A 72,089-nucleotide genomic window follows, 5' to 3' on the forward strand; every position below is an offset into this window, starting at 1 on the left:
TAATTCAATCTTCTTCAGCTCAAATTTGATCCTCGTGCAGAAAAATAACCAAAATGTTCTCACTGGTACAAAAAAACAAACAACTCCCATGATAAATATTGACCCCGAAAAATAATTGTTCCGTCTGTTTTGTGTTGATACTGATCACTGTGACAGGCCTGATTGTCACCTCTTTAACTCTGACTATTACTTTGTGTTAAACGAGTCAGAATTAAACATCTAACTGCCGCACGCTAACACGCTAACTCCGCATAACGTAATGTAGCTAGTCCATTACATGCGCATAATCTTAACGCTAACAGGAAAAAGTGAAAATTGATTAAAGTGGTCGTGTATCAGCCAATTAATGCAACTCAATTGTTTGGAATTTCTACTGACTTTTTCATGTTGCCTTAGGTGTTCCGGCCAAATGAGTCCCTGGGGAGCTGGAGCACCTCAAGAAGGTTCCGGGGCAGACAACTGTACGCTCAAAAGGAGGGGTGTCCAAAAACGTTAGCTTGTTGCGTCTTGTTTGTTTTTCATAGTTAAAACAGATAAATTAACGTAGACGTTTATTTTTAACAACATATTTGACTGAATAAAGATTTACAGTGGTCCCTCATTTATCACGGTCTAAAAATAACCCGCAATAGGTCGAAATCCGTGAAGTATCAGCTTTATTTTTTACGTTATTCTCTATGTTTTTTGTCTGTAAAACCCCTCACCACACACTTTATACACTTTTCACACACAGGCGTTAACATTTTCTCACATTTCTCTCTTGTTCGGAATTCCAGGATGATATTATGGCCCCACCCTTAACTGTACAGGAAGTCGGCCATGTTGGATCAAACCCGGGAATGACAAAAGCGCACACCCTCGCATTTAGGACATCTCCTCGCGTAGTTTTCATCGCAAACACTTCAAATTTGTCCAATACCCACTAAACCCATGTGCGATTAAAGATTATCAATTACATATGGAACATGACTCCAGATTAGCCGCTATAACTGCTAGCCTTGATGAGCTTCATTTAACTGGAGACGAACGCTGTGGGTGACGTCGCACCGGCTGTTATTCGTACTCAGCCAGACCCACACGCTTTGACAAAACTTCACGAAGACGAGGGATCTGGAGCCATTTCCTGTCTCCCTGATTTCAGAGGGCGTGATTGACAGATGGATTAACCAATCAGAGAGGTGCATGGTTTGTGTAAAAAACAAACATGGCTGCTTACACATTAAAAAACAAACAAAAACAAAAAAAAACACGGAAAGCCCTAAGAACAACATAAAGGAGTGATGATCAACAATGGAAGCACCAAACTCTTTATTTTTGAGGGCGCTTAGCAACACTGTCAATCAAACCTGTTGCTAACGTTAGCCGGAGCAACCTCGGAGAAAAAAGACGCCTGATTTGTCTGTTATTAATGTTCATATCTTGATTTACAGCCGTTACAGAAAGACGGGCGAGTCGATGGAGCTGGAAATGTGGAAATCATCACTTCAAACTTGGAACGCAGCGGCGGCTAGCGGGTTAGCTATGACCGTTTGTATACACGGTCACTGTAACATTAGTATTTTAGACGTGAATTGCCGCGATTTAGTTCATTCCTTTACCTGCGGCGTGTGAGTTTTTGAGTTGACGGAGACTTAAGTATTTATCAAGGTTCCAGTGAAAAGAAATCTGAAAGGTATAAGATTATAAACATGAAAGAGACGTGGAAAATGCCAAAACAGCTCCAAAAGTAACAGGACTTGAAGACGACTGTTGAAGTAGATTAAATTTGAAATACGTCTGAGCATCTTTACTTCTAACACTTCAGTACAACATGAAGACACTTACGAACACGACTCAAGTTTTTACCTGATTAGAAGAGACAGAAATGCAAAATAAGTGAGTATAGAACAACGAGGAGCCGCTGCAGAACGTACAGCTCCTCGTTGTTTTGTTTAATTCGCTGTTACCACGGTTACAAATTGAAGTGTCTCACCTGTGAACATCAACTGTGTAAAGAAGTGATACAGAATGTGATTTAACCGAACTACTTGTCCGTTGTAATCGCCCGAGAATCGCAATTTTAGAGGTTTCGACGAGGAACTGGGTGATCAGTCCAGTGCAGACAAATTTACATAAACGTTGGATCGCAGTGTGACTCTGAAGTGCTGTACGTCTGCGATTTGTTTTCTCCCCGACAAAACCCACAATGTCGATGAAACGTTCTGCACCGACAAAGACGCCTACGAAGGTTTGAACTTCTAATCTTCATGATCTTTATTTTGTGTAAATAAAGATCACTCGTTAATCAACTGTTGTGTTGATGTAAAAAGTTAATTTAAAAACAAAATGGCTTCCTGGAAAATCATTGTTACTAAAGTGAGAGGCTGACGTGAAAGAATTCTTAAAGATTTTGTATTTTGTAATTTGAAGGTTGGTTTAGGATGTTGCTTTGGAAGTTCAAGTGCATTTTGACAAAGAAGGAGCCGTACCCAAGCACTGAAGTGTGACTCTGAAGTGCTGTACGTTTGCAATTTGTTTTCTCCCCGACAAAACCCACAATGTCGATGAAACGTTCTGCACCGACAAAGACGCCTACGAAGGTTTGAACTTTTAGAGAGTTTAAACGAGAGAGAAATGTGAGAAAATGTTAACGCCTGTGTGAGAAAAGTGTATAAAGTGTGTGGTGAGGGGTTTTACAGACAAAAACATAGAGAATAAAGTAAAAAATGACGCTGATACTTCACGGATTTCGCCTTTTGTGGGTTATTTAAGTCTAGATTACATGACAATACGTTGATTTTTTTATGATATACACTGGAGTTTATCACAACAACAAAATACCAAACTTGATTTCAATTCTAAAGAAAAGCCTTGATGCTTTTTTATCAGTTTTGATCCCACAGTAAACAGTTTTTCTCAACAAAAGTATTTTCCTAAACAGGCGACAGTTGCTCAGTTGTTGGAGTTTTTGTTCACAGATCAAAATAAACGTACTACTTCGACTACTTTGCGGATTTTGACGATGCAAAACGTGTGTGTGGTGAGGGGTTTTACGGCAAAAAACATAGAAAACAACCGCAAAAAATAAAGCTGGGTCACTTTTAGAACGTAACCCCCGCGATGAACGAGGGACCACTGTTATAAACCGCACTGCAACGACACAAACTCTCTTTATACACCGTCAGTGAACGCACTCCACGTTTTCAGGTTGGTTTATCAAATGTATTTAACAATATTTCCATTGATTTGTGTAACTGGAAGCTTAAAACCCACACACTAAAATAAAACGTCGAGTATATAGTCGTAGTAATCGCTGTATTGGTTTTAGAGGAATGATCCAGGAGGCTGTGTAGCGTGCAGCTCCGGGTGCAGTAGATCTGTCTCCGAGGGGCTGCTGCTGCTCTGCCGTCTGTAATAAATTGGCTGTTTATTGCGTTACAGGAAATTAAACAGAGGCCCGTGAAAAAGCACCAAGCTTTCAATTTAAACTCCTGAAGAGAGGAGGCGCTCTAAAGGGGGCCAATAAAGTCTGCGCTCCATTTGTCCAGGAGGGAAGTGGAACCTCCGAGAGCCTTTGTTTCAGTGATTGCCTCTGATTATGCGGACTTCTCCTGTGGCAGTTCTAGTCGTCTTATCTTAATCCGGCGCTCACTGTGTCCTCCGCCGCCGCCGCCGCCGCTGCTGCTGCTCTTATCGCTGCTAATGACATGAAGGTGCTAACTCCATCACTTACAGGAGCTGTTCATTTAGACCACAGAACACTGGGTCAGGCTGAAGAGTGCGTGATACACTTTTGAATGTAAACGGTGAGCGGCTGGAGGGTTTACGTTGGCGTTTTGTGTCTCTTAAAAGGTCTTATATTACGCCAGATTGACTCTTTTGAGATTCAAGCCGTGTTATAACGATGTTACCGCCTCAAAACAGACCTGGAGTTGTGTTAATTTTACCTTTAGTTCAGTAGAGATCGGAAATGATCCAAATGTTTCTAGAAATGAAGGTGTGTGGAGTTTAAAAACATGACATCACAAGGTGGAACAGAGGGTTTTCTGTTTGAAAGATGAAGAATTTAGCTTAAATCTGCAGGGTTTGTGTGTTAAACAAGTGTGAATGAAACAAAAACCCAACTCCAGGTCTGTTTGTGAAGAGGAAACATTTGAAAATAGCTCAATACGGGTCTTTCATAAGGTTTTGTGTGGATAAAATAACTTTGTGTTTTATTTGAGGACCCAAAATCAGCACAGGTAAACAGATAAATAATTTAAACGTTTATTATCCAGGTTAGTAATCAGGTAAGTTTGTTAAGTACCAGACTGATGGCAGCTACAAACCAGGGCTCTTATACTTAAGGTAATGAGGAGGGAAACTGGACTCAGGTGTGTCAGCTGACAGGTCAGGTACGCCGACGCCCAGGTCAGGTACGCCGACGCCCACCTTCAAGACCCTCAGAGCACCGCCAACCTGTGGGTCACCTTTGTAGACCCATATAGACCCGTGTAGACCCGTGTAGACCCGTGTAGACCTCTGTAGACCTCTGTAGACCTCTGTAGACCTCTGTAGACCTCTGTAGACCTCTGTAGACCTCTGTAGACCCGTGTGGACCCGTGTGGACCCATGTAGACCTGTGTACAATAGTGTAGACCCATGTAGATCTGTGTAGACTGGTGTAGACCTGTTTAAACCCATGTAGACCCGTTTAGACCTATGTAGATCTCTGTAGACCTCTGTAGACCCATGTGGACCAATGTGGACCCATGTACACTAGTGTAGACCCGTGTAGACCTGTGTAGATCTTTGTAGACCTGCTTAAACCCGTGTAGATTTGTGTAGACCCGTGTAGATCTTTATAGATCTTTATAGACCTGTGTAGACCCCTGTAGATCTTTGTAGACCTGTGTAGACCCGTGTAGATCTTTGTAGACCTGTGTAGATCTTTGTAGATCTTTGTAGACCTGTGTAGACCCGTGTAGATCTTTGTAGACCTGTGTAGATCTTTGTAGACCTGTGTGCAGCTAACACACATGACCGTAGTGGCTCCCTCTTTTCTGCTTCACTCGAGGAAAAACTAAAACTAAAACACAACTCCGCCCACATCAGTCCATCTTTCCCACAATCAGGGAATAATTCAGCTCCATAAAAAGCTCCTCACGTGACAGCTCTGTCATGTTATTAGTCCAGACTTTATTTGTTGAGAAAGTCACTCGAGTTCAAATCCAGCTCCCAGCAGGACGTCCATTATGTTCTAATAACAACTTGCTCTGCGTCTGCGTTTGTGAAGACCTGCATGGACCTTTTATAGAGACGCACTTGAATAAAAATACATATCCTCGTTCAGACATCGATTGGTAGAAGAATGATAATTGAATACACTATATATATATATATATATATATATATATATATATATATATATATATATATATATATATATATATATATATATATATATATATATATATATATATATATATATATAATTTGATGTGGAGTTGACTGAAGTTAAGTTTTACATACACAGGGTTTTTATGAACCTCAGCGCTGGGGTTTCCTCTGGAGGATGATCATAGTCCATCTTCTGTAACGGGCACTTTAAGTGACAAGTTTATTTGTACAGAACAACTAGTCTTTGGTTTAGTCTTTGGTTTACTCCCAGTTCCATCTGGTCTAGTCCTGCTTCAGTCCTGGTTTAGTCCTGGTTTAGTCCTGGTTTAGTCCTGGTTTAGTCCTGGTTTAGTCCTCCTCATGTGGGAGATGTTCTTTGGTGCTGGTCCATGGAGAGACTTGTTCACACTGAGCTGCTTTAAAGTCTCTGAGCCACAGGAGCCAGAGACCTGAGCCACAGGAGCCACAGGACACATGTGTGAAGTACTTCCTGGTTCTAGTCCTGACCCGAGCAGCAGTGTTCTGGATGTTCTGGATGTTCTGGATGTTCTGTTCTGGATGTTCTGGATGTTCTGTTCTGTGTCTCGTTTGTAGAGTCCAGTGATCAGGACGTTACAGTCGTCTAATCTACTGGACACAAACGCAGGATAAGTCTGAGTCTGGTTTGGACAGTTTACCTTTGATTTTTGACGTATTTTTAGATGTAAAAAGCTGCAGATGTTACTGATTTTCTGTGTCTGTTAAAGTTCTAGTCCGAGTCTGTACAAGATCGCTTTGTTTCTGATTCGAGTAACTTAAATTCACAATGTTTATATTTGTAAGCGCGGGTGTGTTTCAGGTTACTAATGGTATCAAATTGGCTATGTATACTCAGTACTTGACGCTAAAAGAGCTTTTAGAGAAGCCACTACACCATTACGCACCATTTTCGCTTTCAGACCAATTATACAGTGTTTTATTCTACACATTCGCCTAAAGTCCTATTTTTACCTCAAACAAACACAGAGGCAAATGGAGTTGTTTACTCACAGTCGTATAAGTATCTGGGGTTTAGCTTTGGCGCTAATCACTTTGAGAACAGGAAACACAGCAGCTACACGATTCAGCTCATTTATACACAGTTTGACTCCTAAATACATTTTAATAGGAAAGAGTAAACAAAAGTGCAGCTATAGGTTCGTCAGGAGGATAAACGGAGTCTGGTTCAGTCAAATGAAATATGAAAATGAAAATGGTGAGACTTGAGGTTATGTCCTTTTTGAAAGTGGAGAAGATTAGATATTTTAAGAAGAGTATTGTAAACACATTTTATAGTAAGTGGCAGACTTTTATTGACTTTTTTGAAACTGTCTAAGCCTCCACCCCCCTCCCCCCTTTTTGTGTGTGTAGTTACCATTATTATTATTATTATTATTATTATTATTATTATTATTATTATTATTATTATTATTATTATTATTTATGTTTTTTTTTATTATTTACTATGTGATGCTCTTCTTATTTATTTACAGTCAGGATTTGTGTGATTATTTAATTTATTTTTAATAAATTTATTTTTAATATTTTTAAATTATTATTATTATTATCATTATTATTATTATTATTATTATTATTATCATTTATGATTTATATGTTTATTATTATTATTATTATTATTTATGACTTATATGTTTTTTATTATTAACTATGTGATGCTCTTATTATTTATTTACAGTCAGGATTTGTGTGATTATTTAATTTATTTTTTTATTTGTATTATTATTATTATTATTATTATTATTATTATTTTATATTATTTATTTACTTTTTAAGTTTTAGTTTTGTTATATATAAAAATTGAAAAGGTGTGAATGCATTTGTTGTTTTAAATGACAGTATATTGTAATATTTGTTCACACATTAATAAAAATATTAATAAAAAGGTGAGACTTTGTGATGTAGATAAAAGTAAATCTGCAGTTTCCTGTTCAGGCTGAAGGTGGAGGCTTTGATATTTCCGGGGAGTGGGATTTGGAAAGTGTCATTGTGAAGGAAAAGATCGGAGACGAGGAAGAGATGGAAGAAGTTTGTCTGATCAGATGAATGAAGGAACAATTATTATTTGCTTGTTTTATTTGATTTTATTGTTTTATTGGTAATTGTTTTATTGCTTTTATTTACATATTTACTATTTTAATTTTGCTATTTGATTCTAGTCTAAATGTTGATTTACTTAATTAGTTGTTTTTATTTATAATATATTTGTGCAGCACTTTGGAAACTGCATTTGTTTGTGAAATGTGAAGTATAAATAAAGTGGATTGGATTTATACTCAGAGAAAAGTAGTGTCTGTAGAAGGCTGGTCCTATAAAACATAAACTCATTTTGTCGTACAAGGTCCTAAACGTAAGATTGAATAGAACAGTTTAAGAGTAAAGTCATAAAACAAAATAATCATACTTTCATAAATCAAAATCATATTGTCTGAAATGTGTATATTTTGAATCTGTTTACTCAGGTCTTCAGAAAAGTCCGTGGTCTGGTCTAACACTGTTGTTGTGTCCTTAGGCAAGACACTGGACCTGAGACGTGTGTGTTAGAGGTTTGGCGGCGCAGACTGGCAGCCTCACATACGTCAGTCTGCCCCAGGGCAGATGTGGCTCACAGACTGTGTAAAGAAGTGGACAAAGTGTGATGTCACCCACAGCTTTCGGCTCCAAATGAAGCTCATCGAGGCCGGAACAGTTACAGCGGAGAATATAGAGCCGGGAGTATCATAGCAACGAAAGAGCCAATCAGGAGCCAAGGTTAGATATTTATATGTCAATTTTAAACCTCTACAGATATATTTGAGTTATATTATTTTGAGTCAGGACTAAACCGGGACTAAACCAGGACTAAACCAGGACTAAAGCAGGATTAAACGAGGACTAAACGAGGACTAAACCGGGACTAAACCAGGGTTAAACCAGGACTAAACCAGGACTAAACCAGGACTAAACCAGGACTAAACCAGGACTAAACCAGGACTAAACGGGACTAAACTGGGGCTAAACCAGGACTGAAGTGGGACTAAAACGGGACTAAACCAGGACTAAACCAGGGTTAAACCAGGGCTAAACCAGGACTGAAGTGGGACTAAACCAGGGCTAAAACGGGACTAAAACGGGACTAAACCGGGACTAAACCAGGACTAAACATAGACTAAATATGGACTAAACCGGGACTAAACCAGGACTAAACATAGACTAAATATGGACTAAACCGGGACTAAACCAGGACTAAACATAGACTAAATATGGACTAAACCAGGACTAAACCAGGACTGAAGCGGGACTAAATCGTGACTAAACTAGGACTAAACCAGGACTAAACGGGACTAAACTGGGGCTAAACCAGGACTAAACCAGGACTGAAGTGGGACTAAAACGGGACTAAACCAGGACTAAACCAGGACTAAACATAGACTAAATATGGACTAAACCGGGACTAAACCAGGACTAAACATAGACTAAATATGGACTAAACCAGGACTAAACAAGGACACCCCTTCTTGCCACACAGATGGTTTAGCAGTGAGCACAAACTTAGCAACAGTGTCGATCAAACCTGTTGCTAACGCCAACAGGAGCGACCTCGGGGACAGAAGGACCTGATTTGTCTGTTATTAATGTTCATATCTTGATTTACAGACACAATAGTGAAATAAAAACCCCAGGATCATGTAGAGGGTTAATACGAACATTTAAGACCAAAATGAGTCTGAAGAAGCAGAGACAGAGAGAGGGAGAGAGGACACAAAAAAAAACAAAAAATAAACTCTCAAAAAAATAAATAAATAAAAAATAACTCAAAATATCTAAAAAAAAAAAAAAAAAAAAAATCAAAATAACAAAAAAGTTAAAAATAAACTTTAAAAAGCAACAAAAAACTCAAAATAACAAAAAATAAAGTAAAAAATGAACTCAAAATTTATTTAAAAAAAATTTAAAAATTAAAAAAATAAACAACTTCAAATAACAAAAAAAAAGTAAAAAAAAAAGTAAAAAACAAACAAAAAAAACCCCTCAAAATATATAAAAATAAATTTTAAAAAATGGAAAAAAAATAAACTCAAAATCAAAGCCCCAGGATCATGTAGAGGGTTAATATGAACATTTAAGACCAAAATGAGTCTGACAGCAGCAGAGACAGAGAGAGGGGACAGTTTTTCAATAGAAACTGAATTGGAGCCAGAGTGGATGGAGCAGGAAGTGCGCACACGATCACTTCCTGTTTGGAACGCGGCGGCTAGCAGGTTAGCTCTGTCCATTTATATAAACAGTCTATGTTACCACAATTGGGGCAGTGATGTGTGAGTTGTTTGGTTCATAAATGTGCAGAGAATCGACTCTTTTAAATTATATAAACATTCGATTTTTACAGATTCGAGTCCTACACACGACAGTTATAAACGTGACGCACTGAAAATGGAAGCGCCACATAAACACCGTGTCCAAACCGAAACAGGAGCCAGGTTTGGAGCACGTTTGTGTGACCGGAGGCGACACGGTGACACGAAATAAACTTTTAATATTTCACAATACTATTTTATTTCTCATTTCTGTCCCGCCGGCTCTTCCTGTTCCACCATTGTCCCCTTCCCCGTCCTCTCCTCTGGTCACGCTGCTCCTGTTTTGTACATTTTTCACTCCCCATTCATCCCCATCCCCTTTTTTCTCCCACAATCCCCTCCTGCAGTGATGAGGAAATGATTGGCCGCACACAGTGGGACTCCTCATCGACTTTATTACAGGGATAAGTGAGAGGATGTTAGTACAGCGCCGCTCCCTTACTCCGCACCCACAAAAAAAAAACCCGGGCCGGCTATAACCATGATGAATGTTTTTGGCCCAGGTAACAAGAAAGGCGCTCAGTATTAATCAGAGTTTTTGGGGCGGGCGTGAAGCGGGGCCAGCGCCGAGACGGAGGGAAATATGTAGGATTGAGAAGCCGGTCATGAATAAATATGACATCGTATTGGTTTCTCCTTATCGAGGAGGCGCAGAGAGGTGGGAGAGGAGCTGGTCTGATTGCCGCGCCGCTACAAACAGACCGGAGGCAGATGTGGACTTGATGATAGGCCACGCCGCCTCGCGAACGGGACGTACAAATCCGCCGGAGTTGGCGCGCTCCGGCTCATTTTTGCACCATTGAGCGGCTCTGATTCTGCAGAACACGAGGCAGAATGGGCCACGTCGCGGTAAGAGCCAGAGAAGAGCTGGTTTTACAGACTGTGTACAAAGAGGATAAAGAGATTGTATGTGCCGTGCTATACTGGGAACGTCTGCGGTCAGGAATTCAGGAGCGAGAATGTTTATCCAGCGCTGGAATTTGAATTTGCCGATGCATTTATGGAAACAAAGGTAATGAAGGTTGTGACAGGTGAAAGATCGAAAAATATTACCAAGAGAATACACGTTTCAGTCATTTAAACATGATTAAAAGCACAAAAAACGGTGTTAACGGCGATAGAAGTTGGTATTAGTCCACGGATCTGAAGGTTGCCGGTTCGAATCCCGCTCTCAACGGTCCATTATTTCGAGCACGGGTTCTTATTCAAGCTCGAAAAGGAGTGAGAAGAAGAAAACGTATCAAGTCCCACCTCCATCATCCATCAGGACAAGTCAAATGCTTTGTTTTTTGTTTTTTTTCTGAATGTTTTTATTAGGAAATCCCCATGACCACGCCCAACATTTTATTTTAAATGTAACTGAAAACCTTTTAGCGCATTAGGATTTGTGTCTTCTGACCAAGTTTGAAGTGTTTTTGAGATGTCCAAAGATTATGATGAGTGATTTTGTCAGTCCTGGGTTTGTGCTCTCACACCTGTTAGCATCCTGGCTAGCACTATTGGTTTCCTTGTTTAGGTTTAGGTCTGAGGATGGAGCTATAAACCTTAGACATCATCTCTCTATCTGTTTATTTCTGTTCAAACATGGATTGTCTTTCTTTTCTCTGGCTCAGATCTGAACCTCTCTCTCTTCAAAGTTGTGGTTAGTGCCTTTGAGTTGGAGATGAACAGCCGACTGTGGTTCTGAGCTGCTCTTGTGACGGTGTTGGTTCATCGTGAAGTGTTTATTTTCTCCACCTCACTCTTCACTGAATGGAGTAGACACATTACTTTGTTTGTGTCTCGGGTTTTTGTCCTTTGGGTGAACCTGTTTTTGTCTTAAAACGTTTGTAGGTTTGAAGTAGACCAGGATTTCACGTTTGTGCCGGACACTTAAACCTCCAGTGTCTGCGTGAGTGGGTCCTTGATGTAAAGAGCTTTGAGTCATGAAGGTGGAAAAGTGCTATAGAAAAATGTGAGCGTGCGTGACCAAAATGGCAACCAATTGCGTCTTCCCAGTTTCCAAATTATCGCTCACACTTTCAAACATATTCTTTAGAAGGATCGTTGGGTTCTGGGGTGTGTCATGCCCCTCGACCTCTAACCCAGGCCACTGTGAAAAGTTTGTATTTTCAACCTGTGTCTGGATGAATTTTCTCTGGGCACACAGTTTATGCCCCAAAATACATACATATTTATTATATATATATATATATATATATATATATATATATATATATATATATATATATATATATATATATTTAAAGACGTAACAGCTATTTACAGTATGTGACAAGTCCGTGTTGTGTGTGTGTGTGTGTGTGTGTGTGTGGAGACGGCAGAGGAAAGTGCTAGTACTAGTAATTCGTAAATGAGAAAGGAAGGTATAGAGAATATAGATTAGAAAAAATAATAAATAAATTAAAAAAAATAAATAAATAAAAAATAATAATAATAAATAATATAATATAAAAATAATAAAAATATAAATGAATAAAACATAAATACAAAAAACATATATAAATAAAAAAATAAAAATAATAAAAAATAATAGATACATATAACTAAATGCATAAAAATAAATACAAAATAATAAATACATACAACTAAATACATAAAAATTTTTAAAAATATATATATAAAAATATGTATATAAATAAATACATACATACATAAAATTTAAATGGGTGTTGTGATCAGTCGTTAAACTCAGCTGTTGCCCGACCCTGAGGAGGCTGCTAGTCGAGCAGATGCACCACCCGTCCCTTCAGTCCTCTGGTCTGGAGTGGGTCTGCTCTCTGCTGGGGGGAGTATTTCAATAAAATATCCCCCAAAATTTGATAAACCAGCCAAATCCTGCAGCTAAGGTAGTTCACAGCTCAAGAGGATTCCCACATCCCACTGAGGTCAAGGTAAGTTAGCTCTAGTACTGATTAATAAAATAATAAATAAATAAATAGATAAATAGATAAATAGATAGATAGATAAATAGATAAATAAATAAATAAAAAATAAATAAATAATAAATAAATAAATAAATAGATAGATAGATAAATAAATAGATAAATACATAAAAATAAATAAATAAATAGATAAATAAATAAATAGATAGATAAATAAATAGATAAATAAAAAATAAATAAAAAATAAATAAATAAATAAAATAAATAAATAGATAGATAAATAAATAGATAAATAAATACATCAATACATCAATAAATAAATGAATAAAATAGAAGATCTGATGTTAATTGTGTCATCGTGCACAAAAGAATCAGAATCAGAAAAAGGCTTTGCTTAAATAAACTTCACATGTGGGCTCGTCGTATTGTGCAACAGAGAATATTAAATACAAACTCCGATCGAATAAAAGCCATGCAATGTGTGAGCTCATAATCAGGAAAAAAAAAAAAAAGCAGAAAGTTTTGACTTCAAAGCGAAATCCGGAGCCATTTTTAAAAATACCTTTAAGAGAACAGCAGATCAGAGCGGAGCCAGTGTGTGACTCCTCATTGGCGTGATGACCTCCCGCTGTGTCCAAGAGGCTTAACAGGGCGAGCTGTTTATGAAATTAAAATGAATCCAGAGCGCTCCTCGAATGACTGCAGCGTGTGTGTGCGTGTGTGTGTGTGGGGGTGTGTGTGTATGTGTGTGTGTGTGATGCTGGACGCGTTTGAAATGAGAGTTTTTGCGGCGTTCTGGCTCATCGCGGCTGCTTTAAGCTCAGTCTGGTGGCAGTGATCTCTCCGGGCTGCTCTGTGCTCGCTGGAATCAAAACACACAAATACAGTATGCTCCCTCACCGCGGCTCGTACGTTCTGCCGCTTTGGTTATGGTTCAGTTTCAGCTCCCCCTCTGTCTCCGACTCTCTTTATAGCGACACAAAAAAAAGATCACAAAAAAACGCTGTATATAGAGCCAGGAAAGTAAAGCGTTTGCAGAGGTAACAGCTTCATACGGTTTACACTTGTCCCTCGGTTACACCTTTCGCGGTGTGACTCTGAAGTGCTGTACGTTTGCGATTTGTTTTCTCCCCGACAAAACCCACGATGTTGATGAAACGTTCTGCACCGACAAAGACGCCGACGAAGGTTTGAACTTTGAGAGAGTTTAAACGAGAGAGAAATGTGAGAAAATGTTAACGCCTGTGTGAGCAAAGTGTATAAAGTGTGTGGTGAGGAGTTTTACAGACAAAAACAGAGAGAATAATGTAAAAAATAAAGCTTTCTGTTTGAACTCTGTATCTGAAACATCCTTCGAAGCTGCTGGGGCAATATTTCCTTGTTGCGCATGTCTGAGGTTCATGGGAAACCAAAAAAAAAACCCCAAAAGACACGGAGAGAACATGCAAACATGCAACATGCAAGCACTGTGAGACATTTTTCTCCTAAAATTATAAAAAGATTACATTACACAGTATAAGAAAATGTTTATATTTTTATTTCTCAAACAACAGGTCTTGATCTTTGGTTTGATTCTATAAAACTGAACTTATTTTTAAAAATCTACGAAGGTTTGAACTTTGAGAGAGTTTAAACGAGAGAGAAATGTGAGAAAACGTGAACGCCTGTGTGAGAAAAGTGTATAAAGTGTGTGGTGAGGGGATCTCAGAAAGTCAAAACTGATCCTTAGAGTTGTATTTCAGATGTAGGATTGGAGCTGATGTCCTTAAAATCCTTAACCCCACATTGGAACCACAGATCGGATAAAGACGTGGACTAAGCGAGTGTGACGTCACCCACAGGAAGAACAAATAAATTAGACAAAATTGACTTTTTTGAGCTTTTAAATGTATATATTTTTGTCCCCTCATCAAAATCACACCTGTAGTTGTGCTTTGCTTCAATCAAGTTTGCGTCTGTAATCCATTAATCAAAAGTTGTCATCTCTAAACGCTCAAAAAGGCTTTATTTGGATTTTCCCCAGATTGTTGCGTCATAGGTAAAACTCTGGATTTCTACAGCAATTTTCTGGGCTGGATTTCTGGACAATTAGCGAAATACAGACACCAGGATCACGTAGAGCGGGATAATACGAACATTTAAGACCAAAATGACGAGTCTGACAGCAGCAGTTTTTCAGTGTAAAGCGAATTGAAGCCAGACCTGCGCCCATGATCACTTCCTGTTTCGAGCAGTGTTACATCACTTGGCCTCTAGCTCCTCCTACAGGCAGATATGTCTCGTCACTGCTGCTGATTTGTCTCCATACACAAGCTTTGAAACCACAGACCAGGCATCTGATTGGCTCCGGGGCCTTACGTGTGATTTGTGCGACGTCCCAGATCCCGCCCCCTCCCGGGTTTCCACTTGTAGCAGTCACAGGTTAAAAGGCCCCGCCCCCTGCCTCTCGTAGCGGCTGGATTTCTGACTGAACCACATGCCACTTGAGACGTGTGAAACTGTTGAACTTTAAATCCTGTAAAATCGAGAAACTTGTAGAATTTTGAATTAGTTTTGAGATTGTTTTGTTTTGATCTTTTGTGTTTTACCTTGCACCAGTTTTGAACTCGTTGAGCCTCTTTTGTTATTTTTGTTTGCTGTGTGATAAGTTTACGGCTATTGTGACACTCTCATCTACCTCATAATTAAAAGAACCGCTTATTATTTATCTTTTTACAACCAGAGTCGTGTTACTTCCCTTCTACTCCAGGAACAGTTTGTAACAAGCAGCTTTGTCTATTTATATTTACAGACCATGGTCTTCACACAGGTGGAGGTGCTACGCTCCAGGCTCCAGGCTCCAGGCTCCAGGCTCCAGGCTCCAGGCTCCAGGCTCCAGGCTCCAGGCTCCAGGCTCCAGGCTCCAGGCTCCAGGCTCCAGGCTCCAGGCTCCAGGCTCCAGGCTCCAGGCTTCAGGTTCTTCCAGGCTCCAGGTTCGACTCAAGGCTCCAGGCTCCATGCTCCATGTTCTAGACTCCAGATTCCAGATTCCAGGCTCCAGGATAAAAGCTCCAGGCTCCAGGCTCCACGCTCCAGGTTCCTCCAGATTCCAGGCTCCAGGATAAAAGCTCCAGGCTCCAGGTTCCAGCTCCAGGTTCCAGGCTCCAGGCTCGTGAGCAGACGTCAGATTCTCAGTCTCAGCTCCTAAACTCTAGAACCGTCTCCTTCTCCACATCCGAGCTGCACAATCTCTGGAGCATTTTAAAACTTTACCAAAGACTTATTTTTCTTCATTGGCGTTTGACCCAGTTTGAGCAGATACCACGGTCTGGTTTTGGAGTTTTATTCTTTATTCTTTTACTGTATTTTGTGACACTAAACCTGAGAAGGACATCGATCACTACGGCTGTTTTTAAACGTGCTGTATAAAAACATGTGACAGATTGACGATGATGAGGAGACTCTCATTACATCAGACGAGCTTCGAGTATAAATATTCACCGCGGCGTTTTACGGAGCACGGCGCTGAGGGAGGACAGGACGCAGAATTATCATCATCTTTAACGCGCTGATTGTTTATAAAGAGGTTACGTAATGACATCGTTTTATTTGAAAAATGCCGTTTCACATTGAGACCGAGCGGCTCCGAACCCCACGGCAGCCCACAGACGTCAACTCGTTTAGCCTTTTAGCGGCTCGGTACACGCGGTCCTGCCCATCGACCACGCGCAGTTGAGGTTCGCGCCGTGAGACTGAGCGCCGAGAGCGAGCGCCGCGAAGGAGACAAGGGAATAATAAATCAAAATACGACTTATAAATGCTAATGTTTGTGCTTCGGGAGCGTCTGAGCCTCGTTCTAAACCCGCGGCTCGTTCACGTCGCTCACACGCTCGTTCATGTCGTACCACGTGACCGCTCCGACCAATCAGAGCTTTTAGAGAGTTTAGGTAGAGCGGACACAGAGCGCAGCTGAAGCTAACGATGCTAACAATGTTTTTTTTTTAAGACGATAGGTCGATTTTGAGCTGAGAAAAAGTTTATGAAGTGAAAAAAAGGTAAAAATCCCGGTTTACTCCCGGTTCAGTCCCGGTTTAGTCCTGGTTTAGTCCCGGTTTAGTCCCGGTTTAGTCCCGGTTCAGTCCCGGTTTAGTCCCGGTTCAGTCCCGGTTTAGTCCCGGTTCTGTTCTGGTTTAGTCCCGGTTCAGTCCTGGTTTAGTCCCGGTTCTGTTCTGGTTTAGTCCCGGTTCAGTCCCAGTTTAGTCCCGGTTTAGTCCCGGTTCTGTTCTGGTTTAGTCCCGGTTCAGTCCCAGTTTAGTCCCGGTTTAGTCCCGGTTCTGTTCTGGTTTAGTCCCGGTTCAGTCCCGGTTTAGTCCCGATTTAGTCCCGGTTCAGTCCCGGTTCAGTCCCGGTTCAGTCCCGGTTTAGTCCCGGTTTAGTCCCGGTTCTGTTCTGGTTTAGTCCCGGTTCAGTCCCGGTTTAGTCCCGATTTAGTCCCGGTTCAGTCCCGGTTTAGTCCCGGTTCAGTCCCGGTTCAGTCCCGGTTTAGTCCTGGTTTAGTCCTGGTTTAATCCCGGTTCAGTCCCGGTTCAGTCCCGGTTCAGTCCTGGTTTAGTCCTGGTTTAGTCCTGGTTCTGTCCTGGTTTAGTCCTGGTTCTGTCCTGGTTTAGTCCTGGTTTAGTCCTGATTTAGTCCTGGTTCTGTCCTGGTTTAGTCCTGGTTCTGTCCTGGTTTAGTCCTGGTTTAGTCCTGGTTTAGTCCTGGTTTAGTCCCGGTTCAGTCCCGGTTCAGTCCCGGTTCAGTCCTGGTTTAGTCCTGGTTTAGTCCTGGTTCTGTCCTGGTTTAGTCCTGGTTCTGTCCTGGTTTAGTCCTGGTTTAGTCCTGATTTAGTCCTGGTTCTGTCCTGGTTTAGTCCTGGTTCTGTCCTGGTTTAGTCCTGGTTTAGTCCTGGTTTAGTCCTGATTTAGTCCTGATTTAGTCTATGAAGTTTATGAAGTGAAAAAAAGGTAAAAAATCGTCACAAAACTGGGCGTTTAAAGCTTTAGGTCCTTGTCAGTTTGAGATTATATATTGAATTATTTTACCTCAGTGATAAATGTGAGTCTGTCTCTGTGGTTTCACTTTCACACTGAGCTCATACGACTCTGTCCTCTCATCTCTGTTCTGTCGTTTCCTCGTCACAAACAGACCTGGAGTTGTGTTTTGTTTCATTCTCACATGTTAAACACACAAAAAACACTGCAGATTTAGGCTGAGTTCTTCTTCTCTCAAACTGAAAACACTCTGCTCCACCTTGTGATGTCATCGTGTGGTTAGTCCCGGTTTAGTCCCGGTTTAGTCCCGGTTTAGTCCCGGTTTAGTCCTGGTTTAGTCTCGGTTCAGTCCCGGTTTAGTCCTGGTTCAGTCCTGGTTCAGTCCCGGTTCAGTCCCGGTTTAGTCCTGGTTCAGTCCTGGTTCAGTCCCGGTTCAGTCCTGGTTTAGTCCTGGTTTAGTCCATGTTTAGTCCTAGCTTAGTCCCGGTTTAGCCCTGGTTCAGTCCCGGTTTAGTCCTGGTTTAGTCTCGGTTCAGTCCCGGTTTAGTCCTGGTTCAGTCCTGGTTCAGTCCCGGTTCAGTCCCGGTTTAGTCCTGGTTTAGTCCTGGTTTAGTCCATGTTTAGTCCTAGCTTAGTCCTGGTTCAGTCCTGGTTCAGTCCCGGTTCAGTCCTGGTTTAGTCCTGGTTTAGTCCATGTTTAGTCCTAGCTTAGTCCTGGTTTAGTCCTGGTTCAGTCCCGGTTCAGTCCTGGTTTAGTCCATGTTTAGTCCTAGCTTAGTCCTGGTTTAGTCCTGGTTCAGTCCCGGTTCAGTCCTGGTTTAGTCCTGGTTTAGTCCATGTTTAGTCCTGTTTTAGTCCGGGTTTAGTCCCGGTTCAGTCCTGGTTCAGTCCTGATTTAGTCCTGGTTCAGTCCTTGTTCAGTCCTGGTTCAGTCCTGGTTTAGTCCTGGTTTAGTCCTGGTTTAGTTCTTAGAGTGTTCGATGGTTCATGTGGCTTTTCTTTGTTTAGAAACATTTGGATCATTTCAGTCTTTCCAATTTTCTACTGAACTAAAGTTAAATGAGCTGTTCACTAGAAAACTACCACTTGATGACATCACAAGGTGGAACAGAGCGTTTTGAGCTTTGTAGATGTTACAGACTAATAATAAAGTGTGACTCAAACACTTGTGAATGAAACAAAACACAACTCCAGGTGTGTTTTCACTGAATTACTCACATTATAACACGAGTCAGTTTTGTGTCTTATGGCTCCTTTAAATTTCCACAGTTTAAGCAGAAATATAAAAAAACACGATGTCTCACACACACGTTCTGACATCTCACTTAAACCAGCGGCATTGTGAGCGACACGAGCCGGAGCGGCGCAGCCCGATCGACCTCATCTGCGACCGAACCCCACACGCCGTAAATAAGACCCTTCGCCGGGATAAACACGCGCAGAGGAGTGAGCGCTCGGCCTCCTCTGCGCCGCACACACAATCTTTTCCACCGTCTGAAACGCACACGGAGCTTTTCATGTTTTATGTAACTTGGTTTTGTCGGATAATACCTGCGGTTTTTACGAGATTTAGCTCCGTTTTACATCAGTCAAGTGGCAGTTTGTGGGGGAAAAAAAAAAAAAAAACCTGAAAAGGAAAGTACAAAAATACAGGAAGTAGCTCCGAGTCCTAAACATAACAGTTATGTCATCATCGCGGAACATTTCACCCAAAAGGCAGCGAGAGTTTTCTGCAGGGAACACATTTTTTATTTTTTTTTCCCTGACAGTTTAAACACACTTTCAACTAAACTGATAAAAATAAACGGTGACTATTGTCCTTTTTTTTTTTTTTTTTTTTTTTTTTTGCCCTTGTTAAAATAACGGTTGCTAGGTAACAGTCATGGACTTACCTCCGCGCCGCATCACGCCCAGGTGTTCTGCATGTGCCGTTTCCATGGCGACACGATGCACACATTAGCCAGCGCTGTCCAAAAAGTTTCAAGATCGTCCCGAAAAAAGTACGAGAATTTAAAAGCTGCAAGCGGCGTCGGACGGCTCTCGTGGACGCGAACGTGAACTCATTTTCACCAGAGGGCCACATCAGCAAAATGGCCGCCGTCGAGGGCCAGATGTGACTGTACGGCAGGATAAATGTCACTAAATGTAAAGAAACATCATGTAAAATAAATGTAAATACTTTTAAACTTGTTAAATAACTGTTTTTGTGTTTATTACTTATTCAAGTTGTAAATATTACGTGTCTGTAACTGTGTATTTCCTGATAAACTAACATTTTTAAAAGTGTGGATCTCGTCAGAACCTTCAGCTCTGATTCAAAAACAGACTTTTTTAGCCTTTTAATTATTGGACTATTTGTTGTTTTTCTCACAGACTCACTTTTTCATACTTAGCTCCGTGTTTGGTGTCAAAATGTCGACGTAGATTGTACCGACTGCGCCTCATAACACAAAAAAAACATACAGATTTTCTCCTTAAAGCACAAACTTGTATTCACCTTTAGCATCTTCCACGGACAGTTTTCCTCTTCCTGAACAATTTGGGATGATTATTTTCAAATATTTCTCAGTGTCACTTGTTGGGAAAATCTCATAAGTTTATTGTCAATGCAAATATTAAAGCAGTATAGACTTATTTTTTCTCACGGGCCACATAAAATGACGTGGCGGGCCGCATTTAGCCCCCGGGCCTTGAGTTTGACATATGTGTCCTAAAGTGTAATGTGCGTCTGTGTTTTTGCAGCTTTTTGGGCAAAACACGTCGCTAAACAGACAAACTCAACACATATTTTCAACTGTCGGCGAATGCTAGCTAGCTCGTGACTGTGATTTTACACGTTAGCGACTCATTTCTTTCTTTATTCTTTATTTGTCAGGATTAATCTCACAAAATAAAAGATGATTTGTACCAGATTTAGCTCCTGTTTCTTTCCATTTCTTTACGATTACATAATAAGACAAACAGTTTTTCATTGACATTAGCAAAAAAATACAATAAAATGATGTTTCCTTCAGTCCAAACCAATTTAAAAACTCTTTATGTTCAGGTTTTTACAGCGAGACAGAAAAAATACAGATTAAATAAACTGGTTTCGACACATTTGTTTATCTAAAATGTACTTTTTCATATTTCTAGTAAAATTATTCAAATCTACAGACTGTTTTTTTGTCGTAGTTCCAGCTAAGTCTGTTCTTTATGGTCAGATTGTGTTAAAGCCTCAGACGGAGCAGTGCCTCCAATTAGCATCACAACCCCGGGGAATGTTGATGACATCAGCAGCTGCATGTGTCCAACCAGGAAGTAAAATTATAAACGTCATAAAAATACAAAACATTTTAAATCAGACGTTTTCTACAAAATGGACGATTCACAGATTTGATCCATGTTCTAGTCGTTTCTTCTCGTTGAGCCTCTGATGTCGTTTTTGTTCATCTTTAATCAACGCCATTCAAGACGCCATTTTGTGACACGCCCACTGTGACACGCCCACAGTGACACGCCCACTGTGAGAAGAAGAGGAAGAGGAAGAAGAGGAGGAAAAAGAGGAAGAAGAGAAGGAAGAAAAAGAGGAGGAAGAAGAGGAGGAAGAGGAAGAAGAAGGAGAGGACGAAGAAGAGGAGGAAGGAGAGGAGTAAGAAGAAAATGAGGAGGAAGAAAAAGAGGAGGAGGAAGAAAAGGAGGAAGAAGAAGAAGAGGAGGAACAAGAAAAGGAAGAAGAAGAAAGGAAGAAGAGGAAGAGGAAGAGGAAGAAGAAGGAGAGGACAAAGAAGAGGAAGAAGGAGAGGAGCAAGAAGAAAAAGAGGAGGAAGAAGAGGAGGAAGAAGAGGAGGAGGAAGAAAAAAGATAAGGAAGAAAAAGAGGAGGAAGAAGAGAAAGAAGAGGAGGAAAAAGAGGAGGAAAAAGAAAAGGAAGAAGACAAGGAAGAAGAAGAAGAGGACAAAGAAGAGGAAGAAGGACAGGAGTAAAAAGAAAAAGAGAAGGAAGAAAAAGAGGAGGAAGAAGAGGAAGAGGAGGAAAAAGACAAGGAAGAAGAAGAAGAGGCAGAAGAAGAGGAAGAAGTGGTCCACTGGGACGTCCGCTCTTCCTTCTCCAGTTTTATTTTCTTAATCGTTGATTCTCGTTGGATTCTGCAGCGTCGCGTCGTCATTTTGGCCCACATTTTTAAAAAGCCGCTGCTCTAGTGCGACATGCGTCTGTCCACAGGGGGCGCTACAGCAGACGGTGCTTTGTGGTGATGACGTTTACGGCGACGTCGGCTCCACTGGACACCACAGTTTTCTAACAGCTTCAGTCGGCGGATTCGTTTCTTTTATTAAGTCATTTTAGATGAATATTGTGATTTAAAATGTGTAAATTATGACAGAGATGAGAACCATAGAGACACAAGCACAATACGGCTGATTTAACGATGATTTAGTCAAACTGTCGGATCGCAGATTTACTGACGCGGTCTCAGGTTAATCTCTAAAACGACTGGACTATCCACATGAATCAAAACGCGGAGCAAAGTTCAACGTCTCCGTCGACATAAATAAACCGAAGTTAAATTAATTTGACGCAGTAACTTCCCAAAGTGGAGCCATTATTCAGCCCCAAAGACGAGCGCGACGAAAGGAACGCCATAAAAGTGATATAGGAAGTTTGCGGAGTCGATCTGGACCCAATAACGATCTAGTTCAACATTTTTTTTTTTTTTGGATCAGACGTTTGGAGATTTTCTTTTCAAAAACGCTAAATCTCACAGACGGAAATCATGACATCATCCGACTCTAGACCAGGAGCGTCGAACTCAAACTCACGGACGCCCAAAATTAAAAACGGCCGCTACGTCGTGGGCCAAACGAAATATTTATTGGGAATTTTCAACAACATCTGCACATTTTTTCAGGAGGGTGGAGTAAATTTGAGTGAAGTGACAGGAGCAGATGTTAACGAGCGAATTCACAAAGCATTCTGGGATTTGTAGTGTTAGTGGTGCATGTGCGACGCTGGAGCAGAGGGACGGATCTAAGACATGTATATATGTATACATATATATATATATATAATACATGTATATATGTATACATATATATATATAATACATGTATATATGTATACATATATATATATAATACATGTATATATGTATACATATATATATATAATACATGTATATATGTATACATATATATATATAATACATGTATATATGTATACATATATATATATAATACATGTATATATGTATACATATATATATATAATACATGTATATATGTATACATATATATATATAATACATGTATATATAATACATGTATATATGTATACATATATATATATATAATACATGTATATATGTATACATATATATATATAATACATGTATATATGTATACATATATATATATATAATACATGTATATATGTATACATATATATATATAATACATGTATATATGTATACATATATATATATAATACATGTATATATGTATACATATATATATAATACATGTATATATGTATACATATATATATAATACATGTATATATGTATACATATATATATATAATACATGTATATATGTATACATATATATATAATACATGTATATATGTATACATATATATATATATATAATACATGTATATATGTATACATATATATATATAATACATGTATATATGTATACATATATATATAATACATGTATATATGTATACATATATATATATATAATACATGTATATATGTATACATATATATATATATATAATACATGTATATATGTATACATATATATATATATATAATACATGTTTGGTACGAACACACGGGCCAAATGTGATTATATACAGGGCCAAATTATGCCCGTGGTCCTGAGTTTGACATGTCTGCTCTAGAACATAAAGGAAGAAGAGGAAGAGGAAGAGGAAGAAGAAGAGGAAGAAGAAGAAGAAGAGGATGAAAAAGAAGAGGAAGAAGAAGAGGAAGAAGAAGAAGAAGAAGAAGAAGAGGAAGAAGAGAAGGAGGAAATAGAAAAGGAAGAAGAAGACAAGGATTAGTGATTATAAGACAGAGAGGAATTAGAGAGGGAAGAGGAGAGGAGAGGAGACAGAGCAAGGAACGAGAGGAGGGGGAGAGAAAGAAAAGAGAGAAACAGAAAGGAGAGAGATAAGAGAGAGGAGGGAGGAGAAAGAATGAGTGAAAAGGGAGGAGAGAGAGAGGAGAGAGGTGAAAAGAGAGAAAGAAGAGGGAGAGAGAGGAGACAGAGCAAGAAATGAGAGGAGGAGGGGGGAGAGAGAAAAAGAGAAGAAAGTGAGAAAAAAATAGGAGAGAGAGAGAACAGGCAGAGAAAGAGAGGAGAGAGAAGAGGGGGAGAGAAAGAAAGAGGAAAGGGAGGAGGGAGGGAGAGAAAGGAGGGGGACAGAGAGGAGACAGAAAGGAGAGAGATGAGAGATAGAGGAGAGAGAAGAGGGGGAGAGAAAGAAAGAGTGGAAAGACAAGGAGAGAGGGGGAGAGAGGGGGAGAGATAGAGGAGACAGGAAGGAAGGAATGAGAGGAGCAGGGGAGAGAGAGAAAGAAAAGAGAGATGAGACAGAAAGGAGAGAGATAAGAGAGAGAGAGGAGAGAGAGAGAAAGGGGAGACTGTCAATTCCACAACCTAAAATGATCCAAATGTTTCTATAAATGAAGGTGTGTGGAGTTTAAAAACACAGCGGAGCACTTCCTGTATCACCACATGATGACATCACAAGGTGGAACAGAGTGTTTCCAGTTTGAGAGAAGAGCTCAGTATAAATCTGCAGGTTTGTGTGTTAAACATGTGTGAATGGAACAAAATAACTCAGCTGCAGGTCTGTGTGTGACGAGGAACAGAACATAGATCAGAAAATTGTATAAAATTAACTTTTCTTAAAAACAAAATGAACTGTAAAGACAAAAAAACCTGAAATTTCCCCCCAAAAAGTCCAAAAAACCTTAGAACAAATGAGCTCTAATCCATGAATGAGTAAATCTTCCTAAGGGCGAGGCCAGTCCAACAATAATTATCTCTCTAATTACAACAGTCGTATAAAACATTACAGTTTGACCGCGAGGGCTGAAACTTAAACTGAAGCCACAGCAAAAGAAAATCGCTCGTTCACACTCGCACCGGCGTCCTCCTCACCTGCCCGTTCACCGCTGTCTCCTGGTTATCTTCACGTCGCCATGGCAACAGTCACGGGCGCGCACACTCGACCTGCCTCTCGCCGCAGCACTGTCCTTTTTCCAAACTTTTCTTCACGTCCGTCATGTGACTTGCCGTTTTTGTTCTGAATAATGTGATTTGTTTTTGTAGCTTTTATGGTAACTTTTTTTTTTTTTAATGGTGATATTTGTGATTTTTCTATATTTAAGAGCAATTATATGTTTTTATTGGCAGAGAAATGACAATTTTTCTTTGATAATTGATCTGGGGGAGGAGTCTCGTACTATAAAAAGGGCCTCCCATGACCGCAGAGGAAGTGTGTGGTCAGGGGAAGAGCTGTGTGCACCTCCGACTCCGGCTCCGACTCCGGCTCCTGCTCCGACTCCAGCTCCGACTCCGGCTCCAGAGTTATCCAAGAACTACTCCATGTTTTTTGCTGACACTACAGAAATATGTCCCAGTCTGTTCCTGTGTTTTTGTGCCGTCGTCCTCCTCCTGTCTCTGGCCATGTCCCAATTCGCCAGATGCGCCGTTCAAAGTGCCCTTCAATGTACCGTTTAAGTGCGATTCGAAGTACCCTCCCCGACTAAGGGTACTCCTCTGTGCAGTCGCCTTCGTGCCGAAATGGGACACGGAGCGAACTTCAACCTCTGTCTTGGCGCTTGTGAAGAATTTGGCCCCGGTGAATCTGCGTCTGCTCGTCGCTCCTTAAAGATAAAAGAATATTCTTAAATAAGGACGAATCTTAAACATTACGACAGCGACACTAAGTAGTAGCTACACTAGTATTAGTAATTCATAAAGTGAAAAAGGAGGGTATAGAGAAGATAGATGAGAAAAAAAGAAAAAAAATAGGAAGAAAATAAAAAAAATACATCGATTAGAAGAGAGGGGTGGGCGGGGTGTGTGTTTCATAATCAGAATAAGATCAGAGGTTAAAACTGCTTAAAATACTAATAATGATGGAGAGAATGTAAAAGACAATATATTATTAATAGTTGAAGAAATGAAGAGTGATCATGAACATGTACATACACAAAATAAATAATAATAATAATAATAAGGAGCCACTTTTAACACAGAAAACTAAGGGTAAAGTAAATATATAACAGAAGAGAAGCAAAATACATAAAAGTATAATAGAATAATCCATTTCACTTTCTATGTAAAAACCGTCGCCCTCAGACTCGTCATTTTGTTCTTAAATGTTCGTATTAACCCTCTACATGATCCTGGGGTTTTTATTTCACTATTGTGCGTCGTAAAACCGAGATACGACCGCGCGAAATCTTACAGTTTGTCCTTTTGTTGCACTGAATCTGAGACTTAATCATTACTGTTTGAAAAAGCGACAGAACAAAAACGAAAATAATTGCTTCTCAAAACGTGTTGCCATGTGCCGTAGTCAAATAACTCATCTTTGGATCCGCGTAAAGAGAGACACACTCAAACCGAGGCGTATTTCAGCTTTCGTGACAGAAAATCAGATATCGACTAAAGCACAAATCACGCGTTAGTTATACAGAAATCATAGCGGGGGTAAAAATCCATTTGGTCCTGAAGTGATGTGGGTTTCATTACGAAGCCTACAGGATAATTAGGGCCGGTTGTGTGTATTTGAATGTGTTTCTTAGGCCCACGCTGTTAGGCCCACTCTTTGAAGCTGGATATTGATAAGCTTCTCAGTGGGCAGTGATAAAATCCTCTCTTTAGCCCAGATTAGAGCGAGTCATTTGCATTCATTTAACGACACAATACTCTCCGCAAAAAAGCAAAGATTTTTTACTTTCATTTCTGACGTCGTTCCGTTATCTGTCGCGTCGTACAGTTTTTGCTTATCAAACACACACGTCTGCCTACAGCTCGATAAATCACTCAGAACAAGTATTTCATAACGCCGCGCTCTCGTTCTGTCTCTGTGCTTCAAAAAAAAAACAAAAAAAACAACAACTCCAGACTCACTCTATTTCCCAATATATGCGTTAGTTAAGTGTGAAGGTTGGAAAGGGCTCGAGAATATAATGAATAAACGAGGAGTATCTCAAGTTTGACCTTTAGAACAAGGCCTTTGCGAGTTCAGCTCTGCGTGCGGGTAGTGGAGACAGTAGAACAGCGGTTTGCCTTAAGGAACACGTCTTTGTGACTTTAATCTGTTTTAAATCTGCTTTTTGTTCACTTTAACATCAGTATTTCACATTTTCCGACGGGAACGCAATGCTAACGAGCACGATTTTACCCATAAACTGAAGATATAAATGGATGTAGCGAACCTGCTGCCGTGTACCAAACAGGAAGTGATCATGGGCGCGGTTCCAGCTCCATCGACTCTGGCTTCAATTCACTTTCTATTGAAAAACTGTGTACCTGGTGCTGTCAGACTCATTTTGGTCTTAAATGTTTGTATTAACCCGCTCTACATGAGTTCATTTTTTTGTTGTTATTTTGACTTTTTTTTCATTTCATTCTTTTTTATTATTATTTTATTTTATTTTATTTTATTTTATTTTATTTTATTTTATTTTATTTTATTTTATTTTATTTTATTTTATTTTATTTTATTTTATTTTATTTTATTTATATATCTTTCTGAGTTAATATTTAAATCTTTTGAGTTTTTTGTGTTATTTTTAGTTTATTTTTTTTAGTTTATTTATTTTCTGTTATTTTTATTTTTTTTTTAGTTTTTTTGTTTGATTTTTTTAAGTTATTTTGAGGTTTTCTTTTTCAGTTTATTTTGTATTTCTTGAAAAACTGTGTCTTATAACGCAACAATCCGGGCAAAATCCAAACAGAGCATTTTTGAATGTTTAGAGATGACAACTTTTGATTGCTGGATTACAGACACAAACTTAAGCGAAGCAAAGCAAAACTACAGGTGTGATTTTGATGAGGGGACAAAAATGTATGTTTAAAAGCTCAAAAAAGTCAATTTTGGAGCGTATTTTAAAAACTCTGACTATCGCACGGCTACAAAGGAAAAGTGAAGACGTGTGCGTATAATTGTGAATATGAAATAGTCTAATAAAAGCCTTGGTTTGTGCCGTGTTTCCATAGTAACCCTTTCATACCTGTGATGTAACAATGCGATGAGTGATGAACGTGTCAATCACAACTGGAGGCACTTAGAGATCTAATATCCCACAATGCACCGCTCCTGTGCGTACACGCCTCTAGAACGAACTATTTCTCCTTTTCTCTGTTTCTTTGTTGCTCGTTATAAACCACTGAATCGCATTTCTACTTTCTGAGCTGAGTCGAAAACGTGTCTGCCTCCGTTTCCGAACCTCAAAACGCTCCGTTCCACCTTGTGATGTCATCGTGTGGTGATACAGGAAGTGCTCCGCTGTGTTTTTAAACTACGTACCGTCGTCTTTCGCGCTCTCGCTGTTTCGTGGATTATTTTAATGCAATTTCGCACATTTTTTTTACATCGTGTTCTGCGTCCTGATTGGCTATCGCAACCACGGTGTGACTCTGAAGTGCTGTACGTTTGCGATTTGTTTTCTCCCCGACAAAACCCACAATGTCGATGAAACGTTCTGCACCGACAAAGACGCCTACGAAGGTTTGAACTTTGAGAGAGTTTAAACGAGAGAGAAATGTGAGAAAATGTTAACGCCTGTGTGAGAAAAGTGTATAAAGTGTGTGGTGAGGAAAGAAAAAAAGACAAGAAAGAAAGAAAAAGAAAGAAAGAAAGAAAGAAAGAGAAAAAAGCAAGAAAAAGAGAGAAAAAAGAAAGAAAAAGAAAAAAGAAAGAAAGAAAAAGAAAGAAAGAAAAAAGAAAGAGAAAAAAGAAAAAAAAGAAAAAAGAAAGAAAGACAAAGAAAGAAAGAGAAAAAAGAAAGAAAGAAAAAGAAAGAAAAAATAAAGAAAAAGAAAGAAAGAAAGAGAAAAAAAGAAAGAAAGAAAAAGAAAGACAGAAAAAGAAAGAGAAAAAGAAAAAAAAGAAAGAAAATGAAAGAAAGAGAAAAAGAAAGAAAGAAAAAAGAAAGAATAAGAAAGAAAGAGAAAAAAGAAAAAGAAAATGAAAGAAAGAGAAAAAGAAAGAGGAAGAAAGAAAAAGAAAAAAGAAAGAAAAAAGAAAGAAAGAGAAAAAGGAAGAAGAAGGAAGACAAAGGAAGAGTGTGTGAGAAAAGTGTATAAAGTGTGTGGTGAGGGGTTTTACAGACAAAAACAGAGAGAATAATGTTAAAAATAAGGTGGATACTTGACGGATTTCGCCTTTTGTGGGTTATTTAAGTCTAGATTACATGACAATACGTTGATTTTTTATGATATACACTGGAGTTTATCACAACAACAAAATACCAAACTTGATTTCAATTCTAAAGAAAAGCCTTGATGCTTTTTTGTCAGTTTTGATCCACAGTAAACAGTTTTTCTCAACAAAATTATTTTCCTAAACGGGCGACAGTTGCTCAGTTGTTGGAGTTTTTGTTCACAGATCGAAATAAATGTACCACTTTGCGGATTTTGACGATGCAAAACACAACTCCAGGTCTGTTTTTGAGGATTTAACAGCATTAAAACCCGACTCGAGTCCATTTTGTGCAGCATATTCTCTTTAAATATCATAAAAACCCGTCAGTGACACGTGCACAGTCAGATGCTGCTGTACTGTACTAAACTTCGACTGTAGAAGAACAAAAGCCGCTCGCACAAAGCTCCTCCTCTGCGGCGAGTCGTCGGGGGAGCGGCCTCTTTCATTACCAGAAGACGGAGCCGCATTAGAAGCCGAATTATCGCGCGGCGCCGGAGAACTTTTGATTAGCCGCGGGTTTCCCCTAATTGGCAACTCTGTCTGTAATGAGGCCGAGACGGACACGAGCGGAAGATGAATCTGCACCGAGACGCAGGAGAGAGGAGCGAACTGCAGGAGAGAGGAGCCAACTGCAGGAGCGAACTGCAGGAGAGCTCTGTGTGCTCCTGCTCACTCCTGCTCACTCCTGTGTGCTCCTCTCTGTTTTCTGCTCCTGTCCACTCCTGCCTGTTCCTCCTTTTCGCTCCTGCCTGTTCCTGCCCTCTCCTGTCCATTCCTGAGTGCTTTTGCCTCCTCCTACCTGCTCCTGTTCGCTCCTGCATGCTTGTATCTACTCCTGTCCACACCAGCCTGCTCCTGACCGCCCCTGTCCTTTCCTATCCACTTCTGTCTGCTCCTGTCCACTCCTCTCTCCTCCTGTGCGCTCCTCTCTGCTCCTGTCTCCTCCTGTCCACTCCTCTCTCCTCCTGTCTCCTCCTGTCCACTCCTGTCTCCTCCTGTCCACTCCTCTCTCCTCCTGTCCACTCCTCTCTGCTCCTGTCTCCTCCTGTCTCCTCCTGTCCACTCCTCTCTCCTCCTGTCCACTCCTCTCTGCTCCTGTCTCCTCCTGTCCACTCCTCTCTCCTCCTGTCTCCTCCTGTCCACTCCTCTCTCCTCCTGTCCACTCCTCTCTCCTCCTGTCCACTCTAATGCTCAAAACCAGGTGCACTTAGGAGAGCTCCTCATCACACGGCGCCTCCTCTCTCTCGCTCTCCGTCGCTTCTGTGCAGAAATACTCCTCGTCTGAGTGAAAGTGTCTCACGGGCCGATGATGAGACGAGCCGAGTGTTTCCCGTCTGGATTAGAGACGACTTCACTCAGGGCTGATCTCAGACATCAAGGACCGACATCGGTGATTTATGGGTTTTTATCAGGCTGAGATAACAGTCGGGTGGAGTGGCGGAGAGGAAAGGTTGCATTTGAAGGAGTTAGCTGCAAAGTTTGGCTGTTGAAGTAGATCATCGTCACATTTTACTTTGAAAAATTGTCAAAATTGAGACACGGGACAATGAAAATAACAGTTTTTACACAGGACACTATTTATTTATAAGGCTCCGTATTGCGCTTATGTTCTGATCTACGTTACAATGCCGTTTCCTTGTCACAAACAGACCTGGAGTTGTGTTTTTGTTTCATTCACACATGCAAACACTCTGTTCCACCTTGTGATGTCATCAGTTGGCGATACAGGAAGTGCTCCACTGTGTTGTTAAACTCCACGCACTTTCACTTTCGATTATTTCACACCTGGAATTGCCGCTTATCTCGACTAAAGTAAAGGTAAAAGGAGCTGCTAACCTGAAAACTACCACTTGATGACATCACAAGGTGGAACTTCTTTGTAGGAACATTAATCTTCACAAAAATATATAGATATGACCACACACTTTATACACTTTTCTCACACAGGCGTTAACATTTTCTCACATTTTTCTCTCGTTTAATTGATTAATAGTGACTCGAGTGTATTTTTATCAAAGAGAAAATAACTTTCGCTGGACTCCGACGTAAAACGAGAGTCACAATATTTTAATTCACAGCTTTGCAAAATCCTTTTTTACTGAAATAATCAAACCAAGTCTCAAAAATAAACAAAACTACGTTAAAAAAACCCCATTTGGCTCTTTGTCTTTATGCGACGTCTTGACTCAGCACGTGTCCCAGGCGTGTGCTCTTTTCCTCGTGCGTGCTGTCGCTCTTAAAGTGACAGTAACATATTTACGTAAAACATTGATAATAACAGTTCTAAGATATTTTAACTTCAACATTGACGCAATAAAATAAATGTAGCTTATATTTATAAATCAAATATTAAAACATAAAACAGCTCAGCACGTTTCCCAGGCGTGTGCTCTTTTCCTCGTACGTGCTGTCGCTCTTAAAGTGACGGTAACATATTTACGTAAAGCTTAAATAAAAAACAGTTCTAAGATATGCTGTTTTATGTCAATATAAAACAGCATTTATAACAAAATATCAACACTGTGAATTTGCAGCGTTATTTTGTATGAATTAAATTTACGGTGGCCTTGGCCGGTCCGAACACAATGCATGTTCAGACGCTGTAAGAAAGCGTCTAGAATTGCACTGGAAAAATCTGCAAAACAGCGAGAACACAAAGGATGAACCGCAATACAGCGAGGGACGACTGTAAGGACAATTTGGGGACGGTTTTGGGGACTATAGCAAATAAAAATCCAGGCCAAAATATCAAGGCAAGTTTATTTGTACAGCACAATTTGTACACGAAGTAATTCAAAGTGCTTTACAGAATAAGGACATTAAAATCACACAAATCGAAACATGAATAATCTCAAATAATCATCATAAAGTTAACATTAAAGCAGAAGAGGCAGAATAAAAACCTTTCAGTCACAGATAAACAGAACTGAGCCTGGATTTAAACACTGTCAAAGTCGAGGCCTGAGTCACATCTTCAGGAAAAATGTTCCAGGTTTAAACTGAACAAAACTGAAACACTGATTCAACATGTTTAGTCCTGACTCTGGGACCAGCAGGAGGCCGGTCCCTGAAGTCCTCAGAGTGTAGATGGTTCATGTGGCTCATGTGGGAGATGTTCTGGTCCATGGAGAGACTTGTTCACACTGAGCTGCTTTAAAGTCTCTGAGCCACAGGAGCCACAGACCTGAGCCACAGGAGCCACAGGACACATGTGTGAAGTACTTCCTGGTTCTAGTCCTGACCCGAGCAGCAGTGTTCTGGATGTTCTGGATGTTCTGGATGTTCTGGATGTTCTGGATGTTCTGGATGTTCTGTTCTGTGGCTCGTTTGGAGAGTCCAGTGATCAGGACGTTACAGTCGCCTAATCTACTGGACACAAACGCAGGATAAGTCTGAGTCTGGTTTGGACAGTTTACCTTTGACCTTTGACATGTTTTTAGATGTAAAAAGCTGCAGATGTTATTGATTTGATGTGTCTGTTAAAGTTCAAGTCTGAGTCCATTTTTACCTCTAGATTTCTGTCCTGATTTGAAGGTTTTAGAGAGAGAGACTGGAGGTGACTGACACTTTCTCTCTGTTTCTGTGGGACAAAGACGACAACTTGAGTCTTGTCTGAGTTTATCTGGAGAAAGTTGTTTTGCCTCACTGATCTGTTGTGGTAATGTGTCCTACATTCACGATCAACATCTGAAGGTCCTCAAAATGGCGGTTATAACAGAAACACGTAAACCCAATGAGAACTGGCGTAACTGTCGTGTTTTTTTACGATGATGTTGCTTCCGTCTGTGACAATATTAAGATGTTGCTGGAGACTTTTTGAACTTTGTGAACTCGAGTCGTCTGATCGTGAAGAGATTTGCGTTGTCAGTGAGGTCACAGGGGAGCCGCTGTCTGATTGGCTGTTTATCACTTGCCTCAGACTCTCATTGGACAAGGCCGCTGTCAAAATCGTTCAGGTTCAGGTCAGCGATCTGCGAAAGGGACGTCTGGGTTTAAGACGACACGAGAGCAAAGCCGGGAGTCTATTCTGAGATGACTGATCTTGTCGGCTCAGATCGCTCCTTCACTCATTCACTCCGCTCGTTTATTTATGCGCGCGGTAAAGGAGCCACCGGAGAGCGACCATCAGCGGTCCTCAAGAGGGCACTGTCAAATCTACATGTTTTTAATAGCTCATAACTCACACGGTCCCTCACGGCGCTTCCAATCAAAACCTCCATCACTGACAGCGACGACTTTTTCCTCAAATCCTTTCCGCGTCCTTCAAGTCTAAGTTTGAACGACCCACTCGATGTCAGAATAAACGTCTTTGATTTTACTTTTTACGCCGTTTTCTGATATAAAAACTTGACAGCTGCTTTTTACCCAGCAGCTTTTCACATCCATCGCGTTATTATATCATGACGTAACTCTGTACATTTGTGAAGAGGCTTTAACTCCTCCATTCGGCGTCTTGTTCAGAAGCGACGGGAGATTGACAGTTGGATCGGTCTGTATCAAGTCCTAGATTTGTATTTCATTTGTACGAAAATGACCACGCGCCGCTTCTGATTAAGTGATTAAGGAAGTAAATATAAAATGTTCAGTTATGATAATTTTATGTTGTATTCAAATCTAAGAAATGTATTCAAAAGTATTAATAATGCAGCTCCACCTCCACCTTAAACTTTCTTCTGAACAAACTCTCCAATCCACTCGGTCTCTGTGAACCCAAAAAAAAATCCAAACAGAACAGAACTCGGTCTTTGCTCAGTCGTCTTTTCGTTTCAAACCATCAGAGAATCATTTCCAGACTCTGAAACTGTCTGTAGATTTGAATAATTTTACTAGAAATGTGAAAAAAAAGTACATTTTCGATAATCAAATGTGTCCACATCAGTCTGGTTCAGTTGTATTTTTCTGTCTCACTAAAAACCTGCACATATTTGATTTTTTTAATTGGTTTGGACTGAAGGAAACATATTGTATTAGACATGGAGACATTTATTGTATTTTTTTTGTGTGTGTTTTAACGTGTGTTCATCTGCAAATGGAAAGCAGCAGTCAATAAATCTGGTACAAATCATCTTTTCTTTTGTAAGATTAATGAATTTGTACATGGTCCCGGACAAATAAACAATAAAGAAAGAACAAAGTAAGTTCAGAGCGGTGGGTAACAGGGAAACAGGGAATGATCTGCAAAATGGCGTCTTGAAAATAAAGGATTAAAGAACAAACACAAATCACTGAAAATACAACTTTGAGAGGGTTATTTCCACGAGCACAGAGGTTGCCTTTAGCACCAAAAGAGCCATTTGGACCCAGTTTCCACGAAAAAAAAACAAAAAAACAAAAAACACTGGGAGCTGCAAATACTTTTTGACATCTAAAACGAAGATAACACTGTAAATATTGTTTTATTTTACCTTTATGCTTTATTTAAACATCTACAGCACATGTGTCAAACTCAAGGCCCACGAGCCAAATGTGGCCCTCCACATCATTTTATGTGGCCGCGACGGGGTAAATTAAAAGGTATGATGGTCTTAAAATGTCATTTTATCAGGAGATACACAGTTACACAGCCATATTTTTACATCTAGGCAAATGCATATGTCATATTTGTAACTTGAATAAGTAATAAAACGAAAAAGGACGAAAGAGCCGCAGCGTGAGGACGAAAGAGCCACAATGTGAGGACAAAAGAGCCGAAGTGTGAGGACAAAAGAACTACAGTATAAGGACGAAAGAGCCGCAGCGTGAGGACGAAAGAGCCGCAGCGTGAGGACGAAAGAGCCGCAGCGTGAGGACGAAAGAGCCGCAGCGTGAGGACGAAAGGGCCGCAGCGTGAGGACGAAAGAGCCGCAGCGTGAGGACGAAAGAGCCGCAGTGTGAGGACGAAAGGGCCGCAGCGTGAGGACGAAAGAGCCGCAGCGTGAGGACGAAAGAGCCGCAGTATAAGGATGAAAGAGCCACAATGTGAGCACGAAAGAGCCGTAGCGTGAGCACGAAAGAGCCGCAGCGTGAGGACGATAAGTTTCATTGACTGGAGCCAAACGCCGTGGGTGACGTCACTTCTTTAGACTTTAGGGCGGGGCAAACAGTTCGACAGGAAGTACAAATCAAAAACACACACGACACAACAAAAGCAGGTCCTGAATCATGACCGTGACTCATTCAGACCATCTGCATTTTTACATTTACGTCGCACGCTCACTGGACGATGACTGACGGCGTCTCGTGAAGAAGACATTAAAATAGCGAGTGTCCTCACAGCGGTGTGCGTGTGAACGAGGGTCATCCATCACACGGAGCGACACGGACGGACTGCCACAGATATTAGCAATAACCTCGGAGCTGTGAGCGCAGTTTAAACCCGCCGATGTATAATGCATAAATCAATGTCACAATTAAACACTGGTCCATCATGTTAAAGTCCCCAACCTCGAAAAGAAACCGTTTATTTAAAGGTCTTATATTACACAAAATGGACTCTTGTGAGATTTAAGCCGTGGTATAACCTCCTTAAAAACAGACCTGGCGTTGTGTTTTGTCTGTTTTGTGTCTGTCTACATCTAAAAGTACTCTGTTCCAAGCGGTATTTTTCAAGGTAACAGCTACTTTTAGAAAAAAACTCAGCCTAAATGTGCAGGTTTTGTGCGTTAAACATGTGCAAACAAAACAAAACACAACTCCAGGGCTGTGTCCCAAGTCACCAAATGCACCGTTCAAAGTACCCTCCCGACGAAGGGTACTCCGCCGTGTAGCCTTCATGCCGAAATGGGCCTCGGATCATAGTGAGGAGGAAAGAGCCGCAGTGTGAGGGCGAAAGAGCCACAGTGTGAGGGCGAAAGAGCCGCAGTATAAGGACGAAAGAGCCGCAGTATAAGGACGAAAGAGCCACAGTATAAGGACAAAAGAGCCGTAGTATAAGGACGAAAGAGCCGCAGTATGAGGATGAAAGAGCCGCAGTGTGAGGGCGAAAGAGCCACAGTATAAGGACAAAAGAGCCGCAGTATAAGGACGAAAGAGCCGCAGTATAAGGACGAAAGAGCCGCAGTGTGAGGGTGAAAGAGCCGCAGTATAAGGACAAAAGAGCCACAGTGTGAGGGTGAAAGAGCCACAGTGTGAGGGTGAAAGAGCCACAGTATAAGGACAAAAGAGCCGCAGTGTGAGGATGAAAGAGCCACAGTATAAGGACAAAAGAGCCACAGTATAAGGACAAAAGAGCCGCAGTGTGAGGGCGAAAGAGCCACAGTATAAGGACCCACGTGCGTTTATTTGAACACCACAAATATTTACAAAAAAAAAACAAGAAAAAATTGTTTAATTTATTTGTTTTAACAGTGAACACCAATCACGTTTCCCAAAAAGCTAAAATATAAGACACCCCTCCTTGTTCTCACACAGTTGTCTGTCCCGGAACCTTCTTAGGGTACTTCTGCTCCCCGGGGACTCATCTGGCCGAAACACCTAAGGCAGACGACATGGGTAAGTTAAAATTCGCAACAATTCAATTATAATCAATTAGCTGATACAAGATTTATCAATAAAACATGTTAAACTTTTGTGTATATTGTCCTTTCTTTCTGCAGCCCCATGTAAAGGACTAGCTACATTACACCCTTAAATGCGCAGTTCGAACGGCGCATTTAAGGGTGAATTGGACCACGGCACAGGTCTGTTTGTGATGAGGAAACGGAGTAATATGAGCCCTTGAACGCGGGAACCAGGGACACAGCACTAGAAGCACAAAAGCTGGGAAATATGGCGTAAGGTTACAGTCTATTCAGCTGATGTATATGTATTAGGTTAAACCCGGGTGCCCTTCAGAATGCACGAAAAACATTTACATAAAAAGCATCAGGCCTATTTTCTCCAGCAGCCATCGCAGGCCTTTTAACACGATTTCATGAATAAGAGATAAAGGTTAACTCTTTCAACGCAACGCGGAACAAGAGAGAGGAAATTGGCAGCGTTTGACAGACAAAATAATATAAAAACACATTGACTGCTACACCTGGGCTTTTAAAAAATCTAACCATGAACTCTGCAGAGACGAGTGCAGCGAATGACACAAGAAAAGGCAAGTTTTGGAGAATAGCGTGAAATAAAACAGGCTCATCGCAGCAGATCTGACAGTCATTAGCACAGACTGAGCGAGGATCTGGTGCAGCTGCAGGTGAAGCTGGTGGCGCAGTGACTAACATTTTTTTCCGCTTTTGTCAATGTGGATTCTTTTAAAGGCGAACTACGTGACTTTTCAGGTGGAGTTTTGGTCATTTGCTTGTGTCTGTGGAGATTAAGTCAATGTAAAACCTTCATTTCTACACACGTCACTCAAACGGATGGAAAAATAACCCGCAATAGGTGAAATCTGTGAAGTATCAGCTTTATTTTTTTACATTATTCTCTATGTTTTTGTCTGTAAAACCCCTCACCACACACTTTATACACTTTTCTCACACAGGCGTTAACATTTTCTCACATTTCTCTCTCGTTTAAACTCTCTCAAAGTTCAAACCTTCGTAGGCGTCTTTGTCGGTGCAGAACGTTTCATCGACATTGTGGGTTTTGTCGGGGAGAAAACAAATCGCAAACGTACAGCACTTCAGAGTCACACTGAGATCCAATGTTTATGTAAATTTGTCTGAACACATTCTGTACTGGACAGGAGACACGGCACGGAGGAGACTGATGGACAATGGTCTACAGTCCAACAGCCAATCAGGACGCACGACACAATGGTCTACAGTCCAACAGCCAATCAGGACGCACGACACAATGGTCTACAGTCCAACAGCCAATCAGGACGCACGACACAATGGTCTACAGTCCAACAGCCAATCAGGACGCACGACACAAAGCACGTTCATACGATGTAAAAAAAAACATAAAACATTCCACACCAAAAATCTGCGAAACAGCGAGACCACAAAAGGTGAACCTTGATAGCGAGGGACAACTGTAAATATATAAATTTATATATTTGAACATAGCTAACTTGTTAGCCATCGTTTCCGAAATAGGAAGTGAGCATGGGCAAACTTCTGGCTCCATCGTCATTTTGGTCTTAAATGTTTGTATTAACCCTCTACATAATCCTGGGGTTCATTTTTTTGAGTTATTTTAATTGTTTTTTTGTTTTTAGTTATTTTAAGTTTTTGTTTGGTGTTTTTTTTTTTTTAGTTATTTTGAGGTTGTTGGGTTTTTTTTAAGTTTATTTATTTTTATTTTTTTTTTAGTTATTGAGGGTTTTTTTTTTTTTTGTTTTTTTAAATTTTATTTTATTTTATGAAAAGCTGTGTCCTCTCTCTGTCTCTGCTGCTTCAGACTCATTTTGGTCTTAAATGTTCGTATTAACCCTCTACATGATCCTGGGGTTTTTATTTCACTATTGTGTCTGTAAATCAAGATATGAACATTAATAACAGACAAATCAGGTCCTTCTTTCCCGAGGTTGCTCCTGTTAGCGTTAGCAACAGGTTTGATTGAGAACATTGCTAAGCGAAGCGGGGGGCGTTACCTTCAACATTAAAAATCATCCCTATTTAATATTCTTTACAGTTAGAGAGAACTTTACTCGCTCCACCCACTGACGTCCCTTATGTCTGTGTCGTCTTAAACTCTACAGCTACACAAAAGTTTTAGAGTGAAGATCCGAGCCGCTTCTTTAGTTCCGGTCAGATTCCCGCTGGACACTGCCTCGTATCTGTCTGAAGGAGGCGCTAACGACACTGAAGCTAACGCGTGTATTTGTTTACAGTACAGAAAACCCTCTGCTGATGGACATCCAAAATGGTCCTTCAAAAGATCTAAACGAACCAAAATATAGGAGGTTTGAAAAGCTTCAGAGAATTTTCAGACAGTTTGAGTCTCTTTTCAAACCTGCAAACACTTTAAGACAGAAACCGGTCCCCCCTAAGGACAAAACCCCGAGCCACAAACAGAGTAACACAGTCTACTTGTCGTAAAAACTGACAGGGGAACCGAAGAGACGGGACTCGGGGAAAAAGAAGAGTTTATTTGTAGAGATTGGAAATTGAATGAAGGTCATAACAGATAGTTTGGAGCGGCGTTGTAGGCAGACGTCCCGGAGCGAGTCGTGGGTCGCAGGGTCAGAGGCTGAGGTGTTCGTAGCGGACATGGAGAGCTGGGTCGGAGACGGAGGAGCAGGAGGAGTGGAATCACGGTGGAAAGACGAGCAGGTTAACCGGAGCACGACGTGAAGATGACAAGACGATCTGGCCCTGAGTGTTGGATCCTCACTCCTTTTCTCCTCGCAGGTGGAGGCTTGATTCCTTGATCAGAAACAGGTGGGTGGAGGTGATGCCAGAGTCTCCGCCCACCTCCAGGCTCAAACACAGAACGGAGAGGGGGAAAACAGCACAGGACGCACAAAAAAACCCAAATCCTGACACACCTGAGAAACTAAACATCCGCTCCGTAAAAGAATGAACCAACACCGTCACAAGAGCAGCTCAGGACCACAGTCGGCTGTTCATCTCCATCTTAAAGACACTAACCACAACTTTGAAGAGAGTGAGGTTCAGATCTGAGCCAGAGAAAAGAAACAGGTTAAGAGGAGAGTTAAAGAAGCTATCTTTGTTAGGAAAGACAATCCATATTTGAACAGAAATCAACCGTAAACATCATCTATCTCCTGTTTATAACTTCATCCTCAGAACTAAATCGAAACAAGGAAAACAACAGAGCTAGCCAGGATGCTAATAGGTGTGAGAGTCTGAAGGATTATGCAAAATATGACTAGCCAACAAACAGAAGCTGTAAACAAATACGTGTGTTAGCTTCAGCGTCGTTAGCGCCTCCTTCAGACAAATATAAGTCAGTGTCCAGAGTCCAAACGTCTCCGCTCTAAAAACTTTTCATCCAGTGACAGATTTGAATTTGCCTTTGCTTATTTTTCCATATTCACAGTTGGCTCCGCTGTGCACTGAACTGTAGCCTCCTGGCGCCATGACAACTCATTCTTTTTAGAGAGAAAGGCACATCAATGCGGCATTAATCACCGCGATCGTTTATAATGCTTAAAGTGCGGCCCAGATGGAGTAACAGGCCGAAAACCTCTCCCTTCACCACTCAGCGAGGATATTAACTGCTCTGCCATGGCCTTCTGTTATCAATCTCTGACCATCACCTTATTAAATAAAAACACAATTTCCCCTCGGCACTCGCAAACTGGACTGGATCATTAGTAACTGTTGTAGCAGCACTTCTTAAATGAGCAAAAAAAAAACAATTAGAGCAAGGTAAAGACTTTATTCAAACGGTCATAGGTCAAACGTAACTTTTCACATTTATCCAGGCTTTGGACCGGCTCGTTTCAAACAAGAAGTTTTAACCCTCTGGTGCACAGCGGTCACTGCAGTGGACAGTTACTTAAACATAACTTTCACTTTAATGCATTGGTTTATGTGGTGGAGCCTCTACAGTGCTCTCTGCTGCCACACTCCATTGAGGTCAATTCAGTGGTCAGTCGGTGTAACTGCAAGTAAATTTCCTTGTTTTTTGATTGGTTTTCTTATTCAGGCCTAAACATTGCGCCTATACAGTGTTGAAATTTCCCAAAAAATGTTGAAATGTTTTTCAAAGCTTAAAAAGAAACGTGTGTTTGTATATTTACAATAGAACACAAGTTAACTCATTTTTACAGACAGCTCACAATGTTGTTTCATGTCCTGAGAAGAATAAAAACACTTCTGAAAAAAATCTTGACCAAGGCTTTCATAATTCATGCATCAGAGGGTTAAGTAAAAGTACAGATACAGGAGCAGAAAAAAAAAAAAATCTGTATTAAAGGTTAAATATTACCCAAAACTAACTCTTTTTAAACATATTTATTCAGACTGGCTTTCAACACTTAGTAATGTTGTGACACATTATCATTATTTATAATTTGTTATATTAATGTACTTTATTCTATTTTGTTCTCCTATTTTACTGATTTAGTATGATTTTAATTTTAATTTGATTTTACTGGAAAGCACTTTGGTCACCTTGAGTGTAAAGTGATCTATAAATAAATAAACGTTGATTTAATCCATGTTCTAAAGCTGTTTCCTCATCATAAACAGACCTGGAGTTGTGTTTTGTTTCATTTACACATGTTTGAGTCGCACTTTATAATTAGTCTGTTACATCTTCAAACCTCAAAAACGCTCTGTTCCACCTTGTGATGTCATCAAGTAGTAGTTTTTTTCAGGTTAACATCTCATTTTAGCTTTAGTTCAGTTGAGATAAGTGGAAATTCCTGGGCTGAAATGATCCAAATGAGTCTAGAAATGAAGGTGTGTGGAGTTCAAAAACACAGTGGAGCACTTCCTGTATCACCACATGATGACATCACAAGGTGGAACAGAGTGTTTTCAGTTTGAGAGAAGAAAAACTCAGTCTAAATCTGCAGGTTTGTGTGTTAAACATGTGTGAATGAAACAAAAAAAAAACACAACTCCGGGTCGGTTTGTGACGAGGAAACATTAGAACAGATCAATAAACAGCGTCATACGGGCGTTTTAAAGTACTTGTTTGAAATTGTACTTAAACAGTAAAAAGTAAAAGTACTTCGTGCATATTTTGAGGTTCTTTGAGGCTCAAATGTAGTGATTCTGATAAAGATTTGTCCTGAATTTTGTTCAATAGAAACACTATAGAATGTCAATGATCCGTCCCGTTGTGCTCATCCTGTACAGTGTATGATAAAGGTGCATTATGGGACCTTTCTGGTGGATGTTCTGCCACATTGTCTCCTTGGATATGTTATTGTTTTGCCTACAATGTCCCACAATATGGCATTAAATGTATCAATCTCCAATGTGACACCACCGGGTCATATTACAGATCAGATACTAGTTTTATTCACTGACTGTGTGTATAAATGGATGTAGCTAACCTGCTAGCCGCCGCGTTCCAAACAGGAAGTGAGTATTGACTCCAATTCACTTTCTATTGAAAAACTGTGTCCTCTCTCTGTACCTGCTGCTGTCAGACTCGTCATTTTGGTCTTAAAATGTTCATATTATGATCCTGGGAGTTTTTATTTCGCTAATCGTCCAGAAATCCAGTCCAGAAAATTGTTGTAAAAATCCAGCGTTTTACCTATGACGCAACAATCCGGGGAAAATGTAAATAGAGCATTCAAATTAACCCTCTACATGATCCTGGGGTTTTTATTTCACTATTGTGTCTGTAAATCAAGATGTGAACATTAAAAACAGACAAATCAGGTCCTTCTTTCCCTGACGTCGCTCCTGTTAGCGTTAGCAACATGTTTGATTGACAGCGTTGCTAAGCGGCCGCTCCCTGCTAAACCAGTTATGCGTGTGGAAAGGGGCGTTAACCTGCAACAGCCTCGCTCCTGATTGGCTCTTTGGTTGCTATGACACTCGCGGTCGGAATTACAATTATGGAAATCAAATTAGCCGCTATAACTGCTAGCCTCGATTAGCTTCATTTGTAGCTGAACGTTGTGGGTGACGTCACACTCCCTCAGTCACTTCTTCACACAGTTTATGATTTTACTGAATAAAATAAAACATAAATAAATAATGACTTCGTTCAGAGTCAGATTACGTGTTTTTGATGGATATTTTTGACAATAAAAACAGAAAAAAATGTAAAAAATGACATGTTTAATGCTGTGGAACTTTCAAGACAAACGCAGTGACATCTCCACAAGACAAGCACCAGCAGAAAAGCTCCAGAGTACGGCTTTATCGTAGCTCTGGCTGTGTGTTTGCTCCCGTAGACGCCGCAGTGTTGGTGATGTTGTGACTCAGTGCTGTTGTGGAGAATCACAGTGTTTTTGTCCTTTGAACTGATCAGATCTGCTTTGTGCTGCACAGAAAGTACACGCTCGAGTTATGTAACGGGATTTTTAAGGCTTTTTGTTTGCTGCTATAAAATGATATAGACACAGAGGAGTAAAATGATGTCTTTAGAAGTAAAAATATACCACAAATGGGTCATGGGATTGGGGCAAAAACGAGCGAAATCAAAGGTTATTCCCAAAAAAATGGTCTCACTAATGGACTTTTACAACCAAAATAATGTGACTGAAGCTTGGAAAATTGTCATAAATTTGCACTAAACACGATGATGCAACGAGCCCTGCAGCACCGGAGCGCACGGGATTTTTCCTCAGACGGGATTTTTTTTTGGATAAGGAAAAAGCGCTGATCCAGATGGCGAGGTTTGAGATGTATATCCGCCTCGTGCAAATGTGAGTCTGAGGCAAAGAGAGCGGAGGATTCAGGTAAACGTCAGGCGCCACACGAGGAAAGAAACGCCAACGTGTCCAGAGAAAAGGCTGGAGTTTGGGCGTTTTTAGTGTTACGTGGTTATGGGATTGTTATCGCCACGACGCCATTTTGTTATTTCAAATGTCGCGCTTGTTGTTTTACTTTCAGTCGATGAACCAAATGAGCGCAGGGACTGAAATAAAACTTTTTTTTCACTAATATACATGCAGTTTTTTATATAAGCTGTGTAATACGATGATTGTCACGTGTCTTTATTTATACAGAGGGAGCCCAATGAGAAAAATAATAAAAAAGTACATAGGTCCAATTTAAAACATTAAAAACAGGAGCAGGTTGATTCTAAATGTTTATCTCCACATTATTAAAGTGTTTAAGTGTTAGTTTTTTTATGCTTTTTTCCTATTTCAGTTTTTAGATGGAAACAGTCATGAAATCTGGGGTTAAACGTGAGCCTCAAGTAAGTCTCAGGTCTTTTGCCTCAAGTCCGAGTCAAGTCCCAAGTCAAAGATCGGCAAGTTCGAGTCAAGTCAAAGATCGGCAAGTTCGAGTCAAGTCAAAGATCGGCAAGTTTGAGTCAAGTCAAAAACCGGCGAGTCCGAGTCAAGTCCCAAGTCAAAAACCGGCGAGTCCGAGTCAAGTCCCAAGTCAAAGATCAGCAAGTCCGAGTCAAGTCAAAGATCAGCAAGTCCGAGTCAAGTCAAAGATCAGCAAGTTCGAGTCAAATCAAAGATCGGCAAGTTCGAGTCAAATCAAAGATCGGCAAGTTTGAGTCAAGTCAAAAACCGGCGAGTCTGAGTCAAGTCCCAAGTCAAAAAACGGCGAGTCCGAGTCAAGTCCCAAGTCAAAGATCGGCAAGTCCGAGTCAAGTCAAAGATCGGCAAGTTTGAGTCAAGTCAAAAACCGGCGAGTCCGAGTCAAGTCCCAAGTCAAAAACCGGCGAGTCCGAGTCAAGTCCCAAGTCAAAGATCAGCAAGTCCGAGTCAAGTCAAAGATCAGCAAGTCCGAGTCAAGTCAAAGATCAGCAAGTTCGAATCAAGTCAAAGATCGGCAAGTCCGAGTCAAGTCCCAGGGAAAGACAGTCAAGTCCGAGTCAAGTCCCATGGAAAGACAGTCAAGTCCGAGTCAAGTCCCAGGGAAAGACAGTCAAGTCCGAGTCAAGTCCCAGGGAAAGACAGTCAAGTCTGAGTCAAGTCCCAAGTCAAAGATCGGCAAGTCCGAGCCAAGTCTGAAGTCAACACCCTACAAGTCCAACTCCTCTGGTTTGAACTTCAAGTCCTTTCACGTCTTTAAACCGCACTACCAGATACATGTTGTATTTTTGCAGTTATTTGACTTTTGTCCAGGTCCATGTCCTTTAGCGACGCCAGGGCGACATGTTCCAGTTTGCATCTTTAAAATGAAGCAGAGCGGAGTGTTTTCGTTTACATTTTCGATATATTTTATTGAGGAGAAGCATCGAGTCAGCTCAGGTCCGAGTCACATTGTCTCCTCGCTTATATGTCATAGCTTTGCCTGCAATGTCCCACAATATGGCATTAAATGTGTCGGTCTCCACGGCGACAAGCTTTTTCCTGCTAAAATAAAGGTAAAATAAACATAAATACGTGACCTACGGAGAGATTTTGTGTTTTTTGGGGTATTTTTTAGCAATAAAAACACTTATATATATAAAAAAAATAGATATGTTTAATGTTTTACTGCGGAACATTTGAGAATAAAGCAATAACATCTCCAACAGACAAGCAGGTGATGGACCCTTGAGCAGAAATCCCAAGTCCAAGTCGAGTCCCTAAGTCCTCAAAATGGCGCCTTATTGCAAATAGTTAGATCTACATTTTTAAAGCTATTTTGCCAATACTCTTTGCTAAATCGATGCAGTTTATCACTTTTTTCTGCACATTTTTAAACGAAAAACATGTAAAATGCCAATAATTTTAAAGTTTCCACAAAGGCTAAGGCATAACAAGTCTCCGAAGAGTAAGATTATCTGTCAGATTTCACTTGAGCCTCTGAGTACGCTGCAGATTGAAGCAAAGGTTCTGTCTAATTGCCTTTGTGCCGTTATCGTCCTCCCACAAAATGGCTTTTATCAAACTCATGGTCTAACGGTGAAGAATCTCCGCCTAAAGACCAACACCTCCCTCTATTCACGTTTTTTTTTTTTCTCCCTCTGAAAGCTAAAACGACCTGCTTGTATTATTCTCCCACGCTTCGCCGCTTTCTTGTGTTTACTTAAAGCCGGAGAAGGTGGATTCAGCTCGTATCTTCGACGGCGCCGGGGGTCGTTTGTCAGAGCGGTGACCCCTCCCACTCACCTTGTATCTGCAGATGACCCCGTGACAGTCACCGACCAGCTGCTGTTACGAACCGGCCGAGCGCACTAAATCACGGCGAGGCTGCCCCGTCTTTGAACCGGTCGCTGAGGTCGCGCGGATCTGCAGAAGTTCAGATGAAACACACGATTACACGAGATGTCACGGTGTCATTTTATCGCTTCTGGACACGCCTTTCGTGGCAAGGTTGTACATTTAGAAAAGCGCTCGGACAGGTCAGAAGGCAGCGCTAGCTAATTCCACGCAACGTTTCCAAGGAAAGAAAATGAAGAACACTTTGTAATGATTTCTTGACTTGAGAAAAATGTGACTCGTAACTATAGACTGTAGATGTAAGTGGACTTAGCTAACCTGCTAGCCGCCACCGCGCTCCAATAGCGGCTTCATCGACCTTTAGACGCGCTCGACTACACCAACTTGGAAATATCATGGATTATGTAAAGAGCAGGATTTGACACAAGAATTTTATGTTAAAAATGAGTAAGAATTATTATAAATTTATCGACTTACTGTCCTCGTTTGTGCGCCCAAAGTAGAGTTTGATATCGTAGACTGTATGTATAAACGGACGTAGCTAACGTGCTAGCCAAGGTGTTCCAATAGCGCATTTTCGGCTCCATCGACCTGGACACACGCTCGACTACACCCACTTGGAAATGTCATGGATCGTGTAAAAAGCAGGATTTGATGTAAGAACTTTGCGTTAAAAATTAGTAGGGATTATTATATCTATAGAACAGGTTGATATCATAGACTGTATATATATAAATGGACGTAGCTAACCTGCTAGCCGCCACCTTGTTCCAAATACAAGTGAGACTCGTCGTTTTGGTCTTAAATGTTCGTATTAACTCGCTCTACATCAGAGGCGTCAAACTCATTTTCACCGAGGGCCACATCAGCAAAATGGCCGCCATCAAGGGCCAGATGTGACTGTGCGGCGGGATAAATGTCACTAAATGTAAAGAAATGTCATGTAAAATAAATGTAACGACTTTTAAACTTGTTAAATAACTGTTTCTGTATTTATTACTTATTATATTATGAAACTGTGTATTTCCTGATAAACTGACATTTTTAAAAGTTAGAGCACGCACTTTTACAGCCTTTTAATTATTGGACAATTTGTTGTTTTTCTCGCAGGCTAACTTTTGCGGACTCGGCTCTATGTTTGGTGTCAAAATGACGTAGACCCGCCTCGTAACGCAAAAAACATACAGGTTTTTCTCCTTAAAGTTCCTTCTAACTTCCTTCCATGCCGACGATTTTCCTCTTCGTGAACATTTTGTGATGATTATTTGCAAATATTTCTCAGCTCCACTTGGGAAAATCTCATTAATTTATTGTCAGTGCACACGTTAAAGCAGCATAGACTTATTTTATGACAGTTATGCCTTTTAATTCACCTTCTCACGGGCCACATAAAATGACGTGGCGGGCTGCATTTGGCCCCCGGGCCTTGAGTTTGACACATGTAGTCTACATGATCTTGGCGTCTTTATTTCGTTTATTGTCCACAAATCCAGTAGATGTTTCCCCATGTGCTCATTTTTATATCACACGTATCTGTTTTTTCTGTGTGTTTCGATTAACGGGACTCAGCTCCAAACCTCCTCCTCTTTTGTCGTTCCAGCCGTAATAAAACTTTAAAGCTTTTACTCCTCTGCTGCGTTTTTTAGATTTGTACTAAGTTTAAACGGCCCCATATTACACTGTTTTAATGTCGTTTCCTCGTCACAAACAGACCTGGAGTTGTGTTTTTGTGTTTCGTTTCATTCAAACTCTGCAGATTTAGACTGAGTTCTTCTTCTCTCAAACTGTAAACGCTCTGTTCCACCTTGTGATGTCATCGTGTGGTGATACAGGAAGTGCTCCACTGTGTTTTTAAACTCCACACACCTTCATTTTGAATAATTTCAGACCTGGAGTCGCCCGATCTCGACTGAACTAAAGGTAAAAATGAGCTGTTAACTTGTAAACTACCACTTCATGACATCACGAGGTGGAACAGAGTGTTTTGATCTAACACGAAACACAACTCCAGGTCTGTTTTTGAGGAGGAAACAGGATTAGAACATGGATTAAACCTCACAAGAGTCAGTTTCCTCTAACGTAGGACCTTTAAAATGTGATGTGATCAGATTATTGTGATAATTCTGTGGTTTGGGCAAGTCGTTATATTGTGATTCATAAATTGCAGCTTTATTTTCAAACACAAACATTCCTCCTCCTATTTGTCATGTGACAGTATCAACCAATCGCAGTGAAGATGACGACTGCGGTTTCTTAAATTCATCCATTATGAGAAAAGTTTGATCTCTGTTATAGAGAAAAGATAGAAAGATAGAAAAAAAATGACTTTTGTGAGGTTTAAGTCATGTTCTAATGTCATTTCCTCCTCAAAAACAGACCTGGAGTTGTGTTTTGTTTCATTGGCACGTGTTTAACCCTTTAGAATTACGGATCATTTTGGAGAAAGTGCCTTTGTTCTGACTTCTCCAAATTAAAATAGTAACAGTAAATACACAGGTTTGGGCTTTTATACACTTTGGAACGCACATAATAAATGATTTTTCTCATTCACGACTAATTTTTTTGTTAAAATGAAGGTGTATAAAGCTGCAGTAGGTATGTGGGGACAAAAATACACAATATAATAATAAAGTGCGACTCAAACATGTGGAATGAAACAAAACACAACTCCAGGTCTGTTTTTGAGGAGGAAACAGGATTAGAACAGGACTTAACATTCACCAGAGTCCATTTTGTGTGATACGGGCCTTTTAACAGACACATTACAGTTTGTAGGTTTCATATTTTTATCATAATGGATTTTCTTTATGGACATTTTCAAATATATTATGTCCTTTTAACGTGTCCCTCGTCAAACGCAGAGGGACTGTGCCTCAGGTCTTCATGGAGTGAGGGGACAGCGGATGCTTCTGACTTCCAGGAAGCGTCGTATCCGGTTCGTTAGAGCTTAATTAACGAACACGACACTGCACTGGTGTGTCCTCGTGCACATTTAAATATATACAACGTTACATTTTCTATGGAATCGGTGGTGTATTTATGGCTCTGAAGCTCGTGGATGGATGATAATTTATCCAGAGTTTGTATAAAAACAGGCGTTAATTACAAATCCTGGTGTAAATCTGGAAGTCGGCTCTTTTGAACGATTCTTTTTGGATCCGAATCTCAATTTTTAACAGAACTGACTCTGTTTCTTTCAGGTTTTTATGCATTTTTTTACACCGATTAACGCTAAACCAACACAAGAATCAGCTCAAACGCAGAGAGAGCAACACGAGAGAGAGCTTTGTGCATCAAAAAACACATTTGATAACATAAAAATGGTGAGTTTTTTTAATTATTATTATTGTAGTGCAACATTTTATTGAGAATTTCATCATCCCGCTCTCAGTTTGAACCAGTTTAACACGTCTGAGCCTCGGTCGTTTCTGTTTTTGGTTTAAATGAGTTCTCACGTTGGATTCTGTCGTGTAAAAAGCCGGGGTTTTGAACGGCTCTTTGGCCTGAATGGATCTAAAAGATTCGAATCCCGTAAAAGAGCCGAAAGTCCCGCTATCACTGTTGTGGTTTAATCCAAGCGCAGCCTCACAAGTGGGAGACAAAAGTAAATAAAACTAAAGCTAGAGATAAAAATAAACAGCAACGGAGTTTAACCTGGAAAAATAAATAAACTAAACAAATTAAACTAACGCATAAGACACAGTTTAAATAGTGGCATTTATTTATTAAAGCTCGAGTTTGGACTTTTGATCATTACATTCACCATAAAAGAACGAGGATCAGTTTGATTCTTTGTTTTCCCCAGTTTGATTCTTTGTTTTCTCCAGTTTGATTCTTTATTTCCCCCAGTTTGATTCTTTATTTTCTCCAGTTTGATTCTTTACTTTCCTCAGTTTGATTCTTTATTTCCCTCAGTTTGATTCTTTATTTTCTCCAGTTTGATTCTTTATTTCCCCCAGTTTGATTCTTTATTTCCCTCAGTTTGATTCTTTATTTCCCTCAGTTTGACTCTTCATTTCCCTCAGTTTGATTCTTTATTTCCCTCAGTTTGACTCTTTGTTTTCCTCAGTTTGACTCTTTATTTTCTCCAGTTTGATTCTTTATTTCCCTCAGTTTGATTCTTCATTTCCCTCAGTTTGATTCTTTATTTCCCTCAGTTTGACTCTTTATTTTCCTCAGTTTGACTCTTTATTTTCTCCAGTTTGATTCTTTATTTCCCTCAGTTTGACTCTTTATTTTCCTCAGTTTGACTCTTTATTTTCTCCAGTTTGACTCTTTATTTCCCTCAGTTTGACTCTTTATTTTCCTCAGTTTGATTCTTCATTTCCCTCAGTTTGATTCTTTATTTCCCTCAGTTTGACTCTTTATTTTCCTCAGTTTGACTCTTTATTTTCTCCAGTTTGACTCTTTATTTCCCTCAGTTTGACTCTTTATTTTCCTCAGTTTGATTCTTCATTTCCCTCAGTTTGACTCTTTATTTCCCTCAGTTTGATTCTTTATTTCCCTCAGTTTGACTCTTTATTTTCCTCAGTCTGATTCTTTATTTCCCTCAGTTTGATTCTTTATTTCCCTCAGTTTGAGCTGATTCACCCAAAACCATCAGCTCAGAACCGGCTCCTCCAAATCCAAGGCCACGGCTCTCGACCGGAAAATGGTGGCGCCCTCTGCTGGTGGTGGTGAGTCTCTGCCTCAAGTGGAGAAGTTCAAGTATCTCAGGGTGGATGAAAAAAAAGTGCTGATGTCCATAGGGGGCGCCAACAGCTCCGCGGCGCGTTTTTGCGATGACGTTTACGGCGACGTCAGCTCCATCGGACGCCGCGGTTTTCCGACGTGGAATTCAGTGGATTTGTTTGTTTTATTAAGTCGTTTTACATTAATATTGTGATTTAAAATGTGTAAATTATAACAGATGAGAACCATAGAGACACAAGCACGAAAAGGACTGATTTAAGAACGTCGTTGAAATCCGCAGAGCGACGCCGACATGATCCATCGCCACGTGAACTCGCCACAGCTGTAAAATACTTTTGACATGAAGCCGTTTTATAACACCGCGAGTAAAACGGCGGATCATGTTTTTTTCGTTCTTCAAAAAAAAAAAAAGCAACATTCCCGTCGGTCTTTGAACTCATCGCTGACGCCCGAGGAACGCCGCCACATTCCACAAGAACAAGACGCTCGGAGTGGCGCAGACAGAAGCGAAGGATGAGTCTGCGGCGTCTTAAAACCTCATCATCTGGGACCTCGTTTAAGGCCGAGGGAAGGTCCACGGAATCTCCACTTGGAGATATTTTCATGGTAATGGCCTGGAAAAAAAAAAAAAAAGAAATCCAGAGCCTAAAGTGTGAGATTCAGGAAAATGACACCCCAAAGGAAAACGAGGTGAGAGAAAGAGAGGAAGAATGAAAGAGAGAAAGAGAGGGAGGGATGGGAGTCAGCGGGGCTTTGTAGGACCTGTCTCTCCCTCTTCTCACTTGTCTCTCCTCATCTCTCCTCCTCGTCTCCCCTCATCTCTCCCTCATCACCCACTTCATCTATCCCATTTATCTCTCCCTCGTCTTCCTCGCCTCTCAATCACCTCTCCCCCTTGTCTCTCCTGTCTCTCGACTCCTCCTCGTCTCTCCCCCGTCTCTCCCTCGACTCCTCCTCGTCTCTCCCCTGTCTTTCCCTCGTCTCCTCCTCGTCCCCCCCTCGTCTCTCCCCCATCTCTCCTCCTCGTCTCTCCCTTGTCTCTCTCGTCTCTCCTCCTCGTCTCTCTCTTGTCTCTCTCTCGTCTCTCTCTCGTCTCTCCCTCGTCTCTCCCTCGTCTCTCCCTCGTCTCCATGGAGATGCTGTTGCTTTGCCAGATGTTCCAGAGTATGGCATTAAACTTAAGTAACCCAAGTTACAGGTTAAATCGAAATTAAGATGGTTACTTATGGTGCACTTTGTCATTTTTCTGGGCAAGAAGAAAGTCCACTGTCTGTTTGTCTCCATGGAGATGTTATGGTTTTGTGTAATGTTCCAGAGTATGGCATTAAATGTACCAATCGCCAAGGAGACGCAGGTGATTCAAGTCAAATCTATAACAAGATGGCTGCATAGGTGCACTTTGTCATTTAGGTGGAGAGTTCGCTATGTGTTTGTCTCCATGGAGATGTTAATGTGCTGCGTAATGTTCCAGACTATGGCATTAAACTGATTTATGGCCAAGGAGACGCCAAGGTACAGATCAAATCTATGAAGAGGCGAGCTCTGTCACTGTAAGAAAGCATGTTTTTTTTGTTTTTTTTTAAGTGTTCTTTTGCAACACAAACACCTGTAACTGAATAACGCACGACAGGTTTAACGCTGCACTGTGGAACATTACAGAAGACCCCCCCCCCCCCACCCAACCAGAAAAACCCCAGAGTGTACCTTTAATTGTCATATTGCGAGATCCAGCTCTTCAAACGGGAATGAAACGCGAGTGCCGTACAGCGCCGCTTCTTTCAGGCTGAAGTCTTGGTTTTGTGAAGCTCAAAATTAGATATTAGATTTCTGTGATTTTCATGTTGTTTTTTTTTCATCCAGCAGAAAATCCTCTCCAAATTTCTGTGTTTTTTTTCTCTCCGTCGATCCGTTCGTCTTGTATGTGCTGTATTCTTAGACCGTTCAGACCTTGGCCTTAAAAAGCGTTCATTCTTGGAACCGTGTAAAAACAGACGAGGACAGACAGGCTCATTAGACACACAAAACTCTTCTATTTTAACAGCAACACTTACTCATTTCTTACACGCAAAAATCTCCCCGTCTCCGCGGCCTAAACACGCTGTTCTTCTAATCGGCGAGATGTTCAGGCTCCGCACCAAACTGTAAAAATAAATGGGGTTTATTTAGAGTTTGGTTTTGGCGGACGTCGCTCACAGTCGTTTTTAAACATCACCAAACTCTCGTGTAGCGTCTTAAGAATCTTCGTACAAATGTGACAAAATCCGACTCACAAACAACTTTATGTTTAATTAGAGACAAAAATCACACATGCACTTTATTTTTTTTTTCCGTTTCATTATTTTTTTTTATTTCAAGTAGACAGTAAACAAGTATCCGACACTTAAAGTACATTTTTTTCTTTTTTTCCTGCTTTTTTTTTCTTATTTAAGCTCAAAAAGAAGCGGGAATCGTATTAAACCCCCTGTCTTCCTTTAGAACACGTGTCAAACTCAAGGCCCGTGGGCTAAATTTGGCCCTCCACATCGTTTTACGTGGCCGCGACGGGGTGAATTAAAAGGTATGATGGTCTTAAAATCTCAGTTTATCAGGAGATACACAGTTACACAGCCGTATTTTTACATCGAGGCAAATGCATATGTCATATTTGTAACTTGAATAAGTAATAAATAAAAATGCTCCGTTCCACCTTGTGATGTCATGAAGTGTCAGTTTTCAACCATTTTTAACAGCTCATTTTTACCTTTTGTTCAGTTGAAATTGGCAGTTCCTGGACTGAAATCATCCAAAGTGAAAGTGTGTGGAGTTTAAAAACACTTTAAAGCACTTCCTGTATCGCCACTTGATGACATCACAAGGTGGAACAGAGTGTTTTCAGTTTGAGAGACGTCAGAACTTGGCCTAAATCTGCAGCGTTTGTGTGTTAAACGTGTGTGAATGAAACAAAAAAAACACAACTCCAGGTCCGTTAAAACGCAAATCAGAACAAGGGCCCTTTAAAAGACAAAAAATTAAATCAAAACAATAGAGTTTAGCCGGCGTAGCGAACAGCGTCCTTCATGTTCCGCTTACGTTACATCAGCGGGATTAGCTACCGCAGCTACTTTTCCACCCCGCGCGCACTTGACCGTAGCGTTTCGTGCAATTTCCCTTATGGAGCTAAAGTGCTAATCAATAGACACATCCTGACAACGTGTAATACATGCTAGCATACTGATAGCTCCGCGTTAGCATTACATAACTGATAGCTCGGCGCGCGTGTGTGTTAGCATTACGAAACCCCCCGCGCGCATATCACGTCCATTAGCTCTGATTTATGCGCCTCATCATTTCCTAAACGCTACAAAATCGAATGCTCGGGGCTTTTATTTACGCTAATTGAAATTACATCGGTCCCTTTACGACGACCCTTATGCGACGTGATGTTCGCGGTTTACGATACGCGCTCGAGTGTTCCGTGCGTCCCAGCTGGTCGCTTTACGGTCACGCCTGTCGGGCTCTGATTCGGTGATGAGTGGGAGCGTCTGCGTTCGCTCGTGACATAAAAATAGTTATTGTGTTCCTCGTCGTTGGCTGCAGCTGTGGAGAATAAAACGGCGGAACCTTTGGTGGTTCTTCTTCTTCTTCTTCGTCTCTCTGACACACACACACACACATAGACACACACACACAGAGACAGACACACACACACCCACACACACACACACACAGACACACACATAGACACACACACAGACACATAGACACACACACACATAGACACACACAGAGACAGACACACACACACAGACACACACAGAGACACACACATAGACACACACATAGACACACACACACATAGACACACACACACACACACAGACACACACATAGACACACACACAGACACATAGACACACACACACACACACACCCCAAAACACACAGAGACAGACACACACAGACACACACATAGACACACACACACACATAGACACACACAGACACACACACACACATAGACACGCACACAGACACACCCCGACACACTCACACACAGACACACACACACTCAGACACACACACACCCCCTCACACACAGACACACACTCAGACACATAGACACACAGACACATGCACACACACACACACCCCCCCACACACATAGACACACACCGACACACCCCGACACACACACACAGAGACAGACACACACATAGACACACACGTAGACACACACATAGACACACACACACATAGACAGACACACAGACACACACATAGACACACACATAGACACACACACACACATAGACAGACACACACATAGACACACACACACATAGACACACACACACATAGACAGACACACACAGACACACACATAGACACACACATAGACACACACACACATAGACACACACAGACACACCCCCACACAGATACACACACACACACCCCGACACACACTCCCTCACTCACACACACTCAGAGTTTTTCCGATCTCCGTTTCACTCCGGGCCTCGAGTCGTTCTTCGTCATTAAAGCCAATATCAAGAAAAGTCCGACCCAAAGGAAAGTACAGAGCAGTCGGACCCAATTATCTGGCGTTTGATGTGTCCGCGATGTCCCGACGTGAACCCTCCGAGGGGGCAGGTGGCGCTGTCCCCGAGTGACCGACCATTAAACGCGACGTACATGTGTTTTCCCTCGCGCTTCTTTAACCTTAACGCCATCAGATTTGGTAAGATTCCCGCTCATTTTCCACAGCGGCGTCTGCCAACAATCGTGGCATTTTGATTGGCGAAATGATGAATCCCGTTGCCATGGGAACCACAGACAGAATAATTAAAACGGTGATTTTTGAAGGGCTGGACCAGATGTTCAGTGGGACGAGGTTCTGTGTGATCTGACGTGAAACTGGAATAGATAAAGTGTTTAATGTTGTGTAGTTTTGGTTTATTCTGCGACGGGTAAAAAGGGTTTAATGTGCCAACTTCTGGAAGGGCATCCGGCGTAAAAGTAATGTTCACTTACTCTGAAATGCAAATCCACCTGAACCTGCTGCTTTGAACCAAAACATCTGACAAAAGCACCGGTCTGATCTGTACTAGAGGGACAAAAACACTATGTCGGCGCGATTCCAGGTCACACAGATGAACACTGTTGTTGTGTCCTTGAGCAAGACACTTAACCCCCCGAATGCAAGTATAATACTATAATTGGTCTATAAAACTGTTAAAGTTCTACATAAAAAAAAGAAATACAGATCAACTTATAATAAAAAAATGACTTTAATAACATTGTTTTTTAACCTGTAACAGAAAATACATAAAATTAATTAAATTCCCTGTAATTTATAAAAAAAAAAAAAAAATCCTTATTTAATCCTTACACATTTTGTAACTCATTGAACCATTTCATACTGAAAAAATAAAATATAATAAAATAAAATGTAATAAATATAAAATGAATAAATAAAAAATTAATAAAATACATATAAAATTAATAAATGTAAATTAAATAAATATCAAAATAATACATTAAAATTAAATACATATCAAAATAATAAATTGAAATTAAATAAATATCAAAGTAATAAATTAAAATTAAATAAATATCAAAATAATAAATTAAATATCAAATTAATACATGTAAATTAAATACATCAATCCATCCATCCATCCATTTTCTTCCGCTTATCCGGAGCCGGGTCGCGGGGGCGTCAATACATCAATCAATACATTAAATTTTAATAAATGTCAAATTATAACCAAATTTAAATAAAATCTATAAATAATAATAAATTCATAGATCAGCAACATTAACAAGACAAAAATGAATAAAAGTTTTTTTTTGTTTTTTTTCTTTATCCAAAACAAACATTTTCAGACACAGCAGACACACACCGGTCTGTCCGAGTGCTGCACTTCGTCGCACTTCCTCGTCTTTCTTTTGGGCGACTTTCGTTTATCTCTTTACCTCCGTCATCTCCGCTTTTCTTTTCATCCGTGTTAAATATATTTCCATCGTGTCTCTTGAGGAGTTTGTTCACGATCTGTTCACTATCTCCTGCTCTTTGTACCTGCACACACTCTGACAATGAGAGCGCCGCTGCCACCTACTGCAGTGGATGTGCAATTACACTTTATGCTCGTACGGCAAAAGAAAAGCAGGTTCCCCGGAGTCAAACGTGAACCACTTTGAGGAGCCTTTAATGTGGCAAAGCGCTGAGACTAGACCAGGTCTAAACCAGGTCTAAACCAGGTCTAAACCAGCACTTAATCAGGTCTAAACCAGGACTAAAACAGGTCTAAACCAGGTCTAAACCAGCACTTAATCAGGTCTAAACCAGGACTAAAACAGGTCTAAACCAGGTCTAAACCAGGTCTAAACCAGCACTTAATCAGGTCTAAACCAGGACTAAAACAGGTCTAAACCAGGTCTAAACCAGCACTTAATCAGGTCTAAACCAGGACTAAAACAGGTCTAAACCAGGTCTAAACCAGGTCTAAACCAGCACTTAATCAGGTCTAAACCAGGACTAAAACAGGTCTAAACCAGGTCTAAACCAGCACTTAATCAGGTCTAAACCAGGACTAAAACAGGTCTAAACCAGGTCTAAACCAGGACTAAACCAGGACTAAAACAGGACTAAACCAGGACTAAACCAGGACTAAACCAGGACTAGAACAGGTCTACACCAGGACTAAAACAGGTCTAAACCAGGTCTAAACCAGGTCTAAACCAGCACTTAATCAGGTCTAAACCAGGACTAAAACAGGTCTAAACCAGGTCTAAACCAGGTCTAAACCAGGACTAAAACAGGACTAAACCAGGACTAAACCAGGACTAAACCAGGACTAGAACAGGTCTACACCAGGACTAAAACAGGTCTAAACCAGGTCTAAACCAGGTCTAAACCAGGTCTAAACCAGGTCTAAACCAGGACTAAACCAGGACTAAAACAGGTCTAAACCGGGTCTAAACCAGGACTAAACCAGGACTAGAACAGGTCTACACCAGGTCTAAACCAGGTCTAATCCAGGTCTAAACCAGGTCTAAACCAGGTCTAAACCAGGTCTAAACCAGGTCTAAACCAGGTCTAGAACAGGTCTACACCGGGACTAGAACAGGTCTAAACCAGGTCTAAACCAGGTCTAAACCAGGTCTAGAACAGGTCTAGAACAGGTCTAGAACAGGTCTAAACCAGGTCTAAACCAGGTCTAAACCAGGTCTAAACCAGGTCTAAACCAGGACAAAACCAGGACTAGAACAGGTCTAAACCAGGACTAAACCAGGACTAAACCAGGACCAAACCAGGTCTAAATGAGGTCTAAACCAGGATTAGAACAGGTCTATACCGGGACTAAACCAGCACTAAACCAGGGGTAGAACAGGTCTAAACCAGGACTAAACCAGGACTAAACCAGGTCTAAACCAGGTCTAAACCAGGTCTAAACCAGGTCTAAACCAGGTCTAAACCGGGTCTAAACCGGGTCTAAACCAGGACTAGGACAGGTCTAAACCAGGTCTAAACCAGGACTAGGACAGGTCTACACTGTGACTAGAGAAAAAGTTCCCCGGGGTCAAACGTGAACCACTTTGAGGAGCCTTTAATGTATAAAAATGCGACAATTTACCATGAAACTTTTATAATTTAAGAATAAAGAAAAAGATCCGGTTCTTTGATGATTCCCACATAGAGCGGTCAGTGATCACAGCTGACCAGTCCTACGTCTTTACCTAAAGTCACAAACTTTGGGCTCTTGATGTTGTTTGTTTTGAAGTCGTGTTTTGTTTGGACTCGGCCGACTCGGAGCAGCCGGAGAACGATTAGATAACGACCCATTGACGGCCTTTTAACACAGCTCATCAAAGGGACGCCGTGGCTCGTGGCGGCTGTTCCGACGCGTTTCCCGAGTATGGATTTGTACTGTGTGAGAGTGAACGGATGAGCTCCCAGAGGAGACTTTCCTCAGGTTGAGCGCACGCTGCTGTTTATTTGACCGCACACTTTATCTGCCCCGACCTGCCTCGTCCAATTAGGCTAATTGGAACAATCAGTTAGTGTCAGTCGTGCACCTGTGTGTCAGACCCACGGAGCCGTCAGCCCGACTTAACGACGCCGCCGACCTGCCACGGGAATCTCAATGCGCACGCCAGGCTCAAACACTTTGTCTATTTTGTGCAATAATGACCCTTCACCGAGTCTGGGGCCGGACCAGAACTAAACCAGAACCAGCGTCAAAGTCCAGTCTGAAGGTTTAGGTTTAATCTGAAGGTTTATGTGGAGAAGAGAACAGAGCACGAACAGGACTAAACCAGGACTAAACAAGGACTAAACCAGGTCTAAACCAGGTCTAAACCAGGACTAAACCGGGACTGAACCAGGACTAAACCAGGACTAAACCAGGTGTAAACCAGGACTAAACCAGGTGTAAAGCAGGACTAGAACAGGTCTAAACCAGGACTAAACCAGGACTAAACCAGGACTAAACCAGGTGTAAACCAGAACTAAACCAGGTCTAAACTGGGTGTAAAGCAGGACTAGAACAGGTCTAAACCAGGATTAAACCAGGTGTAAAGCAGGACTAGAACAGGTCTAAACCAGGTCTAAACCAGGACTAAACCAGGGCTAAACCAGGACTAAGCCAGGTCTAAACCAGGTGTAAAGCAGGACTAAACCAGGACTAAACCAGGTGTAAAGCAGGACTAGAACAGGTCTAAACCAGGTCTAAACCAGGTCTAAACCAGGTCTAAACCAGGTCTAAACCAGGTCTAAACCAGGACTAAACCAGGACTAAAGCAGGTCTAAACCAGGACTAAACCAGGTCCAAACCAGGTCTAAACCAGGACTAGAACAGAGTGTAAATTGAGTTTGAGGGAGTTAATAAAACATCCTCTTCGCTCTCACATACACATTTTTGCACAGACATGACTGGGACTAAAATGGCGGCAAATACATTTCAACAAAAGGATAGGGACAGACACTTCACTTATTTTGTGGACAGAATTTCTTGACTGGATTATATTTTCTGGACCTGTACGAAACGAATGAGACCAACTTTAAGGGAATATGTTGACGTTTGACGGAACCAGAGCGCTCAAAGGTAAAGCGAAATCCAGCGTTAGCGACAGGTTTGATTGACAGCGTCGCTAAGCTAATGCCACCTCCTGCCAAACCAACATCCTCGCTCCTGATTGGCTCTTCGGACGCTATGGTACTCGCCGTCAGAATTCCAAACAGCCCCGTTTAGCTTCGCTTAACTGGAGCCGAACGCTGTGGGTGACGTCACACTCACTTAATCCTCTCCTTTATACGGTCTGTGTTTGGGAATCGAACCGCTGACCTTCGCATCAGTGGACAAACACAACGACACTGAAACACTCTGAGGATTGTGTTAAGCTCTTTTTTTCCACAGTCTGGCGCAGGATCTCAGACGGTAACAGCTCTACAGAAGTTGGTCGCACGAGCTCTGCCCTTTCGCCCCGTGAACTGTTTGGATGGCACTACATTCGATTTTGTGTTTTCTAATACATGGGCAGCCAATAACGTGGGTGTGTTTGGCCATGAATTATAGATGTGTTGTTGGCACAGGCTGTGTGGATATGAACTGTGCATGCCGGGGCCAGATAAGGCCAGATTTATACCTTCAGCTGCCAGCCGCGCACTCGGGCAGCCAGCTCACAAATTAAATGGAAATTGAGTTTGAGGGAGCTAATAAAACAGCCATAGCGCTCTCACACAACAGCATGTCGTTTTTGCATACAATACATGCGCCGAGGGAAAACAGGGCACGGCTCTTGATCACCAAACTGATTGTTGGCGTTCTCATTACTAAAGGAGGCGCACTTGGGTCTGAGAGCGGTCACTTACTCGGGAACACGCTGTAAAGCCACGCGATTGAATGAAACTGAATTCCAGCAGGTTAAAAACGTCAATATTCTTCTGTTTATTTCCAAATGGTTAAAGTGGTCGTCATGGGGGTTCGTTAGAGGTGGGATGTGTCCGTTAACTTCTGCATCCTGTACGCCAGGGGTGTCAAACACATTTTCACCGAGGGCTACATCAGCAAAAATAGCTGCGCTCAAAGGGCCAGATGTAAAATAAACGTAGCTACATTTTTTACTTTTTAATTAACTGTTTCTGTATTTATTACTTATTCAACTTACAAATGTTGCATATTCATTTGCATAGATGTAAAAATATAGCTGTTTAACGGTGAATCGCTTGATAAAATAACATGTTAACACGTCATACCTTTTAATTTATTCTGTCGAGGGCCACATAAAATGATGTGGAGGGCTGCATTTGGCCCACGGGCCTTGAGTTTGACACATGTGCTGTACGCAAACGCAAAGCAACTAGAATAAAAGTAAAAGTAGTGAACGATTGTATTGAAGTACTGTAGTAGCTTTGTAACTGCGATTACTTGTTTACTTGTTCTATCCTTGTTGTGTCAGGAGGGGGCGCTGTGGTTTATATGTGTGTGTCCTGTGCACTGTGAGAATTAGATTACATGTTTGGATTTTAAGAAGGTTACGTTGTAAAAAATAACCCACAATAGGCGAAATCCGCGAAGTTTCAGCGTTAGCAACAGGTTTGATTGACAGCGTTGCTAAGTGCCCGCTCCCTGCTAACACCGACAGTGTGCGGACGGAAAGGGGCGTTACCTTTAACAGCCTCGCTTCATTCTCACTAAGATACTCGCAGTCAGAGTAGTAAACATGAAACTCGGCTCCAAAATTGGTCGCTATAACTGCTAGCCTCGATGAGCTTCGTTTAACTGGAGCCGAACACTGTGGGCGCTAAACTCAAGGTTCGAGACGAGTCCACAGGCGCTTCTCTAAAGTTTAAAATCTATACCTGGACAACAGATCTAGAATATACAGAATTATATACAGCATTTTAGATTTGACAATGCTTCATGTGATTGGTTCTAAAATTATCTTTCAGACAGAACCCACTTTAAGCAAAGGGGTGCCCCAAGGCTCAATGTTAGGCCCGCTACTTTTTTAATTATATTTACTAATTCAGTTGGTTGCAGTTTAAGAGAAAGCCTCACACATTTATAAGCAGATGCTGTGCTGTTTTGTATGAAAGTGCTCCCTCTGCTGATCAGGTGATTTTAAAACTGTCGCAAGATTTTAATGAAATCCAAAATTCCCTCAAAAATCTTAGTTTTAGTGAGTGATGTGCAAGCTACAAATCTTTTTTACAGTGATCCCTCGTTTATCGCGGGGGTTTCGTTCTAAAAAATAACCCGCAATAGGCAAAATCCATGAAGTTAACAGTGACTATGTGACATTACGGTACATTTTTGAGTATATACTTTTTACTTTTACTTCACTACATTTGAGTGCAGTATCTGTACTTTCTACTCCACTACGTTTTTAAACTGGCCTGGAAAGTAAAAGTATTTTTTTTATAGTTTGAAACCTGCTGAAAAGGCTGAAGGTTTATTTTTAGCACGTTCAGAATTTGAGTAAAACAAAAAAATACAAATAAAAATAGAAAAAAAAAAGTTATTTTAATTGTTTCTGTTGGACAAACTTCAGCTCAAATCTTTATCAAAATCACCACATTTGAAGCTTTAAAGACGCAAAATCTGCACGAAATACTTAACTTTTTCCGCTTTAACCTCCTGAGACCTGGCGTCCTCATCAAACACATTTTGGGTTGTTTAGGCCACAGTGCAAATTTTTAGAAGAAGAACAGCAACAAGAACATGTTCAATTTGATTATTTTTAAGAGTTTAGAATATTTATTTTTATTTTAATGTATTTTTATTTTAATGTATTTTTATTTTATTTTTTATTTATTTTTTATTATTATTTTTTACTTTAATTTTTATTTTTTATTTAATTTAATTTAATTTTTATTTTTTATTTAAAGGCATATGTCTTCCTGCACCTGTCAATCACTTCAAATGAGACACATTGTTCCTAGAGGCGCAATTGTTTCTCATTTCGTTTTTTTACACTCAGAAAAAACTATTAAGTGCCTGAACACACACATTTTTTCTAATAAAGTCTTGCGAGAGCTCGGGTCTCAGGAGGTTAAGTACATTTTTAAGTAGGTACGTTTTTATTACTTATTTATTTACTGATTATTAACAACGACAATTATATAAAAACATGTATTAATCACCAAACACATGCACAGACACACTCCATTCTGCACTGTTTCTGTTTAAAACCATCTAAATAATCAACAGTGCAACATCCCAACACATAAATCTAAAATGGTGGCTTATTTCTGAATAAATCCTAAAGCGCTGGAGCACACTGCTTGTGTTTTCCCATCTCTCTCGCTTTGCCACTTGTGCAATAATTGACTCTTTCTCTGCAGAATCCCCAGCGCTCTATCTATCGCGTTTACTGTTCGACGCTGGGATCACTTGACAGGTTCACAGTGTTCCGGATGAAGACTGAAGGGATTTGTTATTTGTGCAAAGCTGCCAGAAAAAAAAAAAGAGTCTAACAGCTCAAGCTATATCTGCGATCGCACTCTGTCTGCCTCCGTGTCAGGGAGACCTCGTCAGGACTCTTCCTCACGCCGACATCTGACGGCCTGACTTCATCACGGCGGAAACGCTGTCTACACAAATATGTTCTGTAGGATGTGGTGCAGCGAGCTGGAGTTCAGCGTTAGATTATGTTAAATCAGATGTTCTGTTTCACTGTTTCAGAGGATTTATCCATGTTCTGGTCGTTTCTTCTCTTTGAGCCTCTGAAGTTTTATTTGGACTGATTCATGTTTGAGTTTCATCTTTAATCCGCTATTTTCAAGACGCCATTTTGCCGATCAACCCCCGTGTTCACCTCCACTGTGACACGCCCACTGTGACACGCCCACTGTGACGTACACGCCCATTGTGACGATGTACACGCCCACTGTGACACGCCCACTGTGACACGCCCACTGTGACGTACACGCCCATTGTGACGATGTACACGCCCACTGTGACACGCCCACTGTGACGTACACTCCCACTGTGACGTACACTCCCACTGTGACGTACACTCCCACTGTGACACGCCCACTGTGACGTACACTCCCACTGTGACGTACACGCCCATTGTGACGATGTACACGCCCACTGTAACACGCCCACTGTGACGATGTACACGACTACTGTGACACGCCCACTGTGACGTACACTCCCACTGTGACGTACACTCCCACTGTGACACGCCCACTGTGACGTACACTCCCACTGTGACACGGCCACTGTGACACGCCCACTGTGACGATGTACACGCCCACTCTGACATGCCCACTGTAACGTTCTTGCCCACTGTGACACGCCCACTGTGACACGCCCACTGTGAGTTACACGCCTACTGTAACGATGTACACGCCCACTCTGACACGCCCACTGTGACACGCCCCCTGTGACCTACGCACTTCCTTCCAGTTTTATTTTCTTAATCGCTGATACTAGTGCGACGTGCATCTGTCCATAGGGGGCGCTACAGCATGCGGCTCTTTGTCGTGATGACGTTTACGCCGACGTCAGCTCCTACTGGACACCACAGTTTTCCAAGACAAAAGTTTGAAAAAGAAACGTTTAAACCCGGGCTCAAACGGTTCTGCTCAGCTGTGCACGTTTATATTTATATTTTTGATGATTATTTATGTTTTTGATTTGTCGTATTGCGATTTTAACGTCTTTCTCATTCTGTAAAACACTTTGAATAACTCTATACTAAACAGATAAACCTGCCTCGCCTTGTCTTTTCCAATCGTCTTTCTCTTGCCTGTTCTATTCACAGTTTTTTGTTTATTCTGATTTGACATCTCCGGGTGGTGCTGCTCCACACGCTCAGCCCAGCCAAGCTCCTCTCTGCTGGACTCAGATCAGAGGAAGACCCCTGTTCCCCTGGAGCGCTCAGTCCTGGACACTTTTGTTGCTGTTGTTAATTAATTACCTCCCTGTAGTCAGACTGGGCATCCCGCACTCAAACACCACCCAACGCGATGTGCTCATTATCATTTTATATTTAATTTACTTTGAGTTTTCCTCCTCTGTGGCCTGATTTTCCCACTCCTGAACCTGTGGACGCTGAGCCCGGAGATACGCTCAAGGCGGCTTGGAAATGTCATGGATCGTGTAAAAATCAGGATTTGATGCAAGATTTTTGGTTTAAAAATGAGTAGGGATTATTATAAACGTATCAACCAGCCTTATTTGTGTGGCCAAAGTTGAGTTTATCAGACTGTTTATATAAATGGACAGAGCTAACCTGCTAGACGCCACGTCCAAACAGGAAGTGATCATGTGCGCACTTCCGGCTCCATCGACTCTGGCTCCAATTCACTTTCTATTGAACTGTTCCCCCTCTCTCTGTACCTGCTGTTGTCAGGCTCGTCGTTTTGGTCTTAAATGTTCGTATTAACCCTCTACATGATCCTGGGGTTTTTATTTTGAGTTTATTTTTTCCATTTATTTTTTATTTTTTTCTAGATATTTTGAGTTTTTTTTTGTTTGTTTTTTAGTTTATTTTTAACTTTTTTTTTGTTATTTTGAGTTGTTTATTTATTTATTTATTTTTATAAATTTTGAGTTCATTTTTTAACTTTATTTTTTGTTATTTTGAGTTTTTTTTGTTGCTTTTTTTAAGTTTATTTTTTTAACTTTTTTGATTTGCGATCACGCACCGAGTGTCTAGTCCTGGCTCCTCTTATGCACAGCAGGTGTAGGAGCCAGGAGCCCAGCCCAGATCCGGCAGGTAAGGGAGGGAAAGAGCAGGACAGGAGGAAAACCAGGAGCGGACGGTGCGGATCATGACAAGAAGAAGTTACAGGTCTGTGAGAGCCAGTTTGTAAGTGACCAAATACTTATTTTACAGAGAAATTTAGCAGTTAGTTCATTACAGGCGTCTCTCATCTTTAAGTGGGAGAACCTGCACAATCGGTGACTCACTAAATACTTTTTTGACCCACTGTACATCAACAATTACTGTAATGAGGACTGTAATATGCAGTAGCTTGAGCCCTGGCGAGCGATCACTGCAGGGTGTCGGGTCAGAACAGTGATCAGGTGAGGCTTAAGGATGAGGGAGTCCACAGGCAGGTACAGGTAGAACGTTCCTTTAACCCCCTGAGACCCGAGCTCCTGCAGGACGTTATTTGCAAAAACTGTTAAGTGCTTGAACACATACATTTTGTGTAAAAAACAAAATGAGAAACAATTGTGTGTAAAAAATATAATAAAAACAAATAAAAAATAAAATAAATAAGTAAATAAAATAAAAAAAAGAAATTAAAATATAATAAAAAATGAAATAAAAAATTATAAAAACAAATACAAATAAAAAAAATTAAAATAAAAAATAATTAAAATAAATAAATAAATAAATAAAATACAAATAAATCAAAATAAATAAATATTCTAAACTTTTACAAATATTCAAAATTGAACATGTTCTTCTAAAAATTTGCACTGTGGCCTAAACAACCCAAAATGTGTTGTCCACAGATGAGGACACCAGGTCTCAGGAGGTAATGTCCTTACATGGGGTGTGGGCGTATATGGGTGAGAAGGGGTGGGTTTGTGTGTGTGTGGTTTGTGTGTGTGTGGTGTGTGTGTATGTGTGTGTGTGTGTGTGGTTATCTACAAGAGAAGGAATAAACAAATACAAATATGTTAATCACAATCAAAATGGTGATTACACAAGTGACCGCGCAGTTATTTACATAATGTGAACACAAAGAAGTTAACAAAATGACCGATAGGAGGCCAGTCTAGTCACGAGGCTAGTAGTATAAGTATAAGTTCTGAACACAATATCACAAATACGCAGAATACTTAAATCTAAGGGACGCACACTATAATTCAGACATTAAGTCAGTCCGAGAGAGAGCGCCGATGCACGTAACGTTGTGCGACCATGTAAAATAAGAATCTGCGTGTCTGCGGCGCACTGGTGTACACTCGCGCTCCCTCTAGTGGTGCAACAAGGGATAACAACAATTAAGAACAACTAAACTAAACCAGTAATATAACAGAACTAAATGGGCTTTATGGACAGTCTTTTATACAATTACAAATACAAACCATTACAATCGCAGGTAATGATGGTAGTGGTGGTATTTTTTCCAACAAAAACAAAAAAAACCCACAAAAAAAACACAATGGCTTTTGCTTATAATTTCATAATTTTTTGTTTCTTTGTGCCGCCCACGTCGGCTGACCTCCAGTTTGTGAGTAATTAGAGCTCGTTAACCAAATTTAGAATTAAACATGAAACTACCTCATTTGCATTAGACTTGAGGAATGTTCCAGAACATCTGTGCTCGCGCGCTGATGTGGAGGTTGCCGGTTCGAATCCCACTCTCAACGTAAACGTCTTTAGTCGAGCAGAGATCCATCGAGCTGCAGGTTGTCGGTGCGATTCCAGCTCCTAAAGATGAACACTGTTGTTGTGTGAATGGGTGAGTGTTGCTGCTGTATAAAAATGATTTAATGAAGTGATTTATCGTTTTCCTGTTTATTGTGGTGGAGCTCGTTTAAACTGTGGATGAATCGCACTGTCCGATGGAACATGATGCGTTTTTATAATTAGTAAAATGCACTAAAAATGCACTTTATGTTCATTTATCTTCAGTAAAAACAAGACAAATGCACAATAATGTTTAGTTTTTGTAAAAATGTGGTTGATCATTAACTGTCCCCAAAGTCTTTATTTTTCGCTGAATCGTATTGAAGCAATTTGAAATATATCGTATCGTATCGTATCGAATCGACACTGCACTGTATCGAGATGTGTATCGTATCGTGGTCTACATAAACGTACCATTTCCTCGAATCTCCCGTTCTCTCCTTTACCCCTGTTCCCTCCATTCCCCCTCTCCCCCATTCCCTTCTATTCCCTCCATTCCCCTCCATTCCGCCGCTCACCCGTTCCCTTCTATTCCCTCTGTTCCCTCCATTCCCTTCTATTCCCCCATTCCCTCCCTTCCTCATCCCTCTGTTCCCTCCATTCCCCTCCATTCCCCCGCTCACCCGTTCCCTTCTATTCCCCCGTTCCCTCCATTCTCCATCCCTCTGTTCCCTCCATTCCCTTCCATTCCCCCGCTTCCCCATTCCCTTCTATTCTCCCCGTTCCCTCCTTTACTCCTGTTCCTCTTATTCCCCGTTCCCCCTTTTCCCCTCCCTCCCCTCCGTCCCCTCCTCTCCTCCGTCCCCCTTCCTCCCCTCCGTCCCCTCCTCCCCCTCTTCCCTCCATCCAGCTGCGGTGCTGAAATATTCACACCTGCTGCTCCATTTGCTCTCGTCGGCCCAGACCCTTGTACAGATGTGTCCTGTCAATCCTAATAAAGACCAACATGGCGGCCTAATCAGCGGCGAGCTCCGCGTCTCCGCCGGGGCTGCGAACGAGTCAAGGCCGCCGTCTCCCGCGCGCCGGTATATATCTTATTGGCATTGTAAAGCCTTTAATAGACTCCATGTTTGCAGTATATGGGACTGTGGAGCAGAGCGCGATAAACACGTAGCCGTAAAGTCGAGGGGATCGGCGAAGGGTTTGAAGCGAGCCCTCGGGGACGATAATGCGGCGTGCTGTATTTCATTACACGGGAGTTGGCTAAGCATGGCAAACACTCTGATTAATATTTCATGTTGTGGCTTTAATGGGTCATTAAACTGTAAACAGCGAAGGATAAGGGCGTTTAAACCGACTCATCAGAAGAGATTTATCGGCAGGTCACTCGTCCAAACGCCACGAAATAAACACAATCGGATTAACCGCCAACAAGTTCGGAGCTGTTCTTTTGAAAAATGAACTTTTTTTTTTTAAACTGGGAAGTGATCGGAGTCGTGTTAAATGAATCTGTGTGAGCATCTATTTAAAAGTGCACCGTGGAACTTTAAAGTGGGATTCTCGTGTGTCGCCATGGAGATATGACTTATTTAAACAAGCAGGCGGAACGTCGACCAGGAAAAATGGCTGTAAATGATGGATAATGTTGGGTTTATACTGTGGGATACTCTGCGTTGACCAGCAGGGGGCAGATGTTCCACAGTGTGTCTTTTTAAGCTTTAAGTCGTGTTTTAATGTTGTTGTTGTTGTTCTGTTTTGTTTCGTTCACAGGTTTGAGTCGCACTTTATTATTCGTCTGTCACATCTTTTTCCTGTTGTTGTGATTTTGGGCGTTAAAAAAATAAAATGAATTGAGTTGAATTGAATCTACAAACCTCAAAATGCGACGTTCCACCTCGTGATGTCATCAAGTGGGAGTTTTTCAAGTGAACAGAGACTTTTACATTTAGATCAGATGAGACTGATACAAATGATTCAAGTGAAGAAAGAGAGAAAAGAAAAAAGAGGGAGAGAGACAGAGAGAGGGAAAGAGAGAAAGAGAGAGAGGGGGGGAGAGAGAGCGATGAAAGAGAAAGAGAGAGAGAGGGAGAGGAAGAGAGAGAAAAGGAGGGAGATAGAAAGAGAGGGGGAGGAAGAGAGGGAAAGAGAGAAAGAGAGAGAGAGGAAGAGAGAGAGGGAAAGAGAAAGTGAGAAAGCGAGAGAGAGGGGGAGAGAGAGACAGAGAGAGAGAAAGAGAGAGAGAAAGGGAGAAAGAGAGAGGGAGAGAGAAAGAGAGAGAGAGGGGGAGAGAGAGTGAGATACGGAGAGAGAGGGAGGGAGAAAGACAGAGAGAAAGAGAAAGAGGGAAAGAGAGAGAGAAAGAGAGAGGGTAGAGAGAGACAAAGAGAGAAAGGGAGAAAGAGAGAGGGAGAGAGAGAGAGAAAGGGAGAACGAGAGAGAGGGAGAGAAAGAGAGAGAAGGATGGAAGGGGACAAATGGAGGGAGACAGAGGAAAAGATAATGAGAGAAAGGGGGAGAGTGATAGAAGACGAGAAAGTTGGGGATAATTAAAAGGAAAGAGAAGGAAGAAAGTTGCTAATAAAAGAGAGGAGAAAAAGAGGGAGAGGACAGAAAGGACAGAAAGAAAACCCAGGTCTGAAATGATCCAAATGATTCAAATGATTCTATAAATGAAGGTGTGTGGAGTTTAAAAACACAGCGGAGCACTTCCTGTATCACCACACGATGACATCACGAGGTGGAACAGAGTGTTTTCATTTACTTTTTTCCACGTGCGGACATTTTTAAGCGTTGATTTGAGCGTTTAGCATTGTTAGAATTTCCATCTCCGCTGCCAAATCCAAGTCAGCTCTGATCATTTTACAGTAAACACTTGGACGTCCGTCAGAATAAGGTTTTTTAAGTTCCTCTGGTGAAAGTGCGAGCTGCTCCTGTGGTGCACTCAGGCTGCAGTGAGTGAGCGGCGGTGGAACAATGACCATATGCCGGGCCTGGTGCAGCCGCGGGGGATCCATCGCTGAATATTTCATTAGCGCTCCAGCTAAATTCTTTCCAAATGAAAACATACATATCTCCCTGAAGGTGCCGTCCGCCATATGTGCGTGTTTATGAGCACAGAGCCCCGCCCACGGCCTGATGGATACAGGTAATTACTTTGCTCTGATCCTGTTACCGCGCGCTAACTGTACAAACGATAAATAAAGTTTAGCTTCGGGTGAACGGGGCTGGGGTGAAGTTGTTTTATGTTTTGGTCGAATATCAGGGGCATGTTTCTGATCAGGTGAGTTTGGTTTTAATGGGACGCGAGTGAATCGGACTGAACGCGAGCGAGTCTGAGCACGAGCGAGTCTGAGCACGAGCGAGTCTGAACACGAGCGAGTCTGAACACGAGCGAGTCTGAACACGAGCGAGTCTGAGCACGAGAGAGTCTGAACACGAGAGAGTCTGAGCACGAGCGAGTCTGAACACGAGAGAGTCTGAGCACGAGAGAGTCTGAACACGAGCGAGTCTGAGCACGAGAGAGTCTGAACACGAGAGAGTCTGAGCACGAGAGAGTCTGAACACGAGCGAGTCTGAACAGGAGTGAGTCTGAGCACGAGTGAGTCTGAACAGGAGTGAGTCTGAGCACGAGCGAGTCTGAGCACGAGCGAGTCTGAGCACGAGCGAGTCTGAGCACGAGCGAGTCTGAACACGAGAGAGTCTGAACACGAGCGAGTCTGAACACGAGAGAGTCTGAACAGGAGTGAGTCTGAGCACGAGTGAGTCTGAACAGGAGTGAGTCTGAGCACGAGCGAGTCTGAACAGGAGTGAGTCTGAACACGAGTGAATCAGTTTGTGTTTTAAATCTGCTCTTTGGTTTTTGTTTCAGTGGCATAAATTTTCCAAAAGTCCATAAAGTTTGTGTAACCTCACTGAACTTGGCTGTGCAGAAGTTTAGTTGCAGGAGCTACCCGTCGGTGTTCGTCCTTGATTGTTGTACAGTTTATCTGCGTTGTTCTGTGAATAATTGGCCAGGACACAGTGCGATTCTTCTTAGTTTAATCTGTGTAACCAACATAAATACTGGTCAGGAAACCACGGCTCAACACGTAGAGCAACTCTACAAGAGAAACAAGTCACATTAGCATCCAAACGTTAGCTTCTATCACGACATGTGTAACAGTCCATTACTGTGTAATAACTCATATGTTGTACAAATATTAGCTCATAAATGTCCCAGATTAGGTAATTAATGTAAACACTGAGTCATATGACTCATTATATAATGAATAATTAAACAGAAAAACACAATTTATACTGACAGAGCTAAAGTCAGTGACTCCTCGTGTCCGACTCTCATCAACTGCAAAGTGCCAGGGACTTATCACTGTCACCACAAGAGGGCGCTACTCAATTACAACACATGAGCCCAATTAAACGTAATTACAAGTGGAATCAAATACCATTTAATCTCTGTTACATTTCCATATTATCGTTTATCGTCTATATTTACTTTAGCGATAAATCGGACTTCAAATGATGACAGGTGTAGGACGGAGCAGCGGGTTTGGATTAAATAAGGTTTCTTTTTACTTCTCCTTTACAAGCTTAAATAATAATAATAATAAAAAAAAAAAAAGTGGAATGAAATGTGCATTAAGTGAACTGGACACATTTGTTTTATTAATCTTCTCAGAATAAATAAAAATAAACATAGAGTCAAAGAAAAGCAGGAAACATCTCTGATAAATAAACCAAATGTATTTTTATTCTATTACTATCAATGGTGAAAGTTCGGACCTTACATTGACACATAGCAATATTTTAAAAGTTATAAAGCTCCACCTTGAACAAAGCGTATATATATTTATAGAACACGACGCCTGTGGAGCTGAGGCAGGAGAACCACCACTTTACTACGCCACATCTAAATCCAATCTAATCCTCTGTACTTCTCTAAATCTCTCATGTATCACTCCAGTTTGAGTCTTATTTCCAAAGCAGTGAGTCGCGGAGAGTTCGAGACGGGCTCCATAAAACCCTAATCAGACCTTTGAATCGGTTCGTCTCCTGCCCGTCCTCTGGCGTCTTCATCCCCGTCTCCACCCGAGTGTCTCCCCTCCCCCCTCATCTCCGCTCCGTCTCCACCTGTCCATCTTCAGCGTCGGTCTTATCCTTCCAAAGAGAAAAGATCCTCTGGAAACATCAGTCCGAAGCTCATCTCATCACACGCAGCATGGAGTTTAAACCCGGGGAGCCGAGCCGCACATAATCGGCTCATTTACATTATTAAACTTACTTACACGACTCTTTTGGGAGCCAATTTAGAGCTCGGAGCCGGAGATGTGGGATTATTCCTTCTCAAGTAGCTCATGTAACTTTCTTTGGCTGAAATTAGCATTTTTACCCAGCACAGAACCTC

This window comes from Periophthalmus magnuspinnatus, chromosome 7 (assembly GCF_009829125.3).
Source record: "Periophthalmus magnuspinnatus isolate fPerMag1 chromosome 7, fPerMag1.2.pri, whole genome shotgun sequence".
NCBI classification, from domain to species: Eukaryota; Metazoa; Chordata; class Actinopteri; order Gobiiformes; family Gobiidae; genus Periophthalmus; species Periophthalmus magnuspinnatus.